This window comes from Pinus tabuliformis, chromosome Q (assembly GCF_031772625.1).
Source record: "Pinus tabuliformis cultivar Carrire ecotype Pingquan chromosome Q, CPIR1, whole genome shotgun sequence".
In the NCBI taxonomy this organism is placed as follows: Eukaryota; Viridiplantae; Streptophyta; class Pinopsida; order Pinales; family Pinaceae; genus Pinus; species Pinus tabuliformis.
The window spans coordinates 1,009,576,580-1,009,648,668 of record NC_142296.1 but is presented as its reverse complement, the minus strand read 5'-3'; the positions used below and the strand labels follow the sequence as shown (position 1 = coordinate 1,009,648,668).

Genomic DNA, 72,089 nt, shown 5'->3' with positions numbered 1-72,089 from the left:
AACATGCAGGTACGCATGCAAGAAAGATATATTATTTGGTTTCCCAATGTTTTCTTTCTATTTATTATCAATTCTCTATATTCCGCTAAGGAAAATTCTTAGTTTATTTCTTTAAAGAACTATTTTATCACAGGGCAATTAAGTTAAAAGGAAATTCTTGAAAATTACCAGTCTCCTGTGCCTCAAAATGTTCTTGCCTTATCCTTAACAATGGGGGGGATAAACTTCACTTTCTCATGATGTTATTAGGTTAAGTGTTTGATTTGTTGGCAATCAATTTACACTCCACCATATGGGGCTGCGAAAGGGAACCCTAGCGAGGCAGGGACTGGCAGAGTCTTCAGATATGACAGGGGAAGGACCCTCAAAATCTATGCAATGGACTATGGTAACACTACAAACAATGAAGCAAAGATTCATGCACTGAGAAAAGGGCTGGAAATCACAATAAGAGATAAATACCAAAAACTACAAGTTGAAGGAGACTCGAAAATGGCAATTGATATAGTTGAATAGCTACAACAAGGAACCCAATCGGAGCAGATCAGCAATAGTTGGAGAACCGCTTGGCTAGTGCAAGGGATTGGCAAACTTACAAGACAGATAGACTACATCCTTCCCACCCATGTGAGAAGGAAAGGCAATGCACCAGCAGACAACCTGGCAAACTAGGGGAGCAGTCATGGAGGGAGAACCTTGGATGCAAACGAGGAAGAGATATCCCATATGGAGGAGATGACAAACTTAGTAAAAATATTAGAACAAGACAAAGGAGGAGAGGGAAACCCCCGATTGAGGAACAACATAGGAAATCTAGAGGGATGGGGGAGATGTGATTGGGAAGGGAGAGGAAGAGGACAAGTGAGGGAACGGCCAGATGAAGGAAATGAAGTGAGTAGACAGGTGAGATGGAAAGTGACGGAGCATGGAAAATAAGGTACAACTCCCAAGAGAATGAGGGTGGTGACGGATGGGAATGACAACGAAGAGGGCAGGGCAGTGAGCAAGGGGCGGGCAGAAGAATGTTAGCATGTGGCAGTACAAGGACATCACATACACGGCAAGAGCAGTTGGCAGAAAGTGCAGATTAATGAGAGGAGATGGCAGCCAAGACAAAGGGGCAGTATCCCAAGACGATGGCGTAGGGATCAGCACAGGTAATAACTCCAGACAGGTGGCAGTAAAAGCAAGGGACAGGAGGGGGAGGGGCATAAAACTTAAGGGAAATCAAGGTACTGCTAAATGCATCCAGACGATGGAGATGAGAGCTGGAGAGAGGAAAGGTGGTCGACGAGCGAAGATCCAGCTTACGGACAAAAGAGGCATCAGACCTGCAAGGTTGTATGTAGTTTCTCTGCCCCCCAACCTCGTTAGGCTCAGGATCAATATCAGTAGGAATATAGGAAATATGAGATGGAACAAGAATAAGCATGTCAAGAAGGAAACCAGACCCTCCTGCGACACAGATGTAGACAAAACAGAAGTGCTTGCGAAAACTCGGGGTAGTGAGATAAGGTGGGAGGGTCTTCAACCCAGGAAGAGAGAGGAATATACCCCAGTAAAAGCTCGAAGTAAACCCAGACAAAGAGTAACTATAGTCATCCCTGTAGGAAACGATGGGAGGGTTACAAAAGGCATCAAGGAAGCACCTCGAGGGAAAAAAAACCAAGGAAAATAGAGAACCGGGGAAGCAAGAAACCTTTAGGGGAGGATTTTAGAGCCAACAGCCTAAGGGAGGACGTAGACAAACTAGGGAGAACCCGGGAAGGGAGAAACAGAAAACCGACCTTATCCGGAGAGGAACCCATGAGGATGGCTGAAACAGACAGGCTGCGAGCCGACTGGTACCATGGAAGGAAAACGGTAAGAGATCCAAGAAAGGAATGAACCCGTAACAAGGAGAGGATTGGCGACATTTCGATAAAAATCCTGAAGGAAACAAACCCTGGAAATGGAAAGGAAATGGGTAAATGGGGAATAGTTTTGATTTACTATTTTAACACTGATAAATGCAACGGCTCTGTGGTAGGTCTCACCTCATACCGAGGGCAACACAACGAGGAGAATAAGAACAATGAGAAGAAGACAATTACAGGCAGGCATGGAGTAACATGGCCCCTAGGAGAAGCAAGAGAGAAAACAAGAAGGAAGAAGGAACAAGCGGGTCGAATAGGAAAAGAGGGAGGAAGCCGGGTAGTGAACATATGAAAACTCTTATTGATGCTTAGATGGTCGGGAACCTACCGGACATTAGAGCCCATATTACAAATTGGGAGAGATAATTGAATGACAGCATCAAGAACCAGGACATCCCCATGGAGGAGTGGAAAAGCATGGTTCCTGATCCAAGGAATTCTCGTGGCCGTCACTCCCTATTCAGGCATACCATACAGCAGTATTGGGTAATGAAGAATGTAATGGCATGGGCCATGACCATGAATCAAGAACAAGCAGGGGGCAACGGAATAGAGGCACATGAGAAACACAAGGAAAAAGATCCAGTCAGGGTTAAACTACTTAGGGAAATAACAACAGTGTAGATCCAGACCTATAGAAATAACTTGGCCTTGGGAAGAATTGAGCAAACACTAAAAGATATCAAGTGGCGAATTGAGCAGAAGAGCGAGATGCTCGGCTCCATTGCTAAAGCGCCAACCCCAGTGATTTCCTCGGATGAGGAATGATGCAGCGGTCCTGTTCGAATCTGATAAAATTTTGATGAAATGCATTCACTTGTTTAATTTGTTTTATCTGAGTAGTAGTATAGACAGTCAAAACAATGTTGCTAGATGGATAGAAAGAAACCTTTTTAAATTTTGGACATGTTTTAATGCAGACATGTGGCTACTTGGTTTCCTTCGGGCAGATAAGCCACCTGGAACAAATAGAAGGATATGATTTTGGAAAAGTAATATAAATAGAAGAAAAACTGCCAAGTTTAAAAAAATAAAAATAAAAATAAAAAATTACACTCCACCATGATTATTTCTTTTGTCCATCGAGTGGGAGAGACATCTCTGGATTCTGAACTTTTATATGCATGTTTTGTTATGGAAAAATAGACAAGTGATAAAATCGTGAGTCCATAGTTTTAGACAAATGGTAATTTAGATAATTTTTTGTGGGATTTTAGAGAAATTAAACCATAAAATTCTAAGAGAAAAATTTCTAAAAAATCACACTAAAACAATTAGTATAAAATAACTAACCCATATAGTATAAAAACAACTAATATATAATTATTAAGATGATTGAAAACAATTTTGTGAAATAAAAAATACATTTTTTAAAATAAAAATGCATCTTTTTTAAGGTAAAAACAACATTGGAAAAAAGAAAGAAAGGAAAAGAGTAAGTACATCCGGAATCCCATAAAGTAGCGCCATCTTCAAAGAGTTGGAGAGATGGTCCATGAACTATCGCCATTTTGGCCATTTTCAAAAATTTGCATAGATTATCCCTGAACTATTACCTTTTTCAAAAAGTTGCAGGGATTGTTGTCATGGCCATGCAACTAACAATATGATTTCCTATCTCAGATGACATAGCATACACAACATACATTTTATTGTTGAAGTTAGAGGATATAACTTTTTATGAACTATATTTTATACCTATTAATTTATATGTCTGACGCTGACGCCATTATTACAGATGGTTTACAGATATGACGCTGACTTGCTTTGTCCATCAAAACATTGATGTATTCCGGATTTACAATGATCCGTTTTACCCTTAATACAAATATTTCATAGCTAATTTACGTTGATGTTGTCCGGATTTACAGTGATCCTTTTTACCCTTAATATAAATATTTCATAGCTACTTTTGCTTGGTTCCGCTGGTTGTTGCTTAATAAAAATAATCCCCAGTGACAAGGTTATTTACCCACATTCATATTTGTAGTTTGTTAACTCATCTAGTTAAGTAGTCGGAGAATATCTCTAGTCCTGAACTTATTATTTACTTTAATTTAGCATTGAATTTGTATTTCTTGAAATTACATGTTCGTCAATTTATCATTGAATGGGTGTCCTGAAATTGATTTATCATCTACTTTAATTTATCATTGAATTTGTATTTCTTGAAATTACATATTCGTCAATTTATCATTAAATTTGGGTGTCCTGAAATTGATTTATCATCTATTTTAGTTTATTATTGAAGTTGTATTTCTTGAAATTAAATGTTTGTCACTTGATCATTGGATTTGAGTGTCCTGAAATTGGTTTATCATCTATTTTGATTTACCATCGAATTTGTGCTTGCAGGTTTAACTAAATCTTGTACAATTTTTAGAACATATAACTTAAATTTAAGTTAGTTAAAAACGAAATATAAATATGGGGGATAAACCTGTATGGCTGGCGTTTGCAGGTTTAACTCAATCTTATACAATTTTTGGAACATTTAACTTCAATTTAACTTAGTTGAAAAATATATATTCATTTCTATTAAAAATAAAAAAATTAATTTGTTAACATATTTCTCTAAAGTAAACACCACCAATGAATCAAGATAGAGAGTTTGTGGACCCGTTAAGCTATGAAATTTCGAACCTGTCACGATTTGAAATATCGTGCAGAAGTATCGATGAAGACGACATACCCACGGTGTTACAGCGCTTCATTCAGCATCTCTCGCAAATATTAACCGAATACTTCATTTGATCGGCGAAATTCCCTAATCAGGGGAGTTGGCTTTGAAAGAATCCCCTATTTTCATAATATGGGGGGATTTAATGGTTACAATACGATATCATTACAGTCCAATTTCTTAATCTGCTTGCTATTCATTAGTTTTCCTTTTGGAATCTCGGATTTACGAACTTCCGATTGCAAGAACGGTACTGTTTATGCCCATGGAAGTGGGTATGAGACCAATTTGAAGATTGTTATGGATGATCTGGTTAAGAATGCAGCGAAAACAGGATTCAACACATCTTCGCATGGGCAGAACGCAGAAGATAAGGTATATGGCCTTCTTCAGTGCAGAGAGGACGCATCGCCACAACAATGCTCTAGCTGTGCACAGGAAGCGACGATCACACTTCAACAGCTTTGTGAGAATGGCATAGGCGGCCGAGTGTGGTTCGATGTGTGTTTCTTGCGTTATGATAATTTCAGTTTCTTTTCAGACTTAGATGCCCATGTCATTTCTATTCTCAAAAATCCGCAGACAGTGAAGGACAATCAGGCTGGTTTTCAGAATGACGTCATGGATCTGCTTCGTCCTCTGACTGCTGAAAATTCTGATCTCGCAAGGAAGGGATTAGCTGCAGAATCCGCTACCTCTTCTTCCTCTGAAACGCACAGGATTTTCGGTTTGGTTGAATGCTGGAGAAATTTGCCCATAGAAAACTGCAAATCATGTTTGTTAATAGCGCTCATAAACCTCTATCCTTTTATGGTAAAAGAAGGGGGCGAAGCGTTGTTAGGAAGTTGCAGAATTCGGTTTGAGACATACCCTTTCTCGAGTTTATTTGCCAGCAACCCTACAGTGCATCAGGGTAATGTGCCTTACCCTTAAACTAGTTTCATTAAACTTTATTCCTTTTGGATTTCCTTTTCTTTATTGTTGAAGTTCTGAGTTGGACAAGAATTCCAGTGCCCTGATTTCTCAGAAAGATAAATGAATGTTTATGCTACAGGCAAATCTTCGAGAAGCGTGGCCATACTCTGCGGATTGACTGGAGGCGGATTGCTCGCCTTTGCTATATGCCTGTTTATATTTAGACGGCGAAACCAAATGAGATCTGCGACTCTGGCGAGACCAATCATGATCACACAAACGCAAGGTAGATTTTTTTCAATAGTTTTTCTGTTTTTTTTTTCAAATACATTAATTGAATTCCGTGTAAATAAATTTGTTTTGTTTGCCATGTTTTTAACTTCCGGTTACTAATTTTGCTTATTTCTATGCTCTCTCTGTTATATATATAAAATTTTACCAGATTCGGGAAAGCGTGAAGGCGTCTCAGGATCATTGTTCAATCCCCAAATAGTGTTTACCTTGCACACATTGATAGAAGCAACAGGGAATTTTCATGAAGATAATAAGCTTGGAGAGGGAGGCTTTGGTACTGTATACAAGGTATGTATGCACAGTGCTTTAGAATTGTATAGGGTTTGTAATTTATGTAGGAATGTTGAAGTTTCCAATGATGTATTTATTCTGGGTTTCAGGGTATAACTTCAGATGGGACAGAAATAGCAGTGAAGGTCTTTGAAATCCTCCCAAGGAACACGGGAATTTATAAATGAAGTAAATCTTGTACAGCTACTTGGCTGTTGCGTCAATGGACCAGAAAGATTGCTTGTTTACGAGTACTTGCCCAATAAAAGCCTTGACACCTTCCTCTTCAGTAAGTAATCCTTAAATTCCTTTTTCTGTTTAAATGACTGTCTATATTTTGGACTGTAATGATCTTGACATTTGGCTGGTTGGTTGTTTTACAGATCCAGAAAAAAACAGAGTTCTTGATTGGCAAAAACGATATAACATCATAATCGGAATAGCACGCGGCCTCCTCTATCTTCATGAGGATTCACAACTGCGTATTATTCATCGAGATATTAAAGTAAACAACATTCTGCTGGACGACAAGCTGAATCCCAAGATAGCAGACTTTGGATTGGCCAGAATTTTTCCTGGTGATGAGACTCATGTTCAAACCAGAGTTGCTGGGACATAGTAAGCAACTGTTTTGGTTACTCTTTGAATAATTAGAAAGAAAAGTGGAGGTCATTTATTGCATAGATGTTAGGGAAATCAGATATATTAGCATTAGGCGCATTTCTCATGTGATTTTTCTGGTTTTCTTTATCAATCAGCGGTTATATGGCTCCAGAGTATGCGATGTTTGGGCAACTATCTGTAAAAGCAGATGTTTACAGTTTCGGTGTTGTTATTCTCGAGATTGTGAGTGGGAGAAGAATTATTGATATCCGCCTTCCTCGGGAAATGCAAATCCTTTTAGAATGGGTGAGCTGCCATATTTATTTCAAATCCCTTGGTTTGGCTTCAACCAGCATCACAGAAAATTAGTTATAAATTTTGGAAGGGAACAAATTAAATTGGGACTGTAATCTTATATTTCTGAATTTATCTTAAATGCAGGGATGGAGATTGTGCGATGAGGGAAATCTGCTGGATATGATCGATGCGACTATGGTTGGATGTTTCCCGCAGGAACAAGCATTGAGATGCGTTCATGTGGGTCTTCTGTGTGTACAGGCTGATGTATCAAGTCGCCCAGCAATGCTTGATGTTCTTCTGATGCTGTCCACCAATTCAGTGGCCATACCGAAACCCACGAAGCCTGCTTTTGTTAGTCTTAGCTTTAGCGAGTTTGAATATCCAAAAGATGCAGCTCTTTCCAGGTTATCTGCCGCTTCACAAATCCCACTATCAGACTCAATTTTCTCTGGATGCAATTCTTCCGGAAGCTAGATAGAATATTGTCAGCTAGTTATAGGGCACTAAATTACAAATTCTTCATTTTTTTTCCTGGGGAAAAACCGTAATTTCCATACGAATATGTTCAAAAAGAGAGGCCATACAACTATACAAAAACTGATACATATATTGCCCTACAGAATATCTACAACAAAACTGAGTACAAATATCAAAAGAGTCTCTGTACATTTAATTGCCCTTTGAGATAAGAATGAATGCATGGAGATATAAAAAAGTTCTAACAAAATGTTGATAAAGCATGTTGGCTAAAAGAAAACTGTCAAAATTGATCAGTTCTATTAATAAATTGTCTAGCATAAAATAAATTTTACAGGGTTGATTATTTTGTTGTTTTTTTAGTCAACCCGGTCTAAAGATTGGAATCTAATCTCAAGCTGTCCTTAAAAAAACTATTTGTTTAATTATTGAATTCTCCTTAAACATGAAACACTATAACAATATAACAATAGTCTCATGTTATGACAGGTATAAATCTCTTTAACCCAATTTATAACCAACATAGAATCTACAATTTCTCAATTGTGTACCTAAACCAGAATTTTAAAGATAAAAGTTGCATATAGTACAAATCTCCATCTGCAATACTACAGTTGATATCTTTATAGAATATTGTCATGCTAGTTTCTTTATACACTAAAATAAAGTTTCGATTTGCGAAATTGTTGATGAATCTGTTGAAAGATTCATTTAAGCCAATTGCAATTTAATAGCATGTATGAGATTAATGTTAAATATTATTACAAAATATATAATTTATTAAATTCCGAATCCGATCTGAGGAATTTAAGTAATGATTTCTGGTAATTAGCGGAATTTAAATTCTTTCATTAAATTTAAGGAAACAAGAAAGCCAATTGTCAAAAATATGTTGTAAAAGTAGAAATTTATGCTCTTTACCAATTTTAGGAACACGTCATTTAACAGATATAGCATAAAATAAAATTTATTAATCATGTCATACTTAATAATAATTACGCCGTAAGGCGTTTCTCTCTGAAATGAACTCCCCAAACTGATGTCGTGTCAAAATATGTGCCATTCGATTTTGTTGTTAGACGATTGGGTAATCATTAGCCGTTGATTTGAATTGAGCAATGCCAGGCACGGCGGTCCATACGAACCGTCAACCGTCTTAACATCCAGATGTGACGTATTAAGCGAGACCTTTCAAGTTTCAAGTAGTAGGTGGTGTTTTAGTGGCATGCATTTCCTTCCAAACGGAAGCCGCATTGGCCAGCGCGTTGTATGAACTCCCTCCCTCCGCCATTGCAAACCGGGCCTTCCCCATCAATTCTACCATCCCCTTCTTCATTTCCATTCCCCCCACTCCTTCCATTAATTCCCTCACCGCTCTTTCCACTTCCTCTCTCTTCACCAATCCATCTGCTCCCTTTTGCGCTTCAATGCCCACCTTCATCTCCTTCACGAGAAGGAAGGCATTCATTCTTTGTTTAGCAAAGAGAAGCTAAGCGATCATCATCTCTCCATGTAAGATGCTTTCGATCGTTGAATTCCAACCGCAATGAGAAAGGAAACCGCCTGTGGGTGGATGAGAGAGGACAGCAATCTGAGGCGCCCATAAATCCACCACAAATCCACGGTCCTGGGTTCAAGTCTCGAAACCCTCAGGTAGAACCTCCCTCATGTCTGCTTCGACAGTCATCGTGGATTCAGTTGGAGGAGGAGGCTCCTTACGCAACACCCAAAGGAACCGTTGCTCGCTTGCTTCTAGCCCCAAAGCTAGTTCCCGAATCTGATTCTCCGACAGGGTGCCGCGGCTCCCGAAAGAAACGAACAGAACTGACAAGGAGAGGTTGGCGGTCCAACCATTTGAGGCAACCCTCCTTCTCAAAATTCTGTTCAGATTCCGATAGAGGCGAAGCTATTAGCGGCCCAACGGGATAAATGGAAGGGGTCATTTCAACAGCACTCAGAACCTTTCCTTCCTTAAGAGCTTTTATTTGTTCTGGTTCCATTTCTTGGCATGTATTTATCAAAATTCCACGAGCTTCCTGAAGCCGAAGGGAATGTTGAATGAACCAGTTGAATGCAATATCAGATCTGTCTAGAAGAGGGTCTGGAAAATCTATTCCGGGAATCAACGGAAGGCCCGGCACTTCGATCGGGAAATCCACATCTTTGAAGGAAATTTCAATGTTGTGGACAAGTGTTGGAAGGTAGAGCATGATGCAGAGGAGAGAAGCCCCAAAAGTGGAGAATATGTAGCAAGGTATTTCCAGTTTGGAGGCGACATCCAACATGGGTGTACCGAAAAAATCGATTATGAAAGCGCAAACATGAAATGAAAAGGATGTGAGAGCATCTTGCACTAATATTTTAGCTTTCTCCAATAGTAAGGGCATGCGTACAAAAATGTTCATCTCAGCATGATCCCCTTCGATATGAGCATCAGGGAGCTCTATGAAGCGGATCATGTCCCCTGACGAAGACGGCAGGGTGTGGTGAGGAGATTCGTCCATCCATTTGGCGGTGAAGAAGGTGACAGAAAAGCCATGGTACACAGTGAGCCGCTTTGCAAGCTCGAGCAGTGGGATGTGATGGCCCGACCCAAACCTAGGGAATATTGCGACATGAGGCTTTTGGCTCTGCTCTTGTGACTCCATGAATGTCTCTATATTCCAACAAGAAAATGCCAATATTTGAAGGGTGGGTTCTGTGACGATGAAGCAAAGAATTTATAGTTATAAAACAAATGTATGAGCGCGCTTGCGTCGTAATAAATAAGTTGGGGAGGTAGCCAAAACTAAAGTTTAAACAAATATACGACCCACCACGTTTTTGTTGTTCCGAGGACTTGGTAAAAGACTACAGACAATTTAGGGTGGATTTTTTATTCATTTGTTGACTTTGCAGTAGCATGTTGGCAATTTAGGAGAGACGTATGGAAAATGGCAGGACCCAGGGCTATATTAAACAGTTTAATTTTGCTTGCAATGTCAGTGCAGACATATGGACGATGCTACCACTATTTTAAATAGTTTAGTTTTGCTTGCCACGTCACTGCAGACATATGGGAAATTTAGGAGAGACGTATGGAAAATGGCAGGACCCGGGGCTATATTAAACAGTTTAATTTTGCTTGCAACGTCAGTGCAGACATATGGACGATGCCACCACTATATTAAACAGTTTAGTTGTGCTTGCAACAGATTCGTAAGTGATTAATATATATAACGTGGGTGGGGGGATGATTTTTAAAAATATATGTTGTGTTTTTTATTTATTGGGTAATATTGTCATGACATTAATCTTTAGAGCTTTTGACTAAGCTGTTAGATTGGCATCATAGAAGTATTATCAATTTTCTACAAACATGAATTATAACTTAACAACATAAAAATTCAAATGAAATAAGGCTTAACCCCTTAATCTAAGTCTATAATAGCTTCACTTGTAGGAAATCAAGTTGCAATATTTCATTGCCTATATGGGTAAATGGCTTATGTAACAATACCTTGTTCACTATGTAGTTAATGATTAAAAGAAGATTAACAAACATTCATCCAATAATTACTATTTAGCTAAGAAATATGGAAGACATGCAATCAAGCTTCAATACTCTAAGTAGTATCCACTATGGTTCCACTAGTATAGAGGAAATTTATAGCAGTTTATCACAACTCAGTGATTAGATAGCATTGGTAATAGTACTTTGATGACCACTCTGAATTGTGACTAAAAGGCAGATTCAAGCTTCAGTTAAAGCAAAGGTACAACTAATCAAACATATGAGACCTCAAAGAAAACATAAACAATTGATAAATAATAGAAATTTGAGAAGAATTTAAAGTATTTCCCAAGAATGAATCTATACAGTGGAAATAGTGAAATGTATACACAGTAACTCACATAAATATAATAGTGCACATGTCCAAACCATGGGGTCCCTCTAGAATTTTCATATCCACATCATGACTATTATCTTCTAAAACTTAGAGTAATATATGAACATAGAAACATGAAAATGCACATATCTTAATTAAAAGTTCGTTGTATACAATGTTCCCTTTCTTCTACTCTTTATTTTTATTTACAAAAACTAAAATATAATAAACAAAGTTATGTTCCATCTCCTGGAGTAATGACATATTGATATAACATCTAAACTTAGGCAATTCAATCCATCAAAAGTGTGATATCGACCTCAATTGTGCTTTTTAGATAAATATGGAAGTCAAACCTGATATTTTTGCATTATTTGGGTTGATGACACTTGTGTTGACTAGAACATTAACTAGGGGTGTTTGTTTTGTATTCTACACATCCAAGGGGAACCACATTGTGCCATGAAGGTGACGATCAAAACCCGTATTCCCTTTATCTAATTAGGAAATTTCTATGACCTACTGAACAAATGAAGGAACCAAAATGAAGTTATTGTTTAATGTATAATAAAATCAAACAAAAACCTTGCCTAGAAACTTCAACATTTAATATATCCATTCCTAAAAAGTCTTCCTCGAAAAATTTAAAAATCAATATCCTTGCCAAAAAGGTCTTTCCCAAAATCTTTATAAATTAATATCCTTTTCCAATTAATATATTTTTGGCCATATAAACTAAACTTTGGAAATTATGTCCTTGCCACACAATTTGAAGAGGGCAACGACCAATATTAATTTTTATATGTGAAAAAAATGGTAACTACACCTTTGTCAATAATAGTACATCTAACAACCTTGCAAATTTAGAGAAATCCCAATGGATCTAACAAATTAAAGCAAGCAATTTGAAAGCATTCTAAATCCTCATTTGATGTTGCCACCCTCTATGGGCTCTAATGGCCAATCATGAAGCAAGCAAACATTCTAGTGTATATTTGTATTGTACAAGATGGTCACTATATATAATTATGGCTAGCATAACAAATACATCATGGATGATAAATTTTTTCAAACCACCAACATGAATATATGCTCAAATCTTTCCATAAATCTCTCGATAAATCTTTATCCATATTTTCACTCATTTCTCCCAATATCTCAATCTTCCATAGACTTCTATGTTTGGTCTACATCATTACATTTTCATTTCACAATTTAGATATTAAATTTACTTCACAAGTAGGAGTTATTCCATTATAATCCCCCTTAACAAATTATTGTGATTTGAATATCTTCAATTGTCCTTTGAATTGGTCCCATCTTCATCTTCAATCCTCTACACTTTTCTTCTTTGGCCTTATTATTTCATCTTCATTTATCTTCAATTTTCATATTATACCTAAACAAACATAAATAATGTGTTTGTTTAAGTCCATATAAAAAAGTTACCATCCACCTAAATGCATGGGTTTTCTACCACTGTATCCACTATTTCTATAGGAAACCTTTTCTCTTACGTAGTTTATCAACAGATATTTATACCCTTAACTCTCATATATCAATATAATCATCAACTTGGGTTTTTAGGCTTATCCTTAACCACACAAACCTTAGGTGGTTTCAAATTACCACAAACATACATTACGTCAAGTGGTTTTGGATGACCACAAACCTTTCTCTCTCACAACAATCATAACAAGTAGTTATTTAGCATAACTTATTACTTCATGGAAAGTGGTTTTTTAGGGCCACTGCCTCTTCAATGGGGGTAGACTTTACTCATCAAGCATTACATTGACTCAAGTAAATTAAATTTCCTTCTACATATGCTTTTTAATTTGAATCTTCCACTACACCTCCATAAATTGTTTCTAGTAGGTGAATGTCTCCATCCAACAAGAAAACTGAAATTACTTACAAAAAATATGCGTCTTCGATGGAGCGATATCAAGATAAAAAATAAATAAATAAATAAAAATTAAAAATTAAAAAAATAATAATAATAATAATAATAATAAAATAAAAATAAAAATAAATAAATAAAAATTAAAAAATTAAAAAAAATAATAATAAAAAAATAAATAAAAATTAAAAAATTAAAAATTAAAAATAAATAAAAAATAAAAAATAAAATTAAATAAAATTAAAAATTAAAAAACAAAAAATAAAAAATAAAATAAAATAAATAAAATAAAATAAAATAATAAAATACGACTTTGACTTGAAAAATTTAATTGACATACCATGGACATGACCCAAACATTGATTTGACTTTTAACTTTGACATGGCCTTATTTTTATTTTAACTCCACATTTTCAACTAGACTTCAATTCTCATGTAATGAATTTACATAATTTGTTAGGGTGTTAGGTACCATAGAACATGCACCCTTTTACACATCAATATGTGAGTCACTTAACTTGGTTTCGAATTTATTTTACTTGATATCAATTCTTACATCAATATATTGTCATTCAAATCTTGACTTAACATGACTCCTTTTATAAATCTCCTTTTATTGATCACTTGGACCCCTTTCTTTAAATCAAAGCTTCCCATCACTCATCACTCTTCCACGGTAAGTGAGACCTTGAAAAAAATTTCCATTACATATCAAAACCATCCCAAACTTCATTTTATATTTCAATGATATATATGTTAAAATTAGTTTTACCCTTTATGTTTTATCTTGGTAAGTGACTATGTCAAAAATAAATAAAATAGGGAAACATCATGCTTCTTTTTATCTAAATAAAATAGGATACCTCTTTAGACACTTGCAATATTTCACTACCTCTGGGATGGATATTTGGACCTACTACACCTCCCATAGCCATGTTTATGTGAACCAACATAATTTCGAGCGTGTTGAGCCCCGACAGGTTTTGTGGATTAAACCTAGTGAAGCTAGCTCCCGTGGGACTGCTTGATGTGTTCACTGGCATGCGTATGAATGATGTTAGGAAGTGTTGAGAATTAACTTTAGTGGGATCATGATAAGGAAATTTGTTTGTAAAAACATAAGACTTGGTGTTTGCAATGCAGAAATCCTCCAACTGCTCTAGATCTTTAATGATTCCCTTCATTACCATGAGAAGAGCTAAGAGGAAGAGGATACCAATAGTGACTTTGCAACCAGAGGAGATGAATTCACACAAGTCCATTACAAATAGCAATCTAAAGTGAATTTGAAATGGAGTCACATATTATTTGCACAATGCTCACAAATCCAGGTCGCCTATTAACATTATTCAGTGAGTGTGAAGTTGGGTTTTGAACCATGAACATGGAGAAATTCTAATGTATTACTTTCCAAAAAATAAGAGTCTATGCTCATTAGCATCATGGATATGAAAAACTCTCACCATCCAAATTTCTTTAGTGTCACTGTTTCCAATGCAAACTCGAGTATATATCATGGACAATGGGATTAAGTCCATTGAGTATCTCCAAATCTCATAGTTGTAAAGCTTTACAAAAATGTAGTCTCATATGCATCTTAACATATGAAAATTCAAAAAACCTTAATGCATATCGTTGTTATGATGCCATTTGTTGGCTCTAATAGCCAATCATGAAACAAGGGGACCATCGAATTAGACTAAACAAATCTTCCAAGGGAAATTATATTAAATAAATTGTATTGTACAAAATGGTCACTATATATAATGATGGTGGCCATAAAAAAATATTATATTTGAGAAGTTTGTTCAAACCACCACCATAACTATCTATGAATCTTTGAATGAATATTCATCCTTATTTTTAGTAATTTCTCCCAATATCTCAATCTTCCATGTTTAGTATAAATCATTACTTTTTCATTTCATAATTTAGATATTAAATATAATTCACAGGTAAGAGTTATTCCATCACCCTCCATGCCTCCAAAGAGAAAGACCCATTGTTGAACTGTATGATGAAGCCACTTTCCTGGCTCATTGATTGTACTATTTTGAATGGAAAAAGAAATTATCATGCAAGTCTAGTTAAAACACAAGGGAAAGAGAAATGAAAGAATTAATATTCTAACACCCATTTCTAATTCAAGCAGCAATGGTACCGGTATAATGATTAGTGCCACACAATAGATGGCTTCCTAGTGCGTGGATGAAATGTTGAAGGGAATGGCATTGGTACCAACAAATTATGTTAAGAATGAATATGGTAATGAAGGAGTGCTTCTATGACGTAGGAAATAAAGGCACAAAATAAGACACCACCTCAGGGTATATTCCAATGTGGAAGAGATTTCATAGCTAAAGTTAAAAAAAAAACAAAAACAAAAAAAAACCAACCAAAACTTTTAATTAAAACAACGTTTTAATGCACAACCTGAGAAAAAAAATATAGAATTTATCAACTATATCAAGTGTGGGAGCCGAACACCAAAACTTTTAATTAAAACAACGTTTTAATGTACAACCTGAGAAAAAAGATATAGAATTTATCAACTATATCAAGTGTGGGAGCCAAACCTAGCATAGGGTCATGAATTATGGTATAAAATTATGATCCAATCATAATATACAAGATGACACCTTTTTCACCAAAGAGAATATGACCCTATCTTCGATCTAATATGATCTTGTAGATCTAATTTAAATCACACTACCTCTCATAAAAATACAAGGACGGTGAAAACTCTGATACCATGAAATTTTTTAAAACAATATCCCATGAACTAAAAACAACCTTAAAATACAAAAAAAAAACCTTCTACAAAAGAGAATGCAAAATAATATATTAAATCTATTATATAGAAAATGCCAATGTGTGTTTCTATATATAGTAATGAAAATGGCCTAACATATAGCAAATGGATACGCAGCACACTCAGGCAACTAGTGGCGCCTATATCAACTTGCAATCAACACAAGTTACATGCATTAATAAAAGACTCTTTAAAAAATGTCAACACTTTAGAAATATAATACTAACAAGTTTGATCTATTCTCTTTTTAGCAATATCAATTACTTCTATTTGCATATGTACACATCATTTAAATGGTAAGTTTTATTAAAATAAAATGCACACCAATTATATTAATAAAAAGAAAATTCATATAAATAATTATATCATAAAAATATTATTATTATAAATAACCTTAGTATTATAATATACGTAAATTGATTAATTGATGACAAACACATTTGAAAAATCATCTAATATAATGATATTTTGATTAATATATTTACAAACAATTTCATCCATTGATAACAACAAGTAATCTAATATAATGATATTTTGATTCATATTATTCACAATTTCATCATTAATTTTTTTTGTCTAGGATAAAATTTAATAAAATTTAAAATATTAAAAAATTTACTTATTATCTTATTTTTATATTTTAAATATTTAAATATATATATTTGAATATTTCAAAGTTAAAAGTCCCAGTATTAATTTATTTTTATATTCTAGATATTTAAAAATACATATTTAAATCATTCAAAGTTAAAAGAGATATTGAAATGATCATAAAAATCTCCAATTTCAATATTAATCAAAGTTAAAAGAGATTGAAAATATCATAAAATCTCCAATTTCAATATTGATTTGGAAATTTGATCTTTAGATTTTTTTATAAATATTATTTATAATTAAAAAAAAAACATGAAAAAATATTATAATATTTGTTTTATAATTCAATGTATTTATTTATTAATTATATTTACGCTGTAAGGCGTTTCCCTCTGAAATCAACTCCCCTCTCTGCCCACCTGTCATTCTTGTAAACCATAGGATTATATGTTAGACGATTGCAAAAGTTTCAGCCTTTCAATCAGAATAGTTACAAAATGGTTACAAATTAGTTAATTAGTTGCGGAAAGGGTTTGCGCACTGGTCGGCATAACTGATTAGCGTGTTGTGGCAATGGAAAATCAGGCGTGGCGAGCCTCCTTCTTTACTTACGATAAGGGAAGGTTGTTTTACGACAGGGAAAAAGCAGCCGAGAATGTTTTTATACAGGTTATGTAGATAAATCATGGCCGTGGCGATGGCCAGGGAGAGCTTGACACTGAAATTGTTTGCGCAGCAAAGACCGCCTTTATGGTACGTTTCTCAGAGAAATATAAGCCCGTTAAGCAACTTAACCATCACAAATTTGGTTCTAATTCTTTTGTTTTGGGGCTCCTAATGCACAATGTTCCGAACTAATAGACGCAGGCCAGGGTATGTCTTTCTCACAATAATATTGCACATTAGTTTTTCATGATATAAACGTTGACCATGTTTTCCTATGATCCACCTGCGGGATTGGAATACTTGCACATGGGTTCCACTCCAAAGATAATTCATAGGGATGTCAAGACTGCCAACATTCTTTTTAGACCGCAATTTGAATGGAATATTGGGCTATTTCGGTCTGTCAAAGATGACAATTGATGGGGAGGCTTCTCACATTACCACTGCGGTAAAAAGAACGGCAGGATGCCTTTAGGACACTTATGTGAATTATTCGAAGAATAAATAACTTAATGTGTGAGAAACGAACTAAGCCGTAGATTATTGAACCCAGAAAATGAAGCAAACTTCTGTTAAACTTGTAGTATTTCTAGTGAAATTAAGTAGCAACCTAGTCTCCAAAAGAAAACCCTGAAGAAACTTCCGGGCTTAAGCAAGAGTGGCGCTTAGGGAGGGAAACTCTAACAAGGACTTAATCTAATAAAATTTGTTAGATAAAGCCGAGCGCTATTAAGTGGGTAATAAAAGCGCAGAAGCTCTGTTCATAAGCAATAAACCCTACCCACTTCTTTAACTTATAAACCCAATATTAGTAAAAGCAAAATAACCTTCAAACAATGAACTCATCGTCATAAGCAAAACGATTTCAGTTGCTTAACGGAATGCAAAATTTTACAGCAGAAGGAAATCAAGATAATCTACACTGAATAAGTCAAGAATAGTAGCGTACACACAGAATCAAGAGAAGTCTGTGCATGTCAAATTAATTAGCAAAGAATGCAATCTGTGCGTAAATTCTGAAATATACCTTTCATAGAAGAAAACGAGATAACATGTATGACATCAAGAACCCATAGATAAATTGACAACATTTCTGCGAATATAGCCTTAAATGACCACGACTCCCATACAAAAATTCATTAGAAAACCAGATAACTTATATAGAATGTCAATAAGGGCCTCAACTCAAGGGAGGCTTCAAAAAACAAGGTACAGCATAATCTGGGAGCTTATAAGGGTCGTGGCCGCTTAACATGTTTTCTTCCGGAAAGGAGATTAAAATACACAATAATCTGCCGGCAAGAAATTACAAGGCTCTCGGCCAAAATAACATAATTACAACACTACAGTCCAGAGAGCAACCTGAATAGCAGGTCTACGAGGAAGCCTCGAGAGGGTATCGTGAGGCATTAGAGGTGCCATCCCTCCAAGTAGCCATAAACAAACCGAACAATAGCACCCTTAGCATCCACCGAAGCGGAGCTCAAGGAACTCTATGGATGCAAAAACCTTACATATGCCAAAATATGAAACACCTCGGTCCATTGCTTACCCGGAAGACTTGCGCATCAGTGACTGCCAGAATAAGCCGAAAACCACAAGGGTTGATAGCAGAGGAATTCTCTTACTCGAACCCACCAAACCCTGAGAATAGAAGATAAGTAAGCAATTAATATCACGGAATCCAGAGTTGAAGAGAAAAAAAAGAAGGAAAACAATAGATTAAAGAGAATTGTAGCACAGAGTCTGATTTGGGGAGAAATTTGACAGCTTACCATTAAGAAGATCGCCCCAGTTTTCATGGCTGATCCTCTGAGACAAGGTTCCTGCTACACATGAAGAATCAAACAGAGGTAGGAGGAGCAGAGCTCAAACATGCGCCAAGAGCTTGGGAATCGAATGAGCTAATTTCCAGCAACTTAAAATGAGTAAATCCGCCGAAGAGATCATAGCCCCTGGATCAAAGAGCTGAGTGCACCACCATCGATGGGAGTAGGAATCCTAAGGCGTCCGGCTAAGGAGGGACGACCTGCTTGTGCCACAAAGCCATGGCAGAGCCGGTGTGAATGTTAAGATCACAAATCGAACGATCCAGAGATAAATAAGCTTTGGTTATAATTAAATTCATCACGTAAGTAATTAGTATCATGAAATCCGGAGTTGAAGAGAAAAAAAAAAGAAGGAAAACAACATATTAAAGAGAATTGTAGCACAGAGTCTAATTTGGGGAGAAATTCGACAGCTTACCATTAAGAAGATAGCCCCAGTTTTCATGGCTGACCCTCTGAGACAAGGTTCCTGCTACACACGAAGAATCAGACAGAGGTAGGAGGAGCAGAGCTCGAACAGGCGCCAAGAGCTTGGGAATCGAATGAGCCAATTTCCAGCAACTTAGAATGAGTAAATCCGCTGAAGAGATCATAGCCCTTGGATCAAAGAGCTGAGCGCACCACCGTCGATGGGAGTAGGAATCCCGAGGCGTCCAGCTAAGGAGGGATGACCTGCTTGTGCCACGAAGCCATGGCAGAGCCGGTGTGAATGTTAAGATCACAAATCGAACGGTCTAGAGATAAATAAGCTTTGGTTATAATTAAATTCATCACATAGGGCAATCTTTGGTATTTAATATAGGTACAGTGCATAGGGATATGCGTTCCATAAAGCACGGGTTATATTTACAACAGTTGTAACAAAAAAATATCAGGGTATAGACTGAACAATATGATTGTGATCTCTATCCTTATTCCAAGTAATAATATTGCCGAGGAAGTACTTTAAATTACCAAGCTCAAAGTTCCGTTGGTTTCATTTTTTTATACTTATATAGATATATTTAATCTAGTTAAATGATTAATGTAATAAGGTGGAGACATGACAAAGGTACTATTAAAAACTGAAAAAAATAAAAATAAAATAAAGAGTATTCATGATGGCTTTCCACACCATTACCTTAAGTCTTGTTTGCATCGCTACTATAGTTGTTGAACTTGGTATCGAGGCTTAGTTGTTATGCATGGTAGCACATGGACCATTCTCTTATAAGTCCACTTATACAATTCTCTTTCTATCCTTCTCTGTCGTCTTGGTAAAGTGCACTATGCCTGTTGAATTTTCTCATCCATTGTGAATGCTCGTTTCTTAATTCCCATCCATCTAAATAAATTATTATGAAACTTCTCCCATAAATAAGTTATTGTGAAACTTCCCCCTTGTCTATGTTTGTTTTAATAAATAGTTCTTAGTCGCTTAATAAATTTCTTAATAAATATTTCACTCACTTCAATAACAAATGCATTCTCCAAATGACTTCACAAGGTGGTATTAGATTAAAAAATAGCTTAGAAGTGCAAATTAACACTTTGAAGTTAATTCTAGTGTAAAATGTGGCTTTCACAAACTCTGAAGAAAAGCTTAATGTTAACTTTGCATGGAACAGTACTTGAAGAATTTAATTTGAGAAAAAGTTGAAGAATTTAATTTGGGAAAAGGTTGAACTGTACATTTCATTTATTAGTACCGACATGAATGTATAGAATATAAAAAGTATAAAAGGATAAAATGACAAAGGTTGTCAAAGTGTGAAAGACTAACTATCCATTTGCATCGGTGTGTATATTTTGTATCTGACCTCTTTGTTTCCATCATCGCATTCTACTATTGATTACTTTAATGGTTGCCCTGAATCCCCGGAGGGATGTAATAGAGTTCTTGTAATTTCTCATCACATTGCAAAACCATAGTGTCGTTTTCTACCAGATTAGATCATCATGAGCCACCAATCTAGGGTCATGCAAGAGATCCACACGGATATAATCTCCAGTTGCACCATAGTTTACATTTATGCAAAATCACTCAATCACAGTTAATGTCCACCAAACATTAAAATTAAAGGAAAATACTCATGAATAGTTAATGGTCATCAAGCATTCAAATTAAACACCAGAGATTTTTTTTTTTTGTTTTTGTTTTGACTTATAAACCTATATACAAACCCTATGAGTTGCAAAGGGCCATGGCTATAGTATTGTTGTCTAGATGCGCATCGATACAACATTCAAGAAATCTGATATGATATGATCATTAAACATTCTCCAGGAATATGGCATGTATAATGTGGTGAACTACAAAAATGATTAGGGTGTGTTGTGTCATGCTTCCAGGGATGTAATTTGGGAATAGCTTTCAAATTTCAAGTGTCCTTTTGACTGTTTCATGGTTAACTTGAAACGTATCTCATATGGAGAATTAATGTTTCTGGCGTGGTTATTTAATTTTGAATGGGAATTGCCCACCTGGTTATATCTGCAACATTAAATAAATAAAACTTTTATACTCCTTAAATAATTAAATACTTATATTCTGAAGTGCACCACCATGGAAGTATGTATGGATTCATTAAATACGATAGGGAACTTGGAAGCTCTTTTCCTACACGAAGAGGAAATCAGAGTTTTTAATATTAAAATTATAGGTATTTATATATAAATTTATTTTAGTTTATATATTTATTTATTTTAAATAAAAATCAATAAAATAAATAAAATTCAATTACATGAATATTTTAATTTTTTTACAATGTTTTTAATATTAAAATTATAGTTATTTAGGTATAAATTTATTTTAATTTAAAACACTGCAAGTTTTTGATGAAGTGAGACAATTCAATATTGAAAAATAACCTTTTTCCACTTTTTCCAAATAGAGTTAAAAATCCTTTTGTGTTTATTTATAAGCCTCTACCTGGTCAAATACATAACCAAGTCTCGCATAATATCATGCTAAATAAAGGAAAGCTCGTGGTTCTACCATAGGGGTTCACCATGGTACCTCTCAATAGCGAATTAATGTTTCTATGTCAACTAAGATAATTATTTAATCAATGCTCAACAAAAGATCCACTTCTCTAAGATTCATTTATTTGAAAGGATTGGACCTAGGCATTCAACCTACTCAATATCATGATATACTAAATAATCAAGACTCCTTAATTAATGGTCAACAAAATATTCACTTCTCTAATATCATATGTCATGATTCTTCTCATTTTATGCCTTATGCCGTCTCCTTTGCAACATTTGGTGCAAATGCTAGTGATCGTCATCCCCACCATAATTGTTTTCCTAAAGCGGTTCTATATGGACATCGACTCTAGGTGGATGGAGCGGGGTTGATTTTATTTAATAAATATAATTTGATGGCCCAGATTTAATTTGGGGCGAATCGTTTGAGTTTGGGAAATTAGACTGCCCAATTACCTGCATCGGACATCTTTCTTTGTGATCGACCAAACAGAATGGCTTGGGCTGGAAAACAAAAGAAGGGTTAGCCGATAGTAAAAGAGATTTATCATTCCATTCAATGAACTAGGAAGGATTTTGATTATTCGGAAGAAAAAGATTGTGTTTTTCTATTTTATTTTTCAAACATTTTGCAAGAATTTATTGTTACATAATAAAAGTGTTTTAGAATTTTTGAGAGTACTAAATCAATATATATAATTTAAAAAACAATTTAAACAACACAAATTAAAAATTCATGTCAAATTTAAAAGTCCAAAAAAATCACACTAAAAATAACGCCTATCTTAATTATAAATTCCCAAAATCTGCTTACTAGTCAAGTCGGGTCCACCTTTCCGTCTCCATTAACATAGACGGACGTTGTACTGAAACCTTTATGGACGGAAATATTCAGTCTCCATTAACATAGACGGACGTTGTACTGAAACCTTTTTGGACGGAAATATTCAAGAATCATGTTGCCATATTTCAAATTAGTTTTATTAAAACAATAATTTTGTTAATCATATATGAAATTTTAAACAATAAAATTAAAATAATGAATATAAAAGTGTATCATTTATTAATTTAAATTTAAAAAAAAATGATTTTTTTTATTATTTTAAATGTTAAGAAATTTAATTTTTTAAATATAAATTTGTCATAAGGAATTTGATATTTTGTCTATTAGTTTAAATTTAAGAAAATTATTTTTGTTTATTAGTCTAAGTTTTAAGAAATCTAAATTTTTCAACTAAGTAATGAGAAGCTAAAATTAATCATGTAGAGGGACATTTCAGGATTAAGCTAATTATATACTCAAAGGATTTTTTGTTTTTATAATCTAATTATGTACTCAAAAGATTTCTCCTATAATCTAATAAGACTGCTTAAAATTTTTAGACATGATAGTAGTTTTATTATGATGCAAGTTTTATTAAAAAGAACTGACATTTTTCCTAACCAAATTTTAAAGGAATGCAAACTTTAAATCCATAGAATCTCTAACTTCTGATAAGGAAAATCCATCTACCATAACATTACAAACCTTAAATCCATGAAATCTCTAACTTCTAAGAAGGAAAACCCATTTAACATAACATTCTCGATTTAGATCTTTCTTTGTGCATATTCTTTCATTAAAAATTAAAATATACCTTACTCCTTTATTAAAAATCAATCATAACATCACTCAATTATATATATATATATATATATATATATATATATATATATATATATATATATATAGATAGATATATATATATATATATATGATGTTAAGTTATCATATTTATAAATAACTATTGATAATTATCTTTTTTTATTATTTAATCAATTTCAAATTTGATACTTAGTCCAACATAGAAGACCTCTAACATAATTTTACTACAACCCTCTCGTATTCTATTAACAAGTTCTCAATTGAAGTTTCAATTAATAAGAGAAACAACAAAACCAACCATGGTATGACAAAGATTGTAAAAGTGTGAGGAGAGCAATTAAGGAAGTCGTTGATGAATCTCTTAAAATTGGCAAGATAAAATATACAAAGCCCTAACTAAAAGGAAAAAAAGGCAGTATATTCGTAAAAGACAAGAGAATCTCTTACACCTCTCTAAGTTAGCTCCTAAGAAATTCTGGAGGCAAATTCTAACTAAGAAAACAAAAAATAATAATAAAATTGCTTTACACAACTGGAATTCCTATCTTAAAAAGCTTTATGAATCTCCAAATGTCATGGACAACTTTAATTCCCTGCTCACAATGAAAGAAGTTTTGTCATTAGAAGACATTGATTTTGAGGTTAAATGACTAGCAAATGGGAAAGCTAAGGACATTGAAGGTTACCAGGAAATCTTAAAAATTGGAGGTCTTGTCCTCATCCCCCACTTCCACAAGCTTTTCAATCAAGCGGTCAAGCAAGGGTTCCCTAAGCCTTGGAGTCAGAGCCTCATTATCCCTATTTTTAAAAGTGGGGATACAAATAACCCCTCTAATTACTGGGCAATTATGACCAACCCTCTCTTAGCCAAGTTATATGGTATTATTTTGGAAAAGAAGTTGAGCATATGGCTTGAAAGTGAAGGTAAGCGGGCTAAAGGCCAAGCGGGTTTTAGAAGGCAGCACTCAACAACGGACCACCTCGTTACACTTAGGATCATTGTGGAGGAATGTCGCAATGATGAATCCAATCTCTTTTGTTGCTTTGTGGACTTTAAAAAGGCTTTTGATACAGTTCCTAGAAATAACCTACGGAATAGATTAGAAGAGCTAAAGGTTCCTTTCGAGTTGAGAGTTGCCGCTATAAGCTTATACGAGAATTTAAATGCCAAGTTAAAGAGCAATGAGGGGTGGTCGAAAGATATTAATTGTAATATCAGAGTTAAACAAGGTTGCCCCCTCTCCCCTACCCTATTTGGCATTTACATCGATAAGCTAGAAGGTTGTTTAGAAGAAGCAGGTTGTGCTGGCACGATCTTAGCTGGGATAGTCATCATCCTTCTTCTCTATGCTGACAATATTGTTCTTCTCGCAAGATGCCCATCTGATCTTGATAAGCAACTTAGACTTCTTAAGGATTTCTGCTCTACCATGGGTATGATTGTTAACACTGACAAAACAAAAGTTATGATTATCAAATCCAAGAAGGACACATACGCTAATTTTGTCTATGACAATAGTAACTTGGAGGAAGAGTCTTCTTACAAGTACCTAGGAATTGATATTCATCACAAGCTCAATTGGAACTATAGCATTGAGAAAAGGATTAATGGGGGGTGGAAAGCTTATTTTGGTCTTGAAAATAATTGTAAAATGACAAACCTCGTAATGTGGGATAGAAAGAAGTTCCTCTTTGAAACTTTAGTCACCCCTATTATCTTATATGGATGTGAGGTTTGGGTTACAACATCTCTAAAGAATCCTAGAGAAAGATTGAGCAAATTCAGAAGCGTTTTATAACGTATAACCTCAAAATTAAAAGCAATACACCCTATCCTATTCTCGTTATAGAAGTGGGTCTTTCCCCTGTCGAGAGCCTAGCTATGACTAGGGTTCCGTTGTACAAGCACAAACTCAATAACATAGGAGACCATAGACTTCCTAAGCTAGCTTTAAATTCCATCTAAAACCACCTAAGGCTCAAATGGGGTTGGTATAAAGACACCAGGGCCTGGTTAAATCATTGGGAGATCGACGAGAATGTTGCATTGCAAAACATTAATAACATTAAAAATATTGTTACTTCTAAGTTCAAAGAAAAAATGTGGCATGAGAAAAATTCAGCAGCTAAAAGAAAATTAAGATATTATAAGGAGGTCATCAACCTCACCTTAGAAGATCAAAACTATCTCTCGGTTTTAACTAGCTCAAAGAAGAAAATTAATATAGCCAAGATTAGAATGAACTCTCATGAGCTCCATAGTGAAACGGGTTGTTGGGCAGTTCCTAAAACACCATGGATGGAAAGAATCTGCCATCTCTGTGAGAATATGAACATCGAGGATGAAAATCACTTCTTCTTAGAGTGCCCTGCATATAACCACATTAGATCTCAGTTTCATAATATTTTTTGCAATACTAACCTTCCTAGCCTTTTACGATGTCAAAATTATAGTGTGCTTGGGAGGCTTCTCTCCAAGTTTTTTGAGCATAGGAATAAAATCTTAAATCAAACTAACTAATTCGTCTTTCTTTAGGTCCGATAGACCAAAGTTTGGTCTCAGTGGACGTTAACCATCATCATCGTCAAAAAACATTACATAATAATTTAATATTTTATAATTTTTCATTGTAATAAATTTTATTCTCTTCAAAAAATATCCTAACAAAATTGTATTATTTTTTAATTTTTTATTATATTTTTATATTTAATATTTGATACAATATTTTTAAATTAAAAAAATTTCTTTAAAACTTTGTATCATTTATTAATTTACTATTGAAATTTTATTTAATATTTTTAATAAAAAATAACTAAAATGTTTTAAAATTAATTTTTAAAAAACTATTTTTTATTAATTTTTTATTTAATATAATTTCACATTTATTTAGTAAATTATAAAAGAATATTTAATTTCTTAATAAATTTAATGTTATTTTTAATTGTTAAATAAAATATTAGTGAGAATAAGTGAAGAATTTTAGGAATTCTTATGAACTCTTAATGTTGGACTAAGTATCAATAGCTATTTGAAACTGATTTGTAGGCATAATGAAGGCTATGCTTACACAATTTTTTTAACTCTCTTCATGCCATTGTCATGGCTCATGGCTTTCTTTCAATCAAGGTGTGCATGCCATGGAGTGGAAAAAGGAAACAAGGCCATCGTTCACTCATAGTCTGGTTTCAACCATTGACTCTAAATGTAGGGGATGTATCTCTCTCTGGCTTCACGGTTTGTTTGATCTCAAAGGGAGCTCGCGAGCATACTATCTATTGGTATCAACCCCATTCTGATTTCCAACATTGTATATCTTTGCGTTTTTTAATAAAAGTGTACAACGGTTATGTTCAAAAGAATGAGTGTTTTTTCAATGAGATTTCTTTTTGCCCTTGTCCAATTTTTCTTATTCTTGCATGCATGCTATATATCGAACACAACAAAGAAGGGGGCAGCTATGGCGCTTGTGCACCCTTTGGAGGACCTCGTCATGGGGCTCTCACCTTTTGCCTCAGTTCAAGGCTCCAAAGCCACTGACAAAGAATAATCTGAAGCTTTCTTTTTAATTTTTTATTAGAAACACCTGCATGAAAACGTTAGAGTTTTGGGTTAGAGAAACATTTTCTATCTCTTCTCTCAAACTGCTTATTCATGGAAGATGAGGCATGCCTGCATATTTGCAGAGTTTACAATTTGAAGGGAAGGTTCTGCAAGCTTAAAGATTATAGTATTATAGGAAACTCAACTTTCATTCTAAACTTAAGGTTGTGTGGGGGTGCTAATGGAGTTAGGGCTTCAAATGGAACCTTTGTCTCTTTTAAAGATGCAATCCAAGGGAAGACCTCTACTTCGAAAAATCATAGCCAAAATATTTGAGGCCCCTATGTTGTAGAACAAATGGAGAAAGCTCCAACCATGGATGTAAACCTCCCTTCAGTATCTTCGATTTTCTCTATTCTTCAATCAAAAGAAGCTATTTGTAGATTTAATGGCTTATGGCCTAAACCTAAAGCTCTATTTTAGTGGATTTTATCCTTATGGATTCTGAACTGTGACATATACCTTTCCTCAAATGTTTCTTTCATAGTCCAATTTGAGACAAAGAAGGATCTCGATTATGCTCTAAATGAAGGGTCTTACTTCTGGAGTAGAGTGAGGCCATTCATTACTCCATGGTTCCCTGAGTTTGATGTCAACACTATGGTGGTCTCCACTATGTTAATTTGGGTGAGGCTTTCAAACCTCCCCCTTTTTTTTTGGCATTATAAAGTACTTGAAGATATAGGAAAATAAATTGGAAAAATTCAAAAAAATAGATCCAAAAAGAACAAAAAATGGCCTCTTCACATATGTCAGAATATGTGTGGAGATTTATCTTAGCAAAGGGCTCCTAGATCATATAAATCTGGAACACAATAACTTCTACTAGTCATAATTTCTTAATTATAAGAACACGACATTCGAACGACGTGTATGCTTTCAAATAGGTCATTTACAAAACTCATGTGAACATGAAAAGAAGAATCATAAGAAGAAGAATAGATAGTCTAATAGACCAAAAGGGTGGCAGTTTTCAAAGCATCATCCTTCTGAGGATGAAGAAGAAGATAAAAAGGAAAGTCAACCTAAAAAAGAAGAAATGAATGTTACATCCTAGTGGGGAGACAAACTGAATGGGGACACCATGGTTCAATTAGGAACGATCAAAATTCAATAGAAAGGAATGGATCCTGAGGGCTCTCTGAAATTAGGTGGAATTGGGAGCACAAAAAGAGCACATGTCTCAGAGAGCTTATATTTTGAAAAGGAAGTCACATAGGTGGGACAAGAATTAATTTTGGTTCTTGTTGAATCAAATTTCGATGGTTGGAAAAAAGTGCAAAAAAGGAAAGAAAATAAAGAAAAGATCAGCACTAGATGTCATCCATAATTTTATTTTCTCTTTTGTTGTTATTTCTTGGCACATGATCTATAGTTTGTAGTCATTCCAAGAACCCCCTTGTTCACTTGTGAGTTGAAACCTACTCTTTCTCCTTGTCTTTGTAAAAAGCCTGCTGCTTGATCCCAAAAACCAAGTACTCCTCTTGGTTTTCTCTCTTTCTCTTGACAATTCTTGCCACACTCTCTGTGGAATTGTCTCGCAACTTCTACCCAACTTTTTCTGTTGGAAGTTGTCCTCTTCCTTGGTCCTCTGCAGTAAAACCTTTCTCACACTCTTTCTTCAGAGTGCACCTTCTCCTCAACTTCTCTAGTTGTGTGGTTGTTGAAATTCTCATCTTGCTCATTTATCCTTTGAGAACTATTCTTCCATTGTTCTCCTTTCCTTCTTTTTACAACACTAACCTCTGCTGGTGATTCTTTATTATAGTTCCTGGTTTATTTTCTACTCCTCTAGCCTTGTTGTCTAACTGATATCACCTCTTCTAGGGCTTTACTTCATTCTATAAAATTCTAGCTTCTACTTCTTTCTTGTCACTATTTTGATGGTTGTTTCTTGTTTTTTCATTTCAACTGTTCATTGTGACACAATTTTCTTATGGCCAACATACACATTCCAATATTTATCAAATCCTCTTCTTTTGAAAAATTTTATAACATCTTCAAGCTTTCTAAATGATGATTGGTCTGTTAGTGCCATAATCATTAACTTCCTATGTCCATCAACAAAATCTACAAATTCATATACTTTCTAATAACTAGAAACTGTCAACTTAATAGGCCCCAAATATGGCACATCAACAATTTCCATAAAAATCACAAGAAATGCAAGAATGGCAAGACTTGTGACTACACCTTTCAATCTTGTCAACAATATCATGTTTGTGATGTTTAGAAAACATCTTGGAAACAAGAATTCACCTAGCTCCTCATTGGAAATTCAACGACCTTTTCTCATTTCCTTGACATTTGTGAATTCATTTCAAGCGGTCCAAACTTCGGTGTAACCCTTCATCAACGATCAACATTGGACACTAAAAAACCTCAGGCATACCTTCACTCTGTTTTTGAACTTATATGCTACAATTTCTAGTCCCAACACAAATTTTAATTCTAGAATTTCAAATCACGAAATTCCCATACACTTCCACATGATTTCAATGAAAACTTTGTGATCCACTTACCTTAGATTTGGCTTAGCTTCCATGGAAATTTCTGTAACAATGATCCTATTGAAATGTGACAACAAAGTAATGTAAATAATGTAATTATGGGTAAATTTGGTTTATTACAAGTCTATTAGTTGTATAACGAGAAGGAGTTATGTAACGAAGTAAGCCATATTAATTGGGATTGCCCGAGAGGCTTGTATCATGGAGAATCATCTTTGATTAATAAATATTTCCAATCCCTTGCCTCATGGAGGTTTCCTTGACACACTGTCAAGGTTTTACCACATGAAATCACTTGTGTAAATGTGTGATTCAGTTTTTTCTGTTTTATGTCTTTCTTGTTCAATTATTGAATACTTAATAACTCTAAAAATCAACAAGTGGTATTAGATCAAGGTGTGAGGGATGTGGTTGTGAAAGAGATGAGGGTTGTGGTCATCTGTCCATGCTGAAATAGAAAGGTTCGTTCTGTAAAGAAAGAATCGAGAGCTCGAAGCCTACTGAGGAAATCAGAGAAGTGGTCCGAACGACAGCCGAAGTCTTGCGAAAAAAGTCAATAACCACTCGCTGAAGAAGTTCAATTTTTTTTTAAGTCCAAGCACACCTGCCTACCCGCTCAATGCTCAAAGATTTGCCTTGATGTTCTGTTAGGAGATTGATAGTCTATGTCGTTGTCAGAGAAGAAGGAAAAAAGCCCATTGTGGAGAATATGGGGTTTCTTCTACCTGTTTAGAGGGAGACAGCATCACATCAAATTTGACATTGAGCCGATGTCTTAGAGACTGCTGATTTGAACGAAGAAAGCAGCCATCATTTTTCTTTTAATATTGAAAGAGAGAAATTCATGCAGGACTACGACTCTGATTGAAGAAAGGCACACAGCTGCTAAGAGTCATTGGATAGTCTGCTACTGCCAGAGAAACTAGGGAAGTGGATGATGAGACGTTAAAGTAGACCCTTCCCACTACCGTGAAGAGGAAGAGGGACACGCTATCAGTTGTATGAACCAAGAAACTATTTACCGTTTAAGTGAAGAGCCCAAGCTCTTGAGGAAACTGTGGTCAAGGAGGTAAACGCTTCCATCAAGAAAAAAGCAGACTTGTTTGTCGCTAAGAAAGCCAGTGGGAGTGTGTGTGGCTAAGAGCAAAACTACAAAGAAGAGTCGTTTGATTGAACCGCATTCCTAAAGGAACATCCTGCTATCGAAAGGTTTGGTGAAAACAGAGCCATTGTTTGAATAGATCAGATATTTTTTTCATAGAAAAAAAAATTGTTGAATGTAGAATTTATTTTTTAGTAGGGTTTCTTTGGTTGAAGAAATTTTATTTTATTTTATTTTATTTTTTATATATATATTTCGGAAAGGAGTAGAATTCTCAAACTGATGTTTTGTGAAGTAACTGAAAAATTGGAATAGGGTTTGAAGTTTTTTGTGGAAATTCTGGAAATTTACTAAAGGGGAACCATTTTTTTTTTTTAAATAAACAAAATCAAATTCAAAGAAACCCTAGTTGAAAGAAGAAAGTGAACATCTAAACCCTAGAAATAAAATTCAGATAAACCCTAGTTGAAAGAAGAAAGTGAACCGATAAATTCAGAGAAACCCTAGTTGAAAGAAGAAAGTGAACTGATAAACTGTTTTTTGTGTAGCAAGGTCCATCGAAAGTATGCAACATGGGTACTCCTTGGATGAAGAATTAAATTTTTCATCCAACGAGTACTCCCGCTCGAAATTTGAGTAAAACCTTAGAGAGATAAGTTGAAAATACAAATTGAAAAAATAGTTTTATTATTTTATTATTTTTTAATCTTTTTACATTTTTACTCCAAAAATGGTGAATCATCCCCCATGGTTCTTCAATCTTATTGGTTCTTATAAATTTTATTTTGGTTGTACATTTTTCTTATGAGGCCCATTTTAGACCTCAAAATTCGCCTAATGACTACTTCGCAAGTTAACTAATGATCCTCTTATGCTCTTGTGTGCATCTTTTAGGATAATACTATTACTTTCCATCTAGAGGTCCACTCCCTTTCTCCTTGTCGTGAAAGTACCTTATATATGTCACAATTGTATGCTTCACAATATCGACTTGCTTATTTCAAATAATGTTTGTATAACCTCTTATGTTAATAATGACAACTAAGGAAAACCCCTAAGGATAATGATAGCCAAGGTAAATCCCTAAGGATAATGGAAACCAACTGTATTTTTGGTTGGGGCTCCTTCTCCAAATGGTGTGAGGTCTAATTGAGACTTCATATCTAGGAGATCCCCTTGGTTGACAGATTTCTAGCACCGTCAACATTGCCCTAATCTGTTTGTCTTGTGTCAAACTTCAACTATGTGATCGAAAAGGGAAAATAACCATGGGCAAAACATATTGAACTTGAGATCCAACAAGATGAAAGAAATCTTATGATTTAGATTTCAGAAGGAAACATCAATGGAAAATAAAACATAACTAAATCGCGACAAAAATGCAATAGTGAACAGAAAAGAATAGGAAAAGATGCAATAGCGAAGAGAACGAAAACAATTCACATTGCCACCTAATATGTGGCATAAAAACTCCCTCAATAATTTAGTAATAGAAAAATGTGACTATTGATTATCCACGCTCTTAATTAAGTCTAACAAATTGTGACTGCAACAAAAAAATATTCAAACTTTATCAAATTACGACCATCCAAACAATTTTTCATTTTTAAAGAATTAAAAGTTCGTGTAGCCCAATTTCTAAATAAAACAAACCTATTGACTTAAATATAAATGAAAACTAGCACATGGTCCTTTATCCCACGTGGTTAGGGACTACCGCTTATTGCCTCCCCACCCAGGTTGACCCTCGTGCATGTATTCGCTGCTCCGCAGTATATGTACAAATTGTGCTCTCGGATTAATAAACGCTTCAATAAATGGGACTCACCCCCGCATTTTCTTTATAAATGAAAACAATATATAAACATATATACCATCAACCAAAAATATAAAATAATATAATTCAATATCTAATAAATAATAAAAAATAAAAAATTCATATATCATCAAAATATATGTGATATCATTAAATTTATCATTAAATTAAATTAGATTAGATGCTATTTACTTATTTCTTATAATTTACATGAGAATAATAAATATTTTAAACTAATGCCTTTTTCACAAAAGCCATCATTATTTTCGGCTTAACAAAGGAAAAAAAAAAAGGGGTATAATCCGTCATTATGAAGAGTCAAGAATTAGACTGTACAGTGATATAAAGCCGATATAAGTTAAGAGTCCTCATTGCATAGGCTTTTTATAAAAGGTTTTAAATTAATTAATTAAATATTAAATATTTATTAAATATTAAAATTAGATATTTTAAATTAAGTAAATATTTAGTTATAAATTAATAAATATTATATAATTTAAAAAATATATAAATATTAAATAAATTTTTTTGGTAAGTAAGCTTATTCACATGACGGTGCATCTATGCAGGAGCAATGAGGAAGACATCAAGCATTTATTTCTATCCTGCCCTATTGTCTCTGTACAATGGTCCCTCATAACCTCATCCTCCCCATCTTTCAATCAATGGCAAGGACAGACCATTACAGAGGCCTGGCTGAATTGGCTAGAGAAACACAAAGGAAGAGACAGGAACTTACCACTTCTCATGTGCTGGGCTATCTGGACGGCAAGGAACCGAGCTATTTTTGACCATAGAGTCCCCATCTGGCCTAATATCAGATCCCAGATCCTTGCCGATTTTGACTTACTCCCGGATGACCTCTCACAGCCCCCCCCTAGAACCATCCACCCTGAGCACATTGACAAATCTTTCCCATGGGCCTATTTCGACGGCTCGGCCCAAGCTGATGGCTGTGGCGGAGGAGCCCTCCTCTACCTCAGGGATGGTCATTGTTTCGATATACAGATGCACCTGGGAAGGGGCACAAATAATTATGCCGAACTGTCCACAGCCATACACCTCATACATTTTGCTCTTGAAAATCGATGCACAAAGCTACAACTGTTTGGGGATTCCAAACTTGTCTGCAACTGGATAAATATAACATCACACTGCTCTGCTTTTTCCTTGAGACACATTCTGGATGAGACACACAGGCTTATAGATTTATTTGAACATTTTGCTTGTCATCATATTTACAGGGAGCGCAACTCAAGGGCGGACCTCCTATCAAAACAGGCAGCGCAAAGGCAAGAAGAAGACTGGCTGATACAGGAAGAGTTGGATGGACTCTTCCATCAACACTACCACAGACCTTTTGTCGATCTGCGCTCTCTCCGGAGGATACAGCCATGAGGCTGTTTTTATATTTTTACAAAACTATCTACAGGTTTCTTTTTGATACTTTTTGGCCCACTGGAACCTCACAAAGCTATGAGACAGCAGCTGCTGTTAACTATTGGGAAATATTTTGAACTCATCACAGATCTATCAGACATATCTCTCTTTTCTTTGATGAATTGCAGATGTTATTTTTGTTTTTATCAGCATGTCTCCCTGCGTGGAGCACACTCTTGTTATTTTGTATAAATTTTGGTTTATGATACATCTGAGAACTGAACTCCCTGTGTGGAGGAAAAAACTGTTAAGATTATCTGTACAGGGTTGTAGACAAAAGTTTTTGCTACTATCCGTGGAGGCGACCAGCCTCATTATGCATATGCCTAGGCATCTACAGAATGTAATTTCTTACGATCTAATAGAAATTACGACTTTTTCTACGGGAAAAAAAAAAGCTTATTCACATGATATTAATATTGGAAAAAAATACATAATTTACATCCATGAGAGTATCATGTGTTTTTGTGCAAGCAAACTAGAGATAAGTGCTAAAAGTTTTTGTCTTTGGAAGGAGAAATTAGAGCTCAAATTGTTTGCACATGACTTGATAGTTATCAAAATTGAAAACAAAAAGCTTAGTGTCTTTGTGTCACGTATAGGTGAACAAAAAATGATGAGGAACCAAACCAAAATTGCAACTATGTGATAGTCATTGATGAACCAAACTAGACTGCAATTTACCAACCTGTGGGTCGCCATGGTATCTCGGAGATTAGTGCTTGCCACATTGAAACTGCATTGATGCCATGCTGGAACCACACTGAACTTGAGCACTGTCATGGTCCTGCACGTTGCCGGAGTCGACCAAAATTTCCTCTAGGATGTAACAACCATAGGGAGTGGGACAAGGAGGTGAAGGGAGGGGAGTGTCCACAACCGGGAGGGATGGTTGTTTTGAAGGATGGGGGAAGGGCCATCGGAGCACCGGTGACAAGCGGAGGAGAAGAACCCACTCGAGGGGAGTGCACAGGAGAGGAGGGGGACGAAATGTTGGGGGGAATTTGATTTTTAGGTCTTTGGCCATGCGCTTGAGGGAGGAGAAAGAGTGGCTTTGGAAGGTAGAGAGTTATGCTATCCATCCGTGGCTTTCGCTTGCTTCTGAGCACTCTCCTTGAGCTGGCGACTAAGGAGGTTCCAAAGGGCCTAGAGCGTTGGATGACCTCTACAAGTCTCAGCCTCCTCCAGAGTGAGGATCTCTCTTCTAATGGGAGCTGGAATGCCATAGTAGAAAAGGGCAGTGACAGAGGTTTCATCAAAGGTTGTAGGGAGACATCAATGACTCCTGCCTTTGTTAGGGCATTGTCCCATGCATTTGTCGTTGTTCATCATTGGGTGGTAGAAGACCAACATCGCAGAGTTGGAGTAGGAGGAGGCAGAGGGAACCATGAGGAGAATGACGAGGGGAAGAAACTACTTGGAGGTTATATTCCTTAGTCTTTTATTTCCAGATTGGACAAGCGAGAGAGCAAGGAACGGGACCTGTAGATGTCAACAAGGGAATTTAAAGTTCAAGGCCACCACTTGTTAGTAGACTCACGCCACGTGGTGGCGACCGCCATCTAAGCTAGAGAAAAGTGCCAATCCTCCCACGAGCACCCAGATTTGGGGGAATATATATATATATATGTATATAATTTTAATTTTTTTAAGGTAATTAAAATTAATGATTGAATTTTTTTTTATCTAAATTTAATTCGAGAAGTAATATAATAAACTTTGATATAATAAAATATAATAAACAAAAATATAGATACACACGTGGACCATTATTAAGTAAAAAGGAAAGTAAATGGATTTCATTTAATGATAGCATTGGATTTCAAATTATTCAAACGGTACTTATTAGTCCGTGACTTGTACGACTACAGAAATCGCTCGGTCATTGACCGGAAGTTAAACCATTTTTTTACTATTTTTTTCCTCCTTATCACAATTTAACCAAAGTTTTATGTTGAAAATATCTATTTATTCACATTTTAATCGTAGTTTTTGGAGTCAGCAGAGGAATTTAACCGAAGTAGGCACGACAATAGAACTGGCTGGGTCATTGACCGGAAATTAAACCATTTTTTTACTAACTTTTTTCGTCCTTAGCACAATTTAACCAAAGTTTTGTGTTGAAAATATCTATTTATTCACATTTTAATCATAGTTTTTGGAGTCAGCAGAGGAATTTAACCAAAGTAGGGACGACAATAGAAAGTGCTCGGTCATTGACCGGAAATTAAACCATTTTTTTGACTAATTTTTTTCCTCCTTAGCACAATTTAACCAAAGCTTTATGTTGAAAATATCTATTTATTCACATTTTAATCATAGTTTTTGGAGTCAGCAGCGGAATTTAACAAGTAGCACGAGTATAGAAATAGATCGGTCATTGACCGGAAATTAAACCATTTTTTTGACTAATTTTTTTTCCTCATCACAATTTAACTAAAGTTTTATGTTGAAAATATCTATTTATTCACATTTTAATCATATTTTTGGAGTCAGCAGAGGAATTTAACCAAAATTTACAAATTTTAGGTTAACAATATCTATTCATTCACATTTTAATCGAAGTTTTTAAAGTATTAAGCGGAGAAATTGTCCGAACGGTAAAAAATAACCGGAATCTTATCACAGGGCAATTAAGTTGGAAATAAGTTAAAGAGAAATTCTTGAGAATTACCGGTGTTCCGCGCTTCAATTTTTTTTGGTCTTATCCTTCCCAATGGGTGGATAAACTTCACTTTCTCGTCATGTTATTATGTCAACTCTCTCAAATTCAATGGCTCTACGGTATTTCCATTTGTTTACGTAACATACACACGTACATTTGATTGTTGAAATTAGAGGATATAACTTTTTAGGAACTATAATTTATACATAATTTTTACAATGATCCTTTTTACCCTTAATACAAATATTCCATAGTTAATTTACATTGATGTAGTCAGATTTACAGTGATCCTTTTTACCCTTGATACAAATATTTCATAGCTACTTTTGCTTAGTTCAGCTGGTTGTTGCTTAATAAAAATAACCCCCAGTGACAAGGTTATTTACCCACATTCATATTTGTAGTTTGTTCACTCATCTAGTTAAGTAGTCAAAGAATATTTCTAGTCCTGAATTTATCATCTACTTTAATTTATCATTGAATTTGTATTTCTTGAAATTACATTTCGTCAATTTATCATTGAATTTGGGTGTCCTGAAATTGATTTATCATCTACTTTAATTTATCATTGAATTTGTATTTATTGAAATTACATGTTCGTCAATTTATCATTAAATTTGGGTGTCCTGAAATTGATTTATCATGTATTTTAATTTATTATTGAATTTGTATTCCTTGAAATTAAATGTTTGTCAATTTATCATTGAATTTGGGTGTCCTGAAATTGATTTATCATCCATTTTAATTTATCATTGAATTTGCGCTTGCAGGTTTAACTAAATCTTATACAATTTTTAGAACATATAACTTAAATTTAAGTTAGTTAAGAACGAAATATAAATATGGGGGATAAACCTGTTTGGCTGGCGTTCGCAGGTTTAACTCAATCTTATACAAGTTTTGTAACATTTAACTTCAATTTAACTTAGTTGAAAAATATATATTCGTTTCCATTAAAAATAAAAAATTACTTTGTTAACATATTTCTCAAAAGGAAACACCACCAATGAATTAAGATAGAGAGTTTGTAGACGCGTTAAGCTATGAAATTTCGAACCTGTCACGATTTGAAATATCGTGCAGAAGTATCGATGAGGACGACATACCCACGGTGTACAGCGCTTCATTCAGCCTCTCTCGCAAATATTAACGGAATACTCCATTTGCGGTAATCGGCGAAATTCTCTAATCAGGGGGTTGGCTTTGAAAGAATCCCCGTACATCATAATATGGGGAGATTTAATGGTCACAATACGATATCATTACAGTCCAATTTCTTAATCTGCTTGCTTTTCATTAGTTTTCCTTTTGGAATCTCGGATTTACGAACTTCCGATTGCAAGAACGGTACTGTTTATGCCCATGGAAGTGGGTATGAGACCAATTTGAAGATTGTTATGGATGATCTGGTTAAGAATGCAGCGAAAACAGGATTCAACACATCTTCGCATGGGCAGAATGCAGAAGAGAAGGTATATGGCCTTCTTCAGTGCAGAGAGGACGCATCGCCACAACAATGCTCTAGCTGTGCACAGGAAGCGACGATCACACTTCAACAGCTTTGTGAGAATGACATAGGCGGCCGAGTGTGGTTCGATGTGTGTTTCTTGCGTTATGATAATTTCAGTTTCTTTTCAGACTTAGATGCCCATGTCATTTCTATTCTCAAAAATCCGCAGACAGTGAAGGACAATCAGGCTGGTTTTCAGAATGACGTCATGGATCTGCTTCGTCCTCTGACTGCTGAAAATTCTGATCTCGCAAGGAAGGGATTAGCTGCAGAATCCGCTACCTCTTCTTCCTCTGAAACGCACAGGATTTTCGGTTTGGTTGAATGCTGGAGAAATTTGCCCATAGAAAACTGCAAATCATGTTTGTTAATAGCGCTCATAAACCTCTATCCTTTTATGGTAAAAGAAGGGGGCGAAGCGTTGTTAGGAAGTTGCAGAATTCGGTTTGAGACATACCCTTTCTCGAGTTTATTTGCCAGCAACCCTACAGTGCATCAGGGTAATGTGCCTTACCCTTAAACTAGTTTCATTAAACTTTATTCCTTTTGGATTTCCTTTTCTTTATTGTTGAAGTTCTGAGTTGGACAAGAATTCCAGTGCCCTGATTTCTCAGAAAGATAAATGAATGTTTATGCTACAGGCAAATCTTCGAGAAGCGTGGCCATACTCTGCGGATTTACTGGAGGCGGATTGCTCGCCTTTGCTATATGCCTGTTTATATTTAGGCGGCGAAACCAAATGAGATCTGCGACTCTGGCGAGACCAGCAATGATCACACAAACGCAAGGTAGATTTTTTTCAATAGTTTTTCTGTTTTTTTTTTCAAATACATTAATTGAATTCCGTGTAAATAAATTTGTTTTGTTTGCCATGTTTTTAACTTCTGGTGACTAATTTTGCTTACTTCTATGCTCTCTCTGTTATATATAAAAAATTTACCAGATTCGGGAAGGCGTGAAGGCGTCTCAGGATCATTGTTCAATCCCCAAATAGTGTTTACCTTGGACACATTGATAGAAGCAACAGGGAATTTTCATGAAGATAATAAGCTTGGAGAGGGAGGCTTTGGTTCTGTATACAAGGTATGTATGCACAGTGCTTTAGATTTGTATAGGGTCTGTAATTTATGTAGGAATGTTGAAGTTTCCAATGATGTATTTATTTATTCTGGGTTTCAGGGTATAACTTCAGATGGGACAGAAATAGCAGTGAAGAAGCTGTCTTTAAGATCCTCCCAAGGAACACGGGAATTTATAAATGAAGTAAAACTTGTAGCCAAAATTCAGCATCGAAATCTTGTACAGCTACTTGGCTGTTGCGTCAATGGACCAGAAAGGTTGCTTGTTTACGAGTACTTGCCCAATAAAAGCCTTGACACCTTCCTCTTCAGTAAGTAATCCTTAAATTCCTTTTTCTGTTTAAATGACTGTCTATATTTTGGACTGTAATGATGTTGACATTTGGATGGTTGGTTGTTTACAGACCCAGAAAAAAACAGAGTTCTTGATTGGCAAAAACGCTATAACATCATAATCGGAATAGCACGCGGCCTCCTCTATCTTCATGAGGATTCACAACTGCGTATTATTCATCGAGATATTAAAGTAAAAAACATTCTGCTGGACGACAAGCTGAATCCCAAGATAGCAGACTTTGGATTGGCCAGAATTTTTCCTGTTGATGAGACTCATGTTCAAACCAGAGTTGCTGGGACATAGTAAGCAACTGTTTTGGCTACTCTTTGAATAATTAGAAAGAAAATGGGAGGTCATTTATTGCATAGATGTTAGGGAAATCAGATATATTACCATTAGGCGCATTTCTCATATGATTTTTCTGATTTTCTTCATCAATCAGCGGTTATATGGCTCCAGAGTATGCAATGTTTGGGCAACTATCTGTAAAAGCAGATGTTTACAGTTTCGGTGTTGTTCTTCTCGAGATTGTGAGTGGGAGAAGAATTATTGATATCCGCCTTCCTCAGGAAATGCAAATCCTTTTAGAATGGGTGAGCTGCCATATTTATTTCAAATCCCTTGGTTTGGCTTCAACCAGCATCACAGAAAATTAGTTATAAATTTTGGGAGGGAACAAATTAAATTGGGACTGTAATCTTATATTTCTGAATTTATCTTAAATGCAGGGATGGAGATTGTGCGTTGAGGGAAATCTGCTGGATATGATCGATGCGACTATGGTTGGATGTTTCCCGCAGGAACAAGCATTGAGATGCGTTCATGTGGGTCTTCTGTGCGTTCAGGCTGATGTATCAAATCGTCCAGCAATGCCTGATGTTGTTCTGATGCTGTCCACCAATTCAGTGGCCATACCGAATCCCACGAAGCCTGCTTTTGTTAGTCTAGGGTTTGTATATCCAAAAGATGGAGCTCTTTCCAGGTCATCTGCCGCTTCACAAATCCCACTATCAGACTCAATTTTCTCTGGATGCAATTCTTCCGGAAGCTAGATAGAATATTGTCAGCTAGTTATAGTACACTAAAGTACAAATTCTTCATTTTTTTTTTCCGGGAAAAACCGTATTTTCCATAAGAATATGTTCAAAAAGAGAGGCCATACAACTATACAAAAACTGATACATATATTGCCCTACAGAATATCTACAACAAAACTGAGTGCAAATATCAAAAGAGTCTCTGTACATTTATTTTCCCTTTGAGTTAAGAATGAACGCATGGAGATATAAAAAAGTTCTCACAAAATGTTGATAAAGCATGTTGGCTAAAAGAAAACTGTCAAAATTGATCAGTTCTATTAATAAATTGTCTAGCATAAAATAAAATTTACAGGGTTGATTATTTTGTTGTTTTTTAGTCAGCCAGGTCCAAAGATTGGAATCTAATCTCAAGCTTTCCTTAAAAAAACTATTTGTTTAATTATTGAATTCTCCTTAAACATGAAACACTAAAACAATAGTCTCATGTTATGACAGCTATAAATCTCTTTGACCCAATCTATAACCAACATAGAGCCTACAATTTCTCAATTGTTTACCTAAACCAGAATTTTAAAAATAAAAGTTGCATATAGTACAAATCTCTATTTGCAATACTACGGTTGATATCTAAGGGTGTATTGCCGCTAGGTAAACAAGTCTGAAATTTAGGGTACCAGACACGAGAGATTAGAGAAGTTGTTGAAAACCTTTTACTCTATGAACTTACTCTCTTTTCATTTTATTAATAAAAGGAAAGCGTTTTTTTCTTCCCAAAAAAAAATCTACGGTTGTGTGGCGAGGAAACGTGAAGCGACAAGAAAAAATATGTTTGCATGTAATTTTTTACGCAACAAATCGAAAGGACACCCATGTGTTACCTGGCAAGGCAAATCGCTCTGTGTTTGAATTCCTAGAGGGTACAGTCACTGTGGCAGCGGAAAAACTGTGATCTTGCCCTACGACTTGCGGAAAAACAGACCTACGGCTTTAAGAAGTCAGTAACCTGCACAGAGGAAGTAGGAAGAGGATACTGGTTGAAACTTTGTCCCTCTTACGCTCCCTTACAAACTCCTGTGCGGTATTTATGTATTAGCACAACTCTGAAGATTGCCACAGGGTTTCAATTTTACAGTAGGTTCGAAAAATTTCACCATTGTTTAGATGTCTTGAATAAATTCATCTTCTTGATTGACTGATTTATTTCATAAAGATGGATTGATTGATTGAAGATGCGGGAAATCAAATTCCTGTTTATTTCTTTATTATCTTAAATGAAGATCAGAGGATTCATTTCAGCAACTCACGGCTCAGCGAATGATATTTTACGCAACAACTCACAAGGGAATGGATAGCGTTACACCAAAACCGGTAGGTGTTGGTAAACATTCCAAACCAGTAACTAGGATCCCCAGAGTGGAAATTATGGATTCTGTGGGGTGTAGTGATTCTTCCAACACCCCCCTAAACGCAGTTCTGGGGGAATCGAACCTAGGTCCAAGCTCTGATAGCGTTACACCAAAACGCGTAGGTGTTGGTAAACATTCCAAACGAGTAACTAGGATCCCCATGGTGGAAATTATGGATTCCGTACAGATGTGGTGATTCTTCCAACACCCCCCCTAAATGCAGCTCTGGGGGAATCGAACCTAGGTCCAAGCTCTGATACCATGTGGAGATGTAGAGGTGGTGATTCTTCCAACATCCCCCCTAAATGCAGCGTGGAGTACGCAACAACTCACAAGCGAATGGATAACGTTACACCAAAACCCGTAGGTGTTGGTAAACATTCCAAACCAGTAACTAGGATCCCCAGAGTGGAAATTATGGATTCCGTAGAGGTGTGGTGATTCTTCCAACACCCCCCCTAAACGCAGCTCTGGGGGAATCGAACCTAGGTTCAAGCTCTGATAGCGTTACACCAAAACGCGTAGGTGTTGGTAAACATTCCAAACGAGTAACTAGGATCCCCATGGTGGAAATTATGGATTCCGTAGAGGTGTGGTGATTCTTCCAACACCCCCCCTAAACGCAGCTCTGGGGGAATCGAACCTAGGTCCAAGCTCTGATAGCGTTACACCAAAACGCGTAGGCGTTGGTAAACATTCCAAACGAGTAACTAGGATCCCCATGGTGGAAATTATGGATTCCGTAGAGGTGTGGTGATTCTTCCAACAACCCCCCTAAACGCAGCTCTGGGGGAATCGAACCTAGGTCCAAGCTCTGATACCATGTGGAGATGTAGAGGTGTGGTGATTCTTCCAACACCCCCCCTAATGTGGAGATGTAGAGGTGTGGTGATTCTTCCAACACCCCCCCTAAATGCAGCTCTGGAGATGTGGAGGTTTGCCGCTACACCAAAACCCGCAAGTGTTGACTAGGATCCCTAGGGTGGAAATTACGGATTCCATAGAGGTGTGGTGATTCTTCCAACACCCCTCTCAAACGCAACTTGGGGGAATGGAACCTGGGTCCAAGCTCTGATACCATGTGGAGATTTGCCGTTACACCAAAACCTGCGGGTTTTGGTAAACATTCCAGTAACTAGAATCCCCATGGTGGAAATTACGGATTCTATAAAGGTACGGTGATTCTTCCAACAAGATCCATGGATGGTCCGAGGGTGATAGCCAAAGTCCTTAAGACGGCGTCTATAGGGAACTTTACATATCCAACAGCAAATGGGTTCAGGTTGCCTCAGTTTCGCTTGCCAAACAACACGAATGACGATACAGCCGTGGTTCGGCTTGTGAATCGTTGAACACAATGTGGCATTTCCATGGAGGATCTAATGTTGGATTTGTGGTTAACAAGCAATATCAGGTGATTGGGGTCCATCGTTTTAGGATTGTAGATGGCTCTACATTCGAACGGACAGTTATCAGATTGAGTTGATTTTAGTGTGTTATCCGATTGAGTTGTTTTTAGTGTGATTTTTTGAAAAAAAAAATTGTGTTTTCCTATTCTATTTCAAAAATTTTACAAAAATTTATTGGATACTAAAATTTTCCAAAATATTAAATTAATATATACCATTTAAACTACACACATTAAAATTTTCATTTTAAAATCACACTAAAAATAACTCCTATCTTAATTATAAATTCCCAAAATCTACTTACTTGTCAAGTCGGGTCCACCTTTCCGTCTCCATTAACATAGACCGACGTTGTACCTTTATGGACGGAATTATTCCAGAATCATGTTGCCATGTTTCAAATTAGTTTTGTTAAAACAATATTTTGTTAATTATATATGAAATTTTAAAATATAAAATTAAAATAATGAATATAAAAGTGTATGATTCATTAATCTAAATTTAAATAAAATTGATTTTTATTTATTATTTTACATTTTAAGAAACTTGTTCATGGTGCTTTGGATCAATGGTGAATGGGTGTATTGTTAAGGCATTCCATGTGATAAGTCACTAATTCAAATCCCCATAAGTTTTACCTACCAAAAAAAATTTAAGAAACTTAATTTTTTAATGAATACAAATTTGTCATAATGAATTTGATATTTTGTCTATTACTTTAAATTTTAAGAAAATAATTTTTGTTTATTAGTCTAAGTTTTAAGAAATCTAAACTTTTCAAATGAGCAATGAGAAGCTGAAATTAATCATGTAGAGGGACATTTTCGGATTAAGCTAATTATATACCCGAAGGATTTTTTGTTTTTATAATCTAATCATGTATTCAAATGATTTCTTTTATAATCTAATAAGATTGCTTCAAAATTTTAGACATGATAGTAGTTTTATTATGATGCAAGTTTTATTAAAAAGAATTGACATTTTTCCTAACCAAAATTTAAAGGAATACAAACTTTAAATCCACAAAATCTCTAACTTCTAATAAGGAAAATCCATCCACCATAACATTACAAACTTTAAATCCATGAAATCTCTAACTTCTAATAAGGAAAACACATTTAACATAACATTCACGATTTAGATCTTTCTTTGTGCATATTCTTCCATTAAAAATTAAAATATAGCTTACTCCTTTATCCAAAATCAATCACAACATCACTCAATTATATCTATATATATATATATATATATATATATATATATATATATATATATATAATGATGATAAGTTATCATATTTATAAATAATTATTGATAATTATCTTTTTTTATTATTTAATCAATTTCAAATAGCTATTGATACTTAGTCCAACATAGAAGACCTCCATCATAATTTTACTACAACCCTCTCTTATTCTATTAACAAGTTCTCAATTGAAGTTTCAAGTAATAAAAGAAACAGCAAAATCAACCCATGGTATGACAAAGATTGTAAAAGTGCGAGGAGAGCAATTAAGGAAGTTGTTGATGAATCTCTTAAAATTGGCAAGATAAAAATATACAAAGCCCTAACTAAAAGGAAAAAAAGGTAGTATATTCGTAAAAGACAAGAGAATCTCTTACACTCTCTAAGGTAGCTCCTAAGAAATTCTGGAGGCAGTTTCTAACTAGGAAAACTAAAAATAATAATAAAATTGCTTTACACGACTGGAATTCCTATCTTATAAAGATTTATGAATCTCAAAATGTCATGGACAACTTTAAAACTCTGCTCACAACGAAAGAAGTTTAGTCATTAGAAGACATTGATTTTGAGGTTAAACGACTCGCAAATGGGAAAGCTAAGGACATTGAAGGTTACCAGGTGGAAACCTTAAAAATTGGAGGTCTTGTCCTCATTCCCCACATCCATAAGCTTTTCAATCAAGTGGTCAAGCAAGGGTTCCCTAAGTCTTGGACTCAGAGCCTCATTATCCCTATTTTTAAAAGTGGGGATACAAATAACCCCTCTAATTATCAGGCAATTATGACCAGCACTCTCTTAGCCAAGTTATATGGGATTATTTTGGAAAAGAAGTTGAGCATATGGCTTGAAAGTGAAGGTAAGCGGGTTAAAGTCCAAGCGGGTTTTAGAAGGCAGCACTCAATAACGGACCACCTCGTTACACTTAGGATCATTGTGGAGGAATGTCACAATGATAAATCCAATCTCTTTTGTTGCTTTGTGGGCTTTAGAAAGGCTTTCGATATGGTTCCTAGAAACAACCTACGGAATAGATTAGAAGAGCTAAAGGTTCCTTTCGAGTTGAGAGTTGTCGCTATAAGGTTATACGCGAATGTTATTGCCAAGTTAAAGAGTAATGAGGGGTGGTTGAAAGATATTAAGTGTAATATCATAATTAAACAAGGTTGCCCCCTCTCCCCTACCCTATTTGGTATTTACATCGACAAGCTAGAAAGTTGTTTAGAAGAAGAAAGTTGTGCTGGCACGATCTTAGCTGGGATAGTCATCATCCTTCTTCTCTATGCTGACGATATTGCTCTTCTCGCAAGATGCGCATCTGATCTTGATAAGCAACTTAGACTTCTTAAGGATTTCTGCTCTACCATGGGTATGATTGTTAACACTGACAAAACAAAAGTTATGATTATCAAATCCAAAAAGGACACATACACTAATTTTATGTATGACAATAGTAACTTGGAGAAAGAGTCTTCTTACAAGTACCTAGGAATTGATATTCATCACAAGCTCAACTGGAACATAGCATTGAGAAAAGGATTAATGGGGGGTGGAAAGCTTATTTTGGTCTTGAAAATAATTGTAAAATGACAAACCTCGTAATGTGGGATAGAAAGAAGTTCCTCTTTGAAACTTTAGTCACCCCTTATCTTATATGGATGTGAGGTTTGGAGTTGCAGCGTCTCTAAAGAATCATGGAGAAAGATTGAGCAAATTCAGAAGCGTTTTATAACGTATAACCTCAAAATTAAATGCAATACACCCTATCCTATTCTTGTTAGAGAAGTGGGTCTTTCCCCTGTCGAGAGCCTAGCTATGACTAGGGTTTTGTTGTACAAGCACAAACTCAACAACAAAGGAGACCAAAGACTTCCTAAGCTAGCTTTAAATTCCATCCAAAACCACCTAAGGCTCAAATGGGGTTGGTATAAAGACACGAGGGCCTGGTTAAACCATTGGGAGATTGACGAGAATGTTGCATTGCAAAACATTAATAACATTAAAAATATTGTTACTTCTAAGTTCAAAGAAAAAATGTGGTGTGAGAAAGATTTAGTAGCTAAAAGAAAATTAAGATATTATAAGGAGGTCATCAACCCCACCTTAGAAGATCAACACTATCTCTCGGTTTTAACTAGTTCAAAGAAGAAAATTAATATAGCCAAGATTAGAATGAACTCTCATGAGCTCCATAGTGAAACGGGTTGTTGGGCAGTTCCTAAAACACCATGGATGGAAAGAATCTGACATCTGTGTGATAATATGAACATCGAGGATGAAAATCACTTCCTCTTAGAGTGCCCCGCGTACAACCACATTAGATCTCAGTTTCATAATATTTGTTGCAATACTAACCTTCCTAGCCTTTTATGATGTCAAAATTATAGTGAGGTTGGGAGGCTTCTCTCCAAGTTTCTTGAGCATAGGAATAAAATCTTAAATCAAACTAAATAATCCGTTTTCTTTAGGTCCGATACACCAAAATTTGGTCTCAGTGGACATTAACCATCATCATCATCAAAAAACATTACATAATAATTTAATATTTTATAATTTTTCATTGTAATAAATTTTATTCTCTTCAAAAAATATCCTAACAAAAGTTGTATTATTTTTTAATTTTTTATTATATTTTTATATTTAATATTTGATACAATATTTTTAGATTAAAAAAAATTCTTTAAAACTTTATATCATTTATTAATTTACTATTGAAATTTTATTTAATATTTTTTATAAAAATTAACTAAAATGTTTTAAAATTAATTTTTAAAAAGCTATTTTTATTAATTTTTTATTTAATATAATTTCACATTTATTTAGTAAATTATAAAAGAATATTTAATTTCTTAATAAATTTAATGTTATTTTTAATTGTTAAATGAAATATTAGTGAGAATAAGTGAAGAATTTTAGGAATTCTTATGAACTCTTAATGTTGGACTAAGTATCAATAGCTATTTGAAACTGATTTGTAGGCATAATGGAGGCTATGCTTACACAATCTTTTAACTCTCTTCATGCCACTGTCGTGGCTCATGGCTTTGTTTCAATCAAAGTGTGCATGCCATGGAGTGGCAAAAGGAAACAAGGCTAGTGTTCGCTCATAGTCTGGTTTCAACCGTTGACTCTAAATGTAGCGGATGTATCTCTCACTGGCTTCACGGTTTTCTTGACCTCAAAGGGAACTCGCGAGCATATTATTTGTTGGTATCAGCCCCATTCTGATTTCCAGCATTGTATATCTTTGCGGTTTTTAATAAAAGTGTGTAGCAGTTATGTTCAAAAGAATGTGTTTTTTCAACGAGATTTATTTATGCCCTTATCCAATTTTTCTTATTCTTGCATGCATGTTATATATCGAACACAACAAAGCAGGGGGGAGTTATGGAGCATGTGCATGCTTTGGAGGACTTCTTCATGGGGCTTCTCTCCTTTTGCCTCAATTCAAGGCTCCAAAATCATTGACAAAGAATAATATGAAGCTTTATTTTCAATTTTTAATTAAAAATACCTACATGAAAATGTCAGAGTTTTGGGTTAATGAAACATTTTCTATCTCTTCTCTCAAATTGCTTATTCATGGAAGATGAGGCATGCCTGCATATTTGCAGATTTTACAATTTGAAGGGACGGTTCTGCAATATCCCCTTCAGCTTAAAGATTATAGTATTATAGGAAACTCAACTTTCATTCTAAAATTAAGGTTGCGTGGGGGTGATAATGGAGTTAGTGCTTCAAAAGGAACCTTTGTCTCTTTCAAAGATGCAATCCAAGGGAATACCTCTACTCCAAAAAATCATAACCAAAATATTTGAGGCCCCTATATTTTAGAACAAATGGAGAAAGCTCCAACCATGGATGTAAACCTCCCTGCGGTATCTTCGATTTTCTCTATTCTTCAATCAAAAGAAGTTATTTGTAGATTCAATGGCTTATGGCCTAAACCTAAAGCTTTATTTTAGTGGATTTTATCCTTATGGATTCTGAACTGTGACATATACCTTTCCTCAAATGTTTTTTCATAGTCCAATTTGAGACAAAGAAGGATCTGGATTATGCTCTAAATGAAGGGCCTTACTTCTGGGGTAGAGTGAGGCCATTGATTACTCCATGGTTCCCTGAGTTTGATGTCAACACTATGGTCGTCTCCACTATGTTAATTTGGGTGAGGCTTTCAAACCTCCCCCTTCCTTTTTGGCATTATAAAGTACTTGAAGATATAGGAAAAGAATTTGGAAAAATTCAAAAAAATAGATCCAAAAAGAACAGAAAATGGCCTCTTCACATATGTCAGAATATGTGTGGAGATTTATCTTAGCAAAGGGCTCCTAGATCATATAAATTTGAAACACAATAACTTCTACTAGTCACAATTTCTTAATTATAAGAACACGACATTCAAGTGACGTGTATGATTTCAATTAGGTCATTTACAAAACTCATGTGAACAGGAAAAGAAGAATCATAAGAAGAAGAATAGATTGTCTAATAGACCAAAAGGGTGGCAGTTTTCAAAGCATCATCCTTGTGAGGATGAAGAAGAAGATAACAAGGAAATTCAACCTAAAAAAGAAGAAATGAATGTTACATCCCAGTGGGGAGACAAACTGAATGGGGACACTATGGTTCAATTAGGAACGATCAACATTCAATAGAAAGGAATGGATCCTGAGGGCTCTCTGAAATTAGGTGGAATTGGGAGCACAAAAAGAGCACATGTCTCAGAGAGCTTATATTTTGAAAAGGAATTCCCATACGTGGGACAAAAATTAATTTTGGTTGTTGTTGAATAAAATTTCGATGGTTGGAAAAAAGTGCAAAAAAGGAAAGAAAATAAAGAAAAGATCAGCACTAGATGTCAGCCATAATTTTATTTTCTCTTTTGTTGTTATTTTTTGGCACATTATCTATAGTTTGTAGTCATTCCAAGAACCCCCTTTTTCACTTGTGAGTTGAAACCTACCCTTTCTCCTTGTCTTTGTAAAAAGCATGCTGCTTGATACCAAAAACCAAGCTCTCCTCTTGGTTTTCTCTCTTCCTTTGGACAATTCTCGCCACACTCTTTGTGGAATTGTCTCACAACTTCTACCCAACTTTTTCTATTGGAAGTTGTCCTCTTCCATGGTCCTCTGCAGTAAGACCTTTCTCACACTCTTTATTTAGCGTGCACCTTCTCCTCAACTTCCCTATTTGTGTGGTTGTTGCAATTCTCATCTTGCTCACTTCTCCTTTGAGAACTATTCTTCCATTGTTCTCCTTTCCTTCTTTCTACAACACTAACTTCTGCCGGTGATTCTTTGTCATGGTTCCTGGTTTATTTTCTACTCTTCTTTAGCCTTGCTGTCTAACTGATATCACCTCTGCTAGGGCTTTACTTCATTCTATAAAATTCTAGCTTCTACTGCTTTCTCATCACTATTTTGATGGTTGTTTCTTGTTTTTTCGTTTCAACTGTTCTCTATGACACAATTTTCTTATGGCCAGCATACACATTCCAATATTTATCAAATCCTCTTCTTTTGAAAATTTTTATAACATGTTCAAGCTTTCTAAATGATGATTGGGCTGTTAGTGCCACAATCATTAACTTCCTGTGTCCATCAACAAAATCTACAAATTCATATAGTTTTTAGTAACTGGAAACTGTCAACTTAATAGGCCCCAAATATGGCACATCAACGATTTCCAGAAAAATCACAAGAAATACAAGAATGGAAAGCTTTGTGACTACACCTTTCAATCTTGACAACAATATCATGTTTGTGATGTTTAGAAAACGTCTTGGAAACAAGAATTCACCTAGCTCCTCATTGGAAATTCAACGACCTTTTCTCATTTCCTTGACATTTGCGAATTCATTTCAAACAGTCCAAACTTCAGTGTAACCCTTCATCAACGATCAACATTGGACACTAAAAAACCTCAGGCATACCTTCACTCTATTTCTGAACTTATATGCTACAATTCCTAGTCCCAACACAAATTTTGATTCTAGAATTTCAAATCACGAAATTCCCATGCACTTCCACATGATTTCAATGAAAACTCTGTGATCCACTTAACTTAGATTTGGCTTAACTTTCATGGAAATTTCTGTAACAATGATCCTGTTGAAATGTGACAACAAAGTAATGTAAATAATGTAATTATGGGTAAATTTGGTTTATTACCAGTCTGTTAGTTGTATAACGAGGAGGAGTTATGTAACGAAGTAAGCCCATATTAATTAGGATTGCTTGAGAGGCTTGTATCATGGAGAATCATATTTGATTAATAAATATTTCCAATCCCTTGCTTCGTGGAGGTTTCCTTGACACACTGTCAAGGTTTTACCATATAAAATCACTTGTGTAAATGTGTGATTCAGTTTTTTCTGTTTTATGTCTTTCTTGTTCAATTATTGAATACTTAACAACTCTGAAAATCAACAAGTGGTATCAGATCAAGGTGTGAGGGATGTGGTCATGAAAGAGATGAGGGTTGTGGTCATCTGTCCACGCTGAATTAGAAAGGTTCGTGTTGCAAAGAAAGAATCGAGAGCTCAAAGCCTACTGAGGAAACCAGAGAAGTGGTCTGAACAACAGCCAAAGTCTTGTGAAAAAAGTCAAGAACCACTCGCTGAGGAAGTTCAATTTTTTTAAAGGGCCAAACACACCTGCCTACCCACTCGACGCTCAAAGAGTTGCCTTGATGTTCTGTCAAGAGATTGATAGTCTGTCACTGTCAGAGAAGAAGGAAAAAAACCCGTTGTGGAGAATATATGGTTTCTTCCGCTAGTCTAGAGGGAGAGAGCATCACATCAAATTGGACATTGAGCTGATGTCTTAGAGAATGTCGATTTGAATGAAGAAAGCAGCTGTCATTTTTCTTTTAATATTGAAAGTGAGAAATTCATGCAAGATTGCGACTCTGACTGAAGAAAGGCATACAACCGCCAAGAGCCACTGGATAGTCTGCTGCCACCAGAGAAACTAGGGAAGTGGATGATGAGAGGTTAGAGTAGACCCTTCCCACCACCGTGAAGAGGAAGAGGGGCACGCTATCAGTTGTAAGAACCAAGAAACTATTTACCGTTTAAGTGAAGAGCCCAAGCTCTTGAGGAAACTGTGGTCAAGGAGGTAAACGCTTCCATCAAGAAAAGCGCAGACTTGTCTGTTGCTAAGAAAGCCAAAGGGAGTGTGTGTGGCTAAGAGCAGAACTACAAAGAAGAGTCATTTGATTGAAACCGCATTCCTAAAGGAACATCCTGCTATCTGAAGGTTTGGTGAAAACAGAGCCATTGTTTGAACGGATCAGATATTTTTTTTCATAGAAAAAAAATTGTTGAATGTAGAATTTATTTTTTAGTAAGGTTTCTTTGGTTGAAGAAAATACTTTTTATATATATATATTCTGGAAAGGAGTAGAATTCTCAAACTGATTTTTTTGAAGTAACTGAAAAATTGGAATAGGGTTTGAAGTTTTTTGTGGAAATTCTGGAAATTTACTAAAGGGGAACAAAATCCTTTTTTTTTTTGTAAAAATCAAACGAAATCAAATTCAAAGAAACCCTAGTTGAAAGAAGAAAGTGAACTGATAAACCCTAGAAATAAAATTCAAATAAACCCTAGTTGAAAGAAGAAAGTGAACAGATATATTCAGCAAAACCCTAGTTGAAAGAAGAAAGTGAACTGATAAACTGTTTTTTGTGTAGCAAGGTCCATCGAAAGTATGCAACATGGGTACTCCTTGGATGAAGAATTAAGTTTTTCATCCAACAAGTACTCCTGCTCGAAATTTGAGTAAAACCTTATGGAGATAAGTTGAAAATACAACTTGAAAAAATAGTTTTTTTTATTTTATTTTATTATTTTTTAATCTTTTTACATTTTTACTCGAAAATGGTGAATCATCCCCCATGGTTCTTGAATCTTATTGGTTCTTATAAATTTTATTTTGGTTATACATTTTTCTTATGAGGCCCATTTTAGACCTCAAAATTCCCCTAATGACTACTTCGCAAGTTAACTAATGATCCTCTTATGCTCTTGTGTATCTTTTAGGATAATACTATTACTTTCCTTTTAGAAGCCCACTCCCTTTCTCCTTGTCGTGAAAGTACCTTATATACATCACAATTGTATGCTTCACAATATCGACTTGCTTATTTTGAATAATGTTTGTATAACATCTTATGTTAATAATGACAGCCAAGGAAAATCCCTAAGGATAATGATAGCCAAGGTAAATCCCTAAGGATAATAGAAACCAACCATATTTTTGGCTAGGGCTCTTTCTCCAAATGGTGTGAGGTCTAATTGAGACTTCATATCGGGGAGATCCCCTTGGTTGACAAATTTCCAACACCGTCAACATTGCCCTAATCTATTCGTCTTGTGTCAAACTTCAACCATGTGATTGAAAAGGGAAAATAATCATAGACAAAACATATTGAACTTGAGATCCAACAAGATGAAGGAAATCTTGTGATTTAGATTTCAGAAGGAAACATCAATGGAAAATAAAACATAACTAAATCGTGACAAAAATGCAATAATGAACCGAAAAAAACAGGAAAAAATACATTAACGAAGAGAACAAAAACAATTCACATTGCCACCTAATATGTGGCATAAAAACTCCCTCAATAATTTAGTAATAGAAAAATGTGACTATTCATTATCCACACTCTTAATTAAGACTAACAAAGTGCAACTATAACAAAAAAAAAATATTCAAACTTTATCGAATTACGACCATCCAAACAATTTTTCATTTTTAAAGAATTAAAAATTCGTATAACCCAATTCCTAAATAAACCAAACCTATTGGCTTCAATATAAATAAAAACAATACATAAACATATACCATCAACCAAAAAATATAAAATAATATAATTCAATATCTAATAAATAAAATTAACTAAAAATATTTCAAATTTAAAAAAAAAAAAAAAAAAAATCATATATCATCAAAATATATGTGATATCATTAAATTAAATTAGATTAAACAAAATGTTATTTACTTATTTCTTATAATTTACATGAGAATAATAAATATTTTAAACTAATGCCTTTTTCACAACGGTCATCATTCTTTTCGGCTTAACAAAGAAAAAAAAAAGGGTATAATCCGTCATTATGAAGAGTCAAGAATTAGATTGTACGGTGATATAAAGCCGATATAAGTTAAGAGTCCTCATTGCATAGGCTTTTTATAGAAGGTTTTAAATTAATTAATTAAATATTAAATATTTAGTAAATATTAAAATTAGATATTTTAAATTAAGTAAATATTTAGTTATAAATTAATAAATATTATATAATTTAAAAAATATATAAATATTAAATATTTTTTTGTCAAGTGAGCTTATTCACATGATATTAATATTGGCGAAAAAATACATAATTTACATCCATGAGAGTATCATGTGTTTTTGTGCAAGCAAACTAGAGATAAGTGCTAAAAAAAAATTTGTCTCTCGAAGGAGAAATTAGAGCTCAAATTGTTTCCACATGACTTGATAGTCATCAAAATTGAAAACAAAAAGCTTAGTTTATTTGTGTCACGTATAGGTGAACAAAAAATGATGAGGAACCAAACCAAAATTGCAACTAAATAGTCGTTGATGAACCAAACTACACTGCAGTTTACCAACTTGTGGGTCGCCATGGTATCTCGGAGATTAGTGCATGCCACATTGAAATTACATTGATGCTATGCTGGAACCACACTGAACTTGAGCACTGTCATGGCCTGACACGTTGCTGGAGTCGACCAAAATTTCCTCTAGGATGTAACAACCATGGGGAGTGGGAGGAGGAGGTGAAGGGAGTGGAGTGTCCACAGCCGGGAGGGACAGTGGTATTGAAGGACGGGGGAAGGGCCATCGGAGCACCGACGACAAGCGGAGGAGAAGAACCCAATCGAGGGGAGTGCACAGGAGAGGAGGGGGACAAAATGTTGGGGGGAATTTGATTTTGAGGTCTTTGGCCACGCGCTTGAGGGAGGAGAAAGAGTGGCTTTGGAAGGTAGAGAGTTATGCTATCCATCTGTGGCTTTCGCTTGCTTCTGAGCACTCTCCTTGAGCTTGCGACTAAGGAGGTTCCAAAGGGCCTAGAGCGTTGGACGACCTCTACGAGTCTCGACCTCCTCTAGAGTGAGGACCTCTCTTCTGATGGTAGTTGGAATGCCATAATAGAAAAGGGCAGTGACAAAGGCTTCATCAAAGGTTGTGGGGGGACATCAATGACTCCTGCCTTTGTTAGGGCATTGTCCCATGTGTTTGTCATTGTTCATCATTGGGTGATAGAAGACCAACGTCGCAGAGTTGGAGTAGGAGGAGGCAGAGGGAACCATGAGGAGAATGATGAGGGGAAGAAACTACTTGGAGGCTATATTCCTTAGTCTTTTATTTCCAGATTAGATAAGCAAGAGAGCAAGGAACGGGACCTGTGGGTGTCAACAAGAGAATCAACAAGAGAATTTGAAGTTCAAGGCTGCCACTTGTTGGTAGACTTGCGCCATGTGGTGACGACCGCCATCTAAGCTAGAGAGAAATGCCAATCCTCCCACGAGCACCCGGATGTGAAGGAATACATATATATATGTGTGCGTGTGTTAATTTTATTTTTTAAAGTAATTAGAATTAATGATTGAATTTTTTTATCTAAATTTAATTCGAGAAATAATATAATAAACTTTCATATAATAAAATAAAATAAACAAAAATATAGACACACATGAACCATTATAACTACAAAAGGAAAGTAAATGGATTTCATTTAATGATAGCATTTGATTTCAAATTATTCAAACGGTACTTATTAGTCGGTGACTTGCACGACTATAGAAATCGCTCGGTCATTGACTGGAAGTTAAACCATTTTTTTACTAATTTTTTTCCTCCTTATCACAATTTAACCAAAGTTTTATGTTGAAAATATCTATTTATTCACATTTTAATCATAGTTTTTGGAGTCAGCAGAGGAATTTAACCAAAGTAGGCACGACAATAGAAATGGCTCGGTCATTGACCGGAAATTAAACCTTTTTTTTTACTAATTTTTTTACTCCTCAGCACAATTTAACCAAAAGTTTTGTGTTGAAAATATATATTTATTCACATTTTAATCATAGTTTTTGGAGCCAGCAGAGGAATTTAACCAAAAAGTAGCACGACTATAGAAATCGCTCGGTCATTGACCGGAAATTAAGCCATTTTTTTGACTAATTATTTTTCCTCCTTATCACAATTTAACTAAAGTTTTATGTTGAAAATATCTATTTATTCACATTTTAATCATATTTTTGGAGTCAGCAAAGGAATTTAACCAAAGTTTACAAATTTTAGGTTAGAAAATTTCTATTCATTCACATTTTAATCAAAGTTTTTAGAGTATTAAGCGGAGAAATTGTCCGAACTGTAAAAAATAACCGGAATCTTATCACAGGTTAATTAAGTTGGAAATAAGTTAAAAGGAAATTCTTGAGAATTACCAGTCTCCTGCGCTTCAAAATTTTCTTGTCTTATCCTTCACAATGGGTGGATAAACTTCACTTTCTCGTGATGTTATTATGTCAACTCTCTCAAATTCAATGGCTCTATGGTATTTCCATTTGTCTATGCATATGGTTCCCTCTAATTGTTGCTCTGTCGCTGGTTCTAATTGTTTACACAACACAACATACATTTGATTGTTGAAATTAGAGGATATAATTTTTAGGAACTATAATTTATACATAATTTTTAAGCTATTAATTTATATGTTTGATGCCATTATTACAGATGGTTTAAAGATATGACATAACTTTGTATTTGATTTTTAATCTGTAATTCAGGGCTCTTTGTGTTAGTGTCACGATTGCCGTTACACCAAAACCCGCAAGTGTTAGTAAACAGACACATTGCTAGATTTAAGCACATGCCACAGACACATCGCTAGATTTAAGCACATGCCACAGACACATCGCTAGATTTAAGCACATGCCACAGACACATCGCTAGATTTAAGCACATGCCACGAAACACACTGGGAGCGTTGGATTATCCTTCTACACCGCCATCCGCCATTAATGGGGAGCACAACAATCTATGTTACACCAAAACCCGTAGGTATTAGTAAACAGACACATCGATAGATTTAAGCACATGCCACGAAACACACTGGGAGCGTACACTCAGAGCGTTGGATTATCCTTCTACACCGCCATCCGCCATCGCTAGATTTAAGCACATGCCACGAAACACACTGGGAGCGTACACTGGGAGCGTTGGATTATCCTTCTACATCGCCATCCGCCATTAACGGGGAGCACAACAATCTCCCCCCACATCGCTAGATTTAAGCACATGCCACGAAACACACTGGGAGCGTTGGATTATCCTTCTACACCGCCATCCGCAATTAACGGGGAGCATAACAATCTCCCCCCCAAAACACGAGCCAGGTGTGTTTCGAACTCGAGACCTTTGGCTCTGATACCACTTGTTGGAGACACGATTTCCGTTACACCAAAACCCACAGGTGTTAGTAAACAGACACATCGCTAGATTTAAGCACATGCCACAAAACACACGGGGAGCGTTGGATTATCCTTCTACACCGCCATTAACAAGGAGCACAACACTCTGTGTACCAAGGTTTAATTAATAATTTTCCCCATTTTAGTCAGCAACTTTGATAACTTAAAGCTTTCCAAAAATTTTAGAAATTGTTTCAGCTTTGTCAACCAAAACATTGATGTCATCTGGATTTACAATGATCCTTTTTACCCTTGATACAAATATTCCATAGCTAATTTACATTGATGTAGTCCAGATTTACAGTGATCCTTTTTACCCTTAATACAAATATTTCATAGCTACTTTTGCTTAGTTCAGCTGGTTGTTGTTTAATAAAAATAATCCGCAGTGACAAAGTCATTTACCCACTTTCATATTTAATGCTCATCTAGTTAAGTAGTCAAGGAATATTTCTAGTCCTGAATTTATCATCTACTTTAATTTATCATTGAATTTGTATTTCTTGAAATTACATGTTCGTCAATTTATCATTGAATTTGGGTGTCCTGAAATTTATTTATCATCTCCTTTAATTTATCATTGAATTTGTATTTCTTGAAATTAAATGTTCGTCAATTTATCATTGAATTTGGGTATCCTGAAATTTCGAACCTGTCACGATTTGAAATATCGTGCAGAAGTATGGATGAGGATGACCTACCCATGGTGTACACTGCTTCATTCAGCGTCTCTCGCAAATATTAACGGAATACTCCATTTGCGTTAATCGGCGAAATTCTCTAATCAGGGGGGTTGGCTTTGAAAGAATCCCCGTACATCATAATATGGGGAGATTTATGTTGGAAACATTGATAAATCCAACCACCAGCATTAAAAGCAGAACCTAGCATCTTCTAGAGAAGTCGGCGTCTTCTGGAGAAGTCGGAAGTAATCGGCAGATCACTATAGAATTTACGGCTATCCGTGTGTATAAATTTGCATGTTTGTTAATGCAATGATCAAGCTCATTTTCGTCAGCCTTCAGTGTTTCTAAGTTGGTATCAGAGCAATGTGATCTGCTGTGCATTGATTTAAGTTCCTGAGTCGTGTTTCTAATATGGTATCAGAGCCGAGGGTTTCGGCTGAGTGTTGTAGAGCTATGAGTGAACCTGTTTGTGCCTATTGTGGACCACATCATCTGACCCTGTGTTGTGAAGAGGCGTTTTGGAGCTCGAAGTAGAGTGAGTCTGTGCAGCCGTGGCGCAGCCTTATAGTAGGTTCTGAGATCCTGCAGTTGGAGAGTCCTGCGTTACGTGCAGACCGTGTGAAGTTGAGGGACCGTTGGTAAGCCTCTAATATAGTAGAAGTCGAGTGATAAGTGCATCTGTGTATGGTTAAAGGTTCAGCTCTCGCCTAGTTGTTGTATGATCCTTCCCACGGGTGAGATACCTTCATATATGCGTATTATAATGATTTTGGCACGGTTGTTTGTCTATTGTGGTGTAATGTGTTGCTGCAGGAGTGTTGTGAGTTTTTCAATACAGTTATTGAATCGTTTTGATGTCTGAAGTGTAGTTGTGTTTGTGGGTTCCAAGGATGACTTAGATGCCCTGTCACTTCATTTTAATGATAGAATATGGTTTTGAACCTGATTAGCCTACTGTTTGCATGCCACTTATAAATATGTTGAGCATGATGTGTTTTGGCTTCGCTCTCAGTCCTAAATGCAAAATAGTGAAGTAGGTCATTCTGGAAAAGGTTGCTGCTGTGCGTAGAACAGAGTGTGGGAGTGTTGTTGTGCCTAGAGTAGTGTGGAGTTGGGCAAAACGCTGTTCAAAAGCTTAGTAGAGGATGGCTCGGTGGAGTGAAGGTCTCATCTATGTGAACAGTGGTGGATTGTGTGCCACCTGGGAAAGCTTTTCTTGAAGCTGTTTGTTGCAGTGCGCTGGACAGAGAGCATTGTTAGCTATTCGATCCCTTGAAGAAACTGTTGAATGAGCAGTGGAGTGTTGTTTGAAGCCAAAGTTTGGTAGGTGTTGTGTTTTGTGGTGAACCCAACCTGAAGGCTCGGTAGTGTGAGTGCCAAGAGGAGGCGCTGTTAAAAGGAGGGTGTTGGTGCTGAGTGATTTATTGCAGTTAGCGTTGAGCTACCTAGGAACTTTATGAAGTTGTTCTAGTGGTGCTGTGAGGAGGTATGTTTGCGTAGGAGCAGTGGCGTGGAGGAGCCGCCTTGAGAAGCTATGCCTAGAGCAGTGTGGAGTTGGGAAAAACGTTAGTTCAAAAGCTTAGTAGAGGACGGCTCGATGGAGTGAAGGTCTCATCTATGTGAACAGTGGTGGATTGTGTGCCACCTGGGAAAGCTTTTCTTGAAGCTGTTTGTTGCAGTGCACTAGACAGAGAGCATTGTTAGCTATTTGATCCCTTGAAGAAACTGTTGAATGAGCAGTGGAGTGTTGTTTGAAGCCAAAGTTTGGTAGGTGTTGTGTTTTGTGGTGAACCCGACCTGAAGGCTCGGTAGTGTGAGTGCCAAGAGGAGGCACTGTTAAAAGGAGGGTGTTGGTGCTGAGTGATTTATTGCAGTGAGCGTTGAGCTACCTAGGAACTTTGTGAAGTTGTTCCAGTGGTGTTGTGAGGAGGTCTGTTTGTGTAGGAGCAGTGGCGTGGAGGAGCCGCCTTGAGAAGCAGCCAGCAAAGGCTGTAAGGAGAAGCGGACTGTAGAATCCGTAGCTTGAGAAAAAGAGGTGACCTGTGAGGTCGCAGAGCAAGTGTGAGGATGAGTTGTGAAGAGATGTGAGACAGCTCAGTGAGTGCTGTGAATTGGAGCTGTGTGCTCTGAGTTGGAGTTAACAGTCAGAGCCAAAGGAGGGCTCAGTGAGAGCGCTGTTGAAAGAGCCAAGTGAGCTGTGAGAAGATAGAGCTCAGGTGAGCTGCTTGGAGGAGGCCGAGTGGTGAATCACTGCGTGAGGCCAAGTGAAGCGCTGAGTGTTTAAGTGAAGTCCTGAAGATATTGGTGTGATATTGTGTGAGCTCCTGTCCGAGACGTGTTGAGCTGAAGATCAAAGCATTTGGATCGCTAGAGGTTGCAGAGGAAAAAGTTGTGGATGACTCAGCCGCAATGGATGAATTTGCAATTAAATTTGATAATGGATATTTATTTTATGAAAATGAATTGCAAGTTATCTTTGAAAAGAAAATGATTTATAAATTTCTATTTGCTGATTGCGTGGAAGAACATGAAGAAGAAATTGTAGTCGCAGTTAAAGGAAGAAACAATTTTGAATATGTCACGCTGGATCATGATGCAGAGATAAAGCTAATTGAAGGATGGCCTGAGAAATATTTTGAAAATATTGATGTAGGTTTGAAAGCAGCAATTGGTATGGTGAAGAATCTTGAAATTGAAGAATGCATGAAAGTGTTGGGTCCCTATAATACTAGTGATTACCCCATTACTATTGTAGTTATACCCCTTATTTATATTGTTGTGCCCCTATTACCCCCATATTGTTATTTTTGTGCCCCATAGAATCCCTCTATTGTTATTTTTGTGGCTTTATATTATTATTGTTAGGTCAGATGGATTATATTGTGACTCCTTAGACTCCTATATATAGAAATGAGGTTTTGTCATTTGTATCATCCAAGAATTGTTCATTTATGTAATGTAAAGGAGGTTGCCCCCTCGAAGAGGCTGAATTCTAAGGCGTTGATCTATCTTTTCTATCTTTTCTTGAGCTGGTTTCATAACATTTGGTATCAAAGCTTTGGATTCTAGGGTTTCGCTGCTCCAAACAGGTCATCGTGGCATTTTCGCTATAACTTTTTTCTGTGACGTTTCAGAAGTCGCAAAAAAAACCCATTTGAGAAGAATTGGCGCTGAACCTTGCGTCCGAATTTCAGAGCTTTTCGCACGATATTTTCGGAGATATGATCTGAGGAAGTTGGCCTTTTTGCAGACTCCTGAATTACATTCAAAACAGGTGACCTGGGGAAAATCGTCATAACTCTCTCTCTGAGGATCGGATTGAAATTTCGTAAAAAGGTAAAGAAAGAGTACGGACTTTAGTTTCTTTTACGTGTGTTTCAGATTCAAAGGTTGAAACAGTGACTCGTGGCACGTCGTACAAGTTCGCTCTACTGAACCAGTCTAAAAGAAAGTCACTGTGGGAGATTTCACATAACTCTTCCTTCGAGAATCCAATTTGGCTCAGACTTGTGGCATTGGAAAGAGGACACAGAAGGCTACTACAGGTAGTAATTTCAAAACTGGATGATCCAAAATTACAGAGATACATCAGATTCAATATCAGGCTTCTATAGAGTGAAAAAAGGTGTGTAGTTTTTTTTTAAATTTTTGTGTAAGCTTGGTTTAACGGAATTCAAAAGGCATAGTAAAGCATTATTATCGGTAACTGATGCCCCGAGGAAAGAAAATGCAAACACCTAGTAAGGAACCTGAAAGCTCTAGCATGACTCATGAAGAAGAAGAAGAAATGCTACATGATATATCAAAATTACAAGAACAAGTGCAACAAATGTCACGCTCACAAAAGCTAACAGAAGCTAAGATAAGTGGCGTGGAATCTAAGATAAAGGGCATGGAAGCTAAGATGGATGATTCAAAGACAGATTTGAAGAGAGACATGGCAGATTTGAAGATAGATTTGAAGACAGATATGGAAGAATTGAAGAAGTTGCTACAAGAAAGGGTCACTAATGGTGAAAAGGTAGTAAAGGAAACTCATGATGAGAACAAAAGAAATGTTAATCATGATACCATAGACGCTAATGTTGGATCGAAGAATCACCATATTCAAAAAATCGATATGAGGAAGTTTGATGGCAAGGATCCCGCCACATGGATATTACAGATGGAGAAATTCTTCGATCTCAATAATGTGCAAAACGCACAAAAGGTATGTATGGCAACTGTATATTTGGAACCAAATCAGTTTGTATGGTATCAATGGCTTTGCTCTCGTAAACAATTTATCACTTGGGCAATTTTTACAGAAGAATTGATAGCACATTATGAAGATACAAAAAGCAACACTTTTTTTAGCCAATTGATAAGTCTCAAACAAAAGGGTTCAGTAATGGAGCACATTGAGGAGTTCCAAAAATTGAACATAAGGGTAAAAGATATTCCAGAGGAGCATAGGATTGATGTGTTCATAGGGTCTTTAAAGGATAATATCCAACATGATGTTCGCCTTTGGGAACCTGATTCATTAGAGAAGGCATTCAGGTTAGCAAGAAAAATGGAAAGCAAAATTATGGCAACCAGGAAGCATACCACTCACAACTATAAAGACGGAAGTGTTGTTGCCCCTAGTCTTCCACAACCTATAAGGTTGACACCACAACAATTGGAAGAAAAAAGAGCAAAAGGGCTTTGTTATAGTTGTGATAGCAAATACACTAAAGGTCATAAGTGTGCTGAGAAGAAATTATTCTACATAGATTGTGAAGAGGAAGAAGAAAAGGAGCAAGAAAGGTCAAAAGAAGAAGATATACTCCAGGAACAAAGCCTAGATGAAGAACAAATAAATCCGACCATATCTTGTAATGCATTGGCGGGAATTACCACTCCTCAAACCATCAAGATAGAAGGAAAAATCAAGAAGAAAAAGGTAATAGTGTTGATTGATTCAGGAAGCACCCACAATTTTATTCATTGTAGGGTAGCAAAAGAATTGAATTGCTTCCTATATCCAGCACCAGAGTGTCAAGTGATGATTGCAAATGGAGGACCAATAAATTGCTCTGGAAAGTGCCATAATATCAAGCTATCCATGGGAGAATATGTATTGACTAGCCCAATGCTTTCCATTCCAATGGGAGGTGCGGATGTTGTACTAGGAGTCCAATGGCTACAATCCTTGGGTACAATAGCTTTTAATTTTCAAGAACTTTTCATCAAATTTTCTACGGAAGGAAAGGAAGTTGAATTAAGGGGTATTGCAGGGAAACCAGGAAAGATAATCAGCTCTCATGGTATGACAAAGCTTCTAAAAAAGGAGCAAAGAGGTGTAATTGCACAATTATGCTCGCTAGATGTTTCCACATTGGAATCATCTATTTCTCCAGATCTCCAAAAAGTCTTGGACAATCATTCCAAGGTATTTGAGACTCCCAAGGGTCTCCCACCTATGCGTGATCATGATCATGCTATTCATCTGATTCCAGGAAGTGTTTCTCCAAACATCAGGCCGTACAGATATCCCTATGTCCAAAAAAGTGAAATTGAACGTATGGTTGCAGAAATGCTAGAGGCTGGTATAATTCAACCGAGTCAAAGTTCTTTCTCAGCTCCAGTAGTATTGGTGCACAAGAAGGATGGATCATGGCGCATGTGTCCAGATTATAGGGAGCTCAACAAGCTCACTATTAAAGATAAGTTCCCCATTCCTGTTATTGATGAATTACTGGATGAATTGCATGGATCAATTTACTTCACCAAGTTGGATCTTCGTTCGGGATATCATCAAATCAGAATGAAGATTGAAGACATTCCAAAAACGGCATTTAGAACTCATGAGGGTCATTATGAATTTTTGGTCATGCCTTTTGGCCTTACCAATGCACCTTCAACATTTCAAGGTTTGATGAATTCAATTTTCAAACCATTCCTTAGAAAATTTGTGTTAGTATTTTTTGATGATATACTAATCTACAGCAAGTCTTGGAAGGATCATGTTGAACATGTTGACAGGGTGCTACAACTATTGGAGGAGAAACAATTATATGCAAAAAGATCCAAATGTTTCTTTGGAGTCCAGGAGGTGGAATATTTGGGTCATATTGTATCTCATGAAGGAGTTAAGGTAGACCCTAGCAAAATTAAAGCCATTAAGGAATGGAAAATCCCCACATCCATAAAGCATCTGCGAGGATTTCTTGGGTTGACAGGGTATTATCGCAAGTTTGTTAAGAATTATGGGAGAATAGCAGCACCTCTAACAACATTATTGAAGAAAGATTCATTTTCATGGACTCCGGAAGCAACAAAGGCCTTTGAACATCTTAAAGAGGCAATGTGCCAAGCACCGGTCTTAGCTACACCGGACTTCACAAAAACCTTTATTGTGGAATGTGATGCTTCAGGAAATGGAATTGGTGTTGTTCTAATGCAAGATGAAAGACCCATTGCTTTTGAAAGTCGTCCAATCAAGGGAAAGTTTTTAAGCAAAGCTATTTATGAGAAGGAAATGTTGGCAATACTCCATGCACTTAAGAAATGGCGACCCTACCTAATGGGAAGACACTTCAAGGTAAAAACGGATCATGATAGCCTTAAATACTTTTTAGAACAAAGATTATCCTCTGAAGAGCAACAAAAGTGGGTCACAAAGATGTTGGGTTATGACTTTGAAATCATCTACAAAAAAGGGAAGCAAAATGTGGTGGCAGATGCACTCTCAAGAAAGGATGAGGATGTGGAAGCATTGTTGTGTGCCATTTCTATTATCCAACCAGATTGGATAAACGAAGCAAGGAAGGAATGGAAGAATGATGAAGAAGTGTGGGCACTTATTCGAAAGCTACAACAAGATTCCAGTACTTCTGATACATTTAGCTGGCAAAATGATTCGTTATGGTACAAAGATCGCTTATACCTCTGTAAGAATTCCCAGCTAAAACAAAAGATTCTTATGGAATTGCACACTTCTCCCTTAGGAGGGCACTCAGGATTTTTAAAAACTTACCACAGGGTTAAGAAGGAATTTTTTTGGGATGGCCTTAAATCAGATATTCAAAAGTTTGTGGCGGAATGTTTGGTTTGCCAGCAAAATAAAGTTGAAACAATTAAGACACCGGGTCTATTACAACCTTTATCCATTCCAAGCCAACGTTGGGAGGAGGTTTCAATGGATTTTATCACAGGTTTACCCAAGTCTGAGGGAAAGAGTGTCATCATGGTGGTAGTTGACAGACTTACCAAGTATGCACACTTTTGTGCATTATCACATCCATTTAAAGCCAGTACAGTTTCTACTGCATTTATGGAAACAGTTCAAAAGCTACATGGAAACCCAAAGATTATTGTAAGTGACAGAGATCCCATTTTCACTGGAAATTTTTGGACAGAATTATTTTCTTGTCTTGGTACTCAGTTAGCTCATAGCTCATCTTATCATCCTCAATCTGATGGGCAAACTGAGATAGTAAACAAATGTTTGGAAGGATATCTTCGTTGCTTTGTATCTGATAAACAGACACAATGGGTCAAATGGTTGCCTCTGGCTGAATGGTGGTATAACACTTCCTTCCATACAGCAACAAAAATGACCCCATTTATGGCACTTTATGGGTATCAACCACCATCCATCACATCATATTTAAGAGAAAATTCTAAGGTTCAGGCAGTGGAACATCACATCGAACATCAACAACAAGTCCTCCAACTCTTAAAGGATAACCTCGTGTTGGCACAAAATAGAATGAAACAACAGGCAGATCAACATCGCAGTGAAAGAAGTTTTGATGTAGGTGATTGGGTATTCCTACGGCTACAACCATATAAGCAAATGTCCCTAAAGCAAGCTAAGAAGGATAATAAATTATCACCAAAGTATTATGGTCCGTACAAGGTGTTGCAAAAGATTGGTACTATGGCATACAAATTGGAGCTTCCTGCAGCTTCTCGATTGCACCCAGTCTTCCATGTTTCATGTTTAAAGAAGGTTATAGGTGACAAGCTCCCAATTCAAACAATATTGCCAGAACTTGATGAGGAAGGAAAAATTATATTGGAACCGGAAGCAGTCACAGAAACAAGAACTCGACAGCTACGAAATCGATCAATTTCAGAGTATCTTATCAAGTGGAAGAACTTATCCGCTGAAGATTCCACATGGGAGGATGAGAATTTTATGCAGAAGTATCCAGAACTACTCAAGCGTTGAGGACAACACTTTTTTGAAGGAGAGGGGCATGTTGGGTCCCTATAATACTAGTGATTACCCCATTACTATTGTAGTTATACCCCTTATTTATATTGTTGTGCCCCTATTACCCCCATATTGTTATTTTTGTGCCCCATAGAATCCCTCTATTGTTATTTTTGTGGCTTTATATTATTATTGTTAGGTCAGCTGGATTATATTGTGACTCCTTAGACTCCTATATATAGAAAGGAGGTTTTGTCATTTGTATCATCCAAGAATTGTTCATTTATGTAATGTAAAGGAGGTTGCCCCCTCGAAGAGGCTGAATTCTAAGGCGTTGATCTATCTTTTCTATCTTTTCTTGAGCTGGTTTCATAACAGAAAGAGCATGATGACAAAAATCAATATGGTTTTGTTTATGAACCTAACATTGTTTTTGAGTGTGCAAATATTGACAGTCAGGAAAAAGCAACAAAACTTGAAGAAATTGCAGGCATTAAGGACAAGTATGGGTCCCAAGAACGTGAAGCAATGTTGAAGAATGTTAACCTGCAATCAAGAAAGGAGAAGCTCCATCACTATTTTATGGCAAGAAAAGTGAAGATGAAGTTGCATCAACAAATGAGCAAGAATGGTCCTTTTAGCAAGAAGGCAAAAATGAAATGTTTGTTGTAAGCCTAGTTGAGATTTAGACCATCAGGCATGTCAGTTAGGAGTATGCTTAAAGTGTCTTATATATTGTATATTTGTCATATGGTTGGATTTAAGGGGGAGTGTTGGAAACATTGATAAATCCAACCACCAGCATTAAAAGCAAAACCTAGCGTCTTTTAGAGAAGTCAGCGTCTTCTGGAGAAGTCGCCAACAAGCGGCGGTAGTCGGCAGATCACTGTAGAATTTGCGGATTGCGGCTATCCGTGTGTATAAATTTGCATGTTTGTTAATACAATGATCAAGCTCATTTTCATGAGTCTTCAGTGTTTCTAACTTGGTATCAAAGCAATCGTTGATTTAAGTTCTGAGTCGTGTTTCTGGTCACAATACGATATCATTACAGTCAATTTCTTAATCTGCTTGCTATTCATTAGTTTTCCTTTTGGAATCTCGGATTTACGAACTTCTGATTGCAAGAACGATACCGGTTATGCTCATCGAAGTAGGTATGAGAGCAATTTGAACAGAGTTATGTATGATCTGGCTAACAATGCAGCAAAGACGGGGTTTAACACCTCTTGGCATGGCGAGAACGCGGAAGAGAAGGTGTATGGCCTCGTCCAGTGCAAGGCGACACATCGCCACAAGAATGCTCTAGCTGTGCACAGGAATCGACGATCACACTTCAACAGCTTTGCGAGAATGGCATAGGCGGCCAAGTGTGGTTCGATGAGTGTTTCTTGCGTTATGATAATTTCAGTTTCTTTCAGACTTAGATGCCCATGTCATTTCTATTCTCAAAAATCCGCAGACAGTGAAGGACAATCAGGCTGGTTTTCAGAATGACGTCATGGATCTGTTTCGTCCTCTGACTGGTGAAAATTCTGATCTCGCAAGGAAGGGATTAGCTGCAGAATCCGCTACCTCTTCTTCCTCTGTTACGCACAGGGTTTTCGGTTTCGTTGAATGCTGGAGAAATTTGCCCATAGAAAAGTGCAAATCATGTTTGTTAATAGCGCTCAAAAACCTTTATCCTTCTATGGTAAAAGAAGGGGACGAAGCGTTGTTAGGAAGTTGCAGAATTGGGTTTGAGACATACCCTTTCTCCAGTTTATTTGCCAGCAACCCTACAGTGCATCAGGGTAATGTGCCTTACCTTAAACTAGTTTCATTAAACTTTATTCCTTTTGGATTTCCTTTTCTTTATTGTTGAAGTTCTGAGTTTGGACAAGAATTCCAGTGCCCTGATTTCTCAGAAAGATAAATGAACGTTTATGCTACAGGCAAATCTTCGAGAAGCGTGGCCATACTCTGCGGATTTACTGGAGGCGGATTGTTGGCCTTTGCTATATGCCTGTTTATATTTAGACGGCGAAACCAAATGAGATCTGCGACTCTGGCGAGACTAGTCATGATCACACAACGCAAGGTAGATTTTTTTCAATAGTCTTTCTGTTTTTTTTTTTCAAATACATTAATTGAATTCCGTGTAAATAAATTTGTTTTGTTTGCCATGTTTTTAATGTCTGGGGACTAATTTTGCTTACTTCTATGCTCTCTCTGTTATATATAAAATTTACCAGATTCGGGAAGGCGTGAAGGCGTCTCAGGATCATTGTTCAATCCCCAAATAGTGTTTACCTTGGACACATTGATAGAAGCAACAGGGAATTTTCATGAAGATAATAAGCTTGGGGAGGGAGGCTTTGGTACTGTATACAAGGTACGTATGCACAGTGCTTTAGAATTGTATAGGGTCTGTAATTTATGTAGGAATTTTGAAGTTTCCAATGATGTATTTATTCTGGGTTTCAGGGTATAACTTCAGATGGGACAGAAATAACAGTGAAGAAGCTGTCTTTAAGATCCTCCCGAGGAACACGGGAATTTATAAATGAAGTAAAACTTGTAGCCAAAATTCAGCATCAAAATCTTGTACAGCTACTTGGCTGTTGCGTCAATGGACCAGAAAGATTGCTTGTTTACGAGTACTTGCCCAATAAAAGCCTTGACACCTTCCTCTTCAGTAAGTAATCCTTAAATTCCTTTTTCTGTTTAAATGACTGTCTATATTTTGGACTGTAATGATGTTGACATTTGGATGGTTGGTTGTTTACAGACCCAGAAAAAAACAGAGTTCTTGATTGGCAAAAACGCTATAACATCATAATCGGAATAGCACGCGGCCTCCTCTATCTTCATGAGGATTCACAACTGCGTATTATTCATAGAGATATTAAAGTAAACAACATTCTGCTGGACGACAAGCTGAATCCCAAGATAGCAGACTTTGGATTGGCCAGAATTTTTCCTGTTGATGAGACTCATGTTCAAACCAGAGTTGCTGGGACATAGTAAGCAACTGTTTTGGTTACTCTTTGAATAATTAGAAAGAAAATTGGAGGTCATTTATTGCATAGATGTTAGGGAAATCAGATATATTACCATTAAGCGCATTTCTCATATGATTTTTCTGATTTTCTTCATCAATCAGCGGTTATATGGCTCCAGAGTATGCAATGTTTGGGCAACTATCTGTAAAAGCAGATGTTTACAGTTTCGGTGTTGTTCTTCTCGAGATTGTGAGTGGGAGAAGAATTATTGATATCCGCCTTCCTCAGGAAATGCAAATCCTTTTAGAATGGGTGAGCTGCCATATTTATTTCAAATCCCTTGGTTTGGCATCAACCAGCATCACAGAAAATTAGTTATAAATTTTGGGAGGGAACAAATTAAATTGGGACTGTAATCTTATATTTCTGAATTTATCTTAAATGCAGGGATGGAGATTGTGCGATGAGGGAAATCTGCTGGATATGATCGATGCGACTATGGTTGGATGTTTCCCGCAGGAACAAGCATTGAGATGCGTTCATGTAGGTCTTCTGTGCGTTCAGGCTGATGTATCAAATCGCCCAGCAATGCCTGATGTTGTTCTGATGCTGTCCACCAATTCAGTGGCCATACCGAATCCCACGAAGCCTGCTTTTGTTAGTCTTGGGTTTGTATATCCAAAAGATGGAGCTCTTTCCAGGTCGTCTGCCGCTTCACAAATCCCACTATCGGACTCAATTTTCTCTGGATGCAATTCTTCCGGAATTCGTCAGCTAGTTATAGTACACTAAAGTACAAATTCTTATTTTTTTTTTTTCCGCGGAAAACCGTAATTTCCACAAGAATATGTTCAAAAAGAGAGGCCATACAACTATACAAAAACTGATACATATATTGCCCTACAGAATATCTACAACAAAACTGAGCACAAATATCAAAAGAGTCTATGTACATTTAATTGCCCTTTGAGATAAGAATGAATGCATGGAGATATAAAAAAGTTCTCACAAAATGTTGATAAAGCATGTTGGCTAAAAGAAAACTGTCAAAATTGATCAGTTCTGTTAATAAATTGTCTAGCATAAAATAAATTTTGTCTAGGGTTGATTATTTTGTTGTGTTTTTAGTCAACCAGGTCTAAAGATTGGAATCTAATCTCAAGCTGTCTTTAATTATTGAATTCTCCTTAAACATGAAACACTATAACAATATAACAATAGTCTCATGCTATGAGAGCTATAAATCTCTTTAACCAACATAGAGTCTACAATTTCTCAGTTCTTTACCCAAACCAGAATTTTAAAGATAAAAGTTGCATAGTACAAATCTGCATCTGCAATACTACGGTTGATATCTTTATACCAGAATTTTAAAGATAAAAGTTGCATATAGTACAAATCTCCATCTGCGATACTCCGGTTGATATCTTTATAGAATATTGTCATGCTAGTTTCTTTATACACTAAAATAAAGTTTCGATTTGCGAAATTGTTGATGAATCTGTTGAAAGATTCATTTCACCAGAATTGCAACTTAATAGCATGTATGAGATTAATGTTAAACATTATTACAAAATATATAATTTATTAAATTCCTCATCCGATTTGAGGAATTTAAGTAATGATTTCTGGTAATTAGTGGAATTTGTTTTTTATTATAAAATAAGAGCTAAATTTTTTCATTAAATTTAAAGAAATCAAAAAGACAATTGTCAAATTTGAAAGTCCAAAAAATCACACTAAAAATAATCCTATGTTGCTGCTTCTTGATCTTTTTCCAGCAGATTCCTCTTTCTATGTTCGTCCATGTTTTGGCTTTCGGCAGCTGGTCGAATATGTGATCTCTATGATCTATGTTTCTCTGTATAGATGGACATCTCTTTTGAACTGTCAGCCTTGGCAGGAATCTTTTAGTTTTTTGGAATATGCTTCCATGCTTTATCTATTTTGATTCTGTCCTCTAAATCATCTTCAGATGTAAATGTTTATATCTCTTATATAATACAATATCTCGGTTTTTCGTTCTGGAAAAAATTCCCAAAATCTGCTTACTTCTCCGATCCGGTACACCTTTCTGTCTCATTAACATAGACGGACGTTGTACTGAAACCTTTATTGACGGAAATATTCGAGAATCATGTTGCCATATTTGAAATTAGTTTTATTAAAACAATATTTTGCTAATCATATATGAAATTTTAAAAATATATGAAATTTTAAAAAATAATGAATATGAAAGTGTATGATTCATTAATCTAAATTGAAAAAAACTGATTTTTTTGTTTATTATTTTAAATTTTAAGAAATTTAATTTTTTAAATATAAATTTCATAATGAATTTGATATTTTGTCTATTTGTGTAAATTTGAATTTTAAGAAAATGATTTTTGTTTATTAGTTTAAGTTTTTAGAAATCTAAACTTTTCAAGTAAGTAAGGAGAAAAGTTGAAATTAATTATGTAGAGGGATATTTTCGGATTAAGCTAATTATATACAAAGATTTTTTGTTTTTATAATCTAATCATTTACTTAAAGGATTTTTTTTATTATCTAATAAGATTGCTTAAAATTTTTAGACATGATAGTAGTTTTATTATGATGCAAGTTTTATTATAATGATGATAAGTTATCATATTTATAAATAATTACTGATAATTATCTTTTTTTATATTATTTAATCAATTTCAAATAGTTATTGATACTTAGTTCAACATAGAAGACTTCTATCATAATTTTACTACAACCCTATCGTATTCTATTAACAAGTTCTCAATTGAAGTTTCAAGTAATAAAAGAACCAACAAAACCAACCCATGGTATGA

General features: G+C 35.8%; 3 protein-coding genes and 1 pseudogene across 4 annotated transcripts; 3 read left to right on the top strand and 1 right to left on the bottom strand.

The window, feature by feature from the left end:
* The first annotated feature begins 4,630 nt into the window (after nt 1-4,630).
* On the top strand, nt 4,631-7,685 carry LOC149222912 (cysteine-rich receptor-like protein kinase 25; annotated as a pseudogene). Its single transcript, XR_016249449.1, has 7 exons — nt 4,631-5,509; nt 5,651-5,797; nt 5,954-6,093; nt 6,186-6,364; nt 6,459-6,693; nt 6,834-6,984; nt 7,120-7,685. The product of XR_016249449.1 is annotated as a cysteine-rich receptor-like protein kinase 25 (transcript).
* Nucleotides 7,686-9,170: 1,485 nt separating this feature from the next.
* On the bottom strand, nt 9,171-10,103 carry LOC149222911 (UDP-glycosyltransferase 72B1-like). The gene has a single exon (XM_089387718.1). The coding sequence runs from the start codon at nt 10,101-10,103 to the stop codon at nt 9,171-9,173; it is 933 nt and encodes a 310-aa protein (XP_089243844.1).
* A 27,845-nt stretch (nt 10,104-37,948) lies between these two features.
* Nucleotides 37,949-41,037, top strand: LOC149222910 (cysteine-rich receptor-like protein kinase 25). The gene is made up of 7 exons (XM_089385667.1): nt 37,949-38,887; nt 39,029-39,175; nt 39,331-39,470; nt 39,567-39,777; nt 39,871-40,105; nt 40,246-40,396; nt 40,532-41,037. Exons 1-7 carry the CDS (start codon nt 38,107-38,109, stop codon nt 40,853-40,855), a joined length of 1,989 nt encoding a protein of 662 aa, XP_089241793.1. The 5' UTR covers nt 37,949-38,106; the 3' UTR covers nt 40,856-41,037.
* Nucleotides 41,038-43,448: 2,411 nt separating this feature from the next.
* On the top strand, nt 43,449-70,059 carry LOC149222909 (cysteine-rich receptor-like protein kinase 15). Its single transcript, XM_089387717.1, has 9 exons — nt 43,449-43,585; nt 67,369-67,594; nt 67,695-68,076; nt 68,218-68,358; nt 68,518-68,657; nt 68,750-68,960; nt 69,054-69,288; nt 69,429-69,579; nt 69,715-70,059. The coding sequence occupies exons 1-9, from the start codon at nt 43,449-43,451 to the stop codon at nt 70,057-70,059; spliced, it is 1,968 nt and encodes a 655-aa protein (XP_089243843.1).
* Nucleotides 70,060-72,089: the final 2,030 nt, after the last annotated feature.

Coding starts and splice junctions, on each gene's coding strand:
- LOC149222910 (XM_089385667.1), top strand. CDS start 38,107: ATGGGGAGATTTAATGGTCACAATACGATATCATTACAGTCCAATTTC. Junction 39,471..39,566: donor GCTTTGGTTCTGTATACAAG/GTATGTATGCAC, acceptor TCTGGGTTTCAG/GGTATAACTTCAGATGGGAC. Junction 40,106..40,245: donor ACCAGAGTTGCTGGGACATA/GTAAGCAACTGT, acceptor TTCATCAATCAG/CGGTTATATGGCTCCAGAGT.
- LOC149222911 (XM_089387718.1), bottom strand. CDS start 10,103: ATGGAGTCACAAGAGCAGAGCCAAAAGCCTCATGTCGCAATATTCCCT.
- LOC149222909 (XM_089387717.1), top strand. CDS start 43,449: ATGGATGGTCCGAGGGTGATAGCCAAAGTCCTTAAGACGGCGTCTATA. Junction 68,077..68,217: donor CAACCCTACAGTGCATCAGG/GTAATGTGCCTT, acceptor TTTATGCTACAG/GCAAATCTTCGAGAAGCGTG. Junction 69,580..69,714: donor TGCAAATCCTTTTAGAATGG/GTGAGCTGCCAT, acceptor TCTTAAATGCAG/GGATGGAGATTGTGCGATGA.